Source organism: Protopterus annectens, chromosome 12.part0 (genome assembly GCF_019279795.1).
Source record: "Protopterus annectens isolate FY-2018-M chromosome 12.part0, PAN1.0, whole genome shotgun sequence".
In the NCBI taxonomy this organism is placed as follows: domain Eukaryota; kingdom Metazoa; phylum Chordata; order Ceratodontiformes; family Protopteridae; genus Protopterus; species Protopterus annectens.
The window spans coordinates 1054685894-1054757982 of record NC_056746.1 but is presented as its reverse complement, the minus strand read 5'-3'; positions in this window follow the sequence as shown (position 1 = coordinate 1054757982).

The window sequence follows — 72089 nt, the reverse complement described above, 5'->3', positions numbered from 1 at the left end:
GGTAATACACTTGGGTTGGGGGTTCCAGATTCTGCCAATATAGTTGTGTGGAGGGTGTCACCTACTTGTGACTGAACATTACTAGTAATGAAATGGGTCAATAGGTAAGTGGTGTTACTGGGCCACACAGAGGGGCTGATAGCAGGGGACATGTCCAGGGATGTGCAGGAAGGCTGACGGGAAGGTCCACAGCTGGCCATTTCTTCTACAGCGACAGCTGTGTATATACCCTGCATTTGGGGGTAGGTTTGGACACTCACACCCCTGGGTGGAGGTGAGGACAGCAATAATACCTTGTGATGCCAATTAGTTCGGCTTACATGCCTACAGTGGGGTGTTATGGCCATGTGTTCTTTGGTATCATTTAGTGGGTTTGCAACAACACATCTGGTTATACCATCCTTTGCCATGTAAACTAGACTTTGCTGCTGTGGAACTCGTACTGGGCATGGCTGCTCATTAGGCGTCGGCTCTGCCCAATGCACACTATTGCTTACATCCCTGAGGTGGTCCATATATAACTCTTCCAGCCAACAGCTGCATGCCTAGGCCCATAATTTCATACCCATAGTTCCCCACCCACACCTCCTCTTCAGCACTCTTCCTTACTCCGGGTGCAGCTCAGGTCTGAACACACCAGTACACACTGCCCACTCCCCACTTCTCGGGACCCATCATGTACGTTGTCTCACCCCATGGGTCACCAGGCTTCCCCAACCTTGTAGTTCGTGTACATGCATGCCCTGCCGTAGGTTATCTGTGTAATGGCTGGAAGGCCAAATAGCCATAACATTTTTGGCTTGTCCCACAAGGTACATTTTTGTCTTTGTTTCAAGATTAGACTTGGTGGGTCTCTCCCATTGGTAATATCCTGCCTGTAGTCTGGGAAGCAGTGGTTTGTTTACTTTTATTGCGTGTTTGTATGTTTCACCTGTCTAGCTGGGGGGGGGGGGTGATGCTACGTGTTACATGTTTGTTGATTGGGCCCCTCACCCCATTGGCACAGCCTGTGAAGATATGCGATTCTTAACAGCTGTATCATATCCTAGCTATATATCTGTGTATATTTACATACACTATATATATATATATATATATATATATATATATATATATATATATATATATATATATTTATGTATATATAGATATATATTGCTGTATATATATATATATATATATATATATATATATATATATATATATATATAAAACGACATGTAGATGTATGAGTGGCTGCATATGTATATATCTATATGTGGGTATTTATATATGTCTGTCTATGTATGTATACATTTGTACTACAGAGAGGGAGAGGTATATCTCCATGTAGTTATGGGTATATATACACACACATACCTCTACATATTTAGTTACATATCCTGTCATGCTGCCTGTTATTGCTGGGTACTGTTTCGTGTGCATACCGGCCAACCTTGTGTGACATGTATGCTTTGCAATACCTACAACTAAATCCGTTAGTGTACACAGTGTCACATGAATTCTATTGTTAGTACCAGGTAATCATTCGTCCCATGCAAGACAGCCCGAATATTGGGTATACAACTTTTGTCTACAGCCAGAGTTACATAGGTACCCATGGCTATGTGCATGGACTACGGCGTGTGCCAGACCTATGATACTTGGGTCGAGACAACATAAGAGATGGGTCCCAAGGAGGGTGTGTGGAGGGGGGCAATGTGTAGTGGTGTGGTAGCTACGGGCTGGTAACCAGGGTTGAGATGGTGCCTGTGTGTGTGTGCAGCGGGTGGGGGGAAGCAGAATTGTGGGTAATGAATGTATGGCTCGTGGATGGCCTTGGTTGGATGGGCCTGTACTGCTCAGGCCAGCTAGTGGGTGGGGGAGAGGGGGATGTGATGTCAACATGTGGAACATGACCAAGGGCTAATTTAAATCCCTTTTTCAATGACATATGTACATTACATTGAGCTTGGTAGTGTTTTGCAGGGTGGACATGTTTGTCTGGGTGGGGTGGGGGTATGCCAATTCGTATGTGACGTATATTGTTTGGGGCCTGTCAAGGCCTTTCACAGTGCATGTGGACATGTATGTGTCTGTTAAACTACCATTGCTATCTACAGATGCCTGGCCATATATACCTCTGTGGGTGTATATATTTGCTTACATATTTCTAACTATGTTCCTATATACCTATGGGGATATTTCTCTGCATACATATGTGTAACTTTCTGTGTATATGTGGACATATGGATGTTGACATATATATGTGTAGTTGTCGGCATTTGCATGTATATCTGCTCATATATTTGTATATGTATGTATATATATGTGGATAGTTTTTTATATATATATATATATATATATATATATATATATATATATATATATATGTATATATATATATATATATATATATATATATGTATGTATATATATATATATATATATATATATATATATGGATTCCATACATTTGGTCAAATTACACTTAGTCGAAAATGATACCAGGCATTGCACTTCACTGAAAGCTCACTTGACTGAAAGCTCACTTGGTCGAAGTTCATTTGGTCAAAAATGGAATATAGCCCCTGTCCCACTGCAATGCAACCCTGGAGTGAGAATATTAAATAAGGGGGGGGGGGGGCACAGCCCCCCACAATGGGGGGTGTGGGTGGCATAGCCCCCCACATAATTTTAATATATTCACTATTATAAGAAGGTATATCCATTAGAAATGCATTGATATATATATATATATATATATATATATATATATATATATATATAGATATATATATAGATATATATATAGATATATATATAGATATATATATAAATGTAGATACATATATATATATATATATATATATATATATATATATATATATATATATATATCTTTAGTAAAAACTATTGGCATAATGTGGGGGTCTACGTCCCCACACCCCTCCTTATTTAATATTCTCACTCCAGGGTTGTACTGCAGTGAGGCTGGGGCTATATTCCATTTTCGACCAAATGAACTTCGATCAAGTGAGCTTTCAGTCAAGTGAGCTTTCAGTGAAGTGAAATGCCTGGAATCATTTTCGACTAAGTGTAATTCGACCAAATGTATGGAAACAATATATATATATATATATATATATATATATATATATATATATATATGTATATGACTACATCTATAGATATGTTGTATCTGTTTAGATAGTAATATATTTGCACACACAAGTCCATCTAGCTGTAGGTCTACATTATCTGTGCTGTTGCATGACTGGACTGGATGATATGTTTCTGACATCAATTTTATTTGTATCTGTCATTAGTTTAGTGGTAATTCCCTTTGTGTCTGGTGTGGTGGGTCCTTGGTTCAAGCCTTGCAGGAGCTGTTTATATTTTTGCTGGGCAGGACATGGGCCGTTGGGTACAGAGTGATTACGGCACATTAAAGCTGTTGTACACGGGTGTGCACAGGTTTGTGCAGAGCTAAGCACTGCTAACCGGTTAAAGTTTCTAACACTCAGTTAGCTTCTACTTTGTTTAATCTGTGTTGGTAATGCTTACCCTCATGCAAATGCACTTAAACATGCTTACTAGTGCTTATATATGGTTGCTACTGCTTATTTGTGCTTAAACCTGCTTACTAGTGCCTTATTAATACAGTCTTCCAGTTCATATTTAATGTTATTTAGTAGGTTATACAGGGAATATATGAGAAAAAAAATGTTAATGTACAGATTTCACATGGAGAATGGTATGTGCTGCAGTGGGACTTGAACCAGGAATGCCTGCTTGCTAGGCAGACATCCTGCCCACTACACTATTGCTGTGCTGCTTCATTTGCATGTAACTTCCTTGTTATCCTCTTCGGCCTTTTAAGCTGTTTTACCCATAGCTAAGCGATGTGCACACTCGCACACCTGTGATTAGCTGTACTTGGATTTAAGATAAATATAACAGGTTTTCTTTAGTTTATTTATATGTACTGTTGCTGTTGTACACATGGGGAACGGTTGGTGGGGATATGTGGACATCAGTGAGTAGCCTTGCTCATTTATTTCCACTTTCTGCTGTTCTACTTTGCAGGGGCATGTTTATTCTGAGAGCTCTGCTCTCAGACATGCCTCCTGCACTCGTACACCCTCAGTGTATGCCTAGGAGGTTAGGTGTCATGCCTTCATTAATATGCATGGCGCACTGCCATCCTGCTCCTAAGCGTCCACTTTCATGCAGGACTAGACTAGTCCTGCATGGAAGATTAGTAAATTCGGGGGCAGGTGAGGCAGATGGAGAGGAGAAGTCTAAATTATGAAGGGCTAGTGGGTTAGACTTGTGTTGCTACCTCAGAAGCTATGCTGAATGTTTCAACTGACAGTGAAGCAGAAAGAGAAACCTCCAATGGAGCAAAAGCAGTGTACTAAGGGAAAATTAAGAAACAAAAAATTTGCATCTATAACCACCAGTGGTAACCCCCACTGTGTGCTGCTGCACAGTGTGTGAACTCACACAAATGCAAGGCTGATATACAAGCAAGATTAAGCAGATTTAACCCAAACTGCCAATTGGAGAAGAGATTTTCCACAAACAACCAATCAGAGAACAGATCTAGCCTAAACAGCCAATAAGAGAAGCCCACACAGAGCCTTCTGCAGCAAACTTCAGCTCAGAATGGTCCTTGGGTGCACGATTCTACTACAAGGTGCAAGAGGCCCTCTTATTGTAAGCTGGTTGGTTTCAGAGCTCAAATGATAGCAAACAGTCTAGATTCATGCAGGAACATAGTGAGTATGAAGTGGGGAAGTAAAAACACAGCAACGGTTCAACAAATACAGCTTACAAAGTGCAGTAGTAAAAATACAGTTAGATATAGCAGCAGTTCAACAAATACAGCTCATGAGGTGCAACATAGTTCAGAACAATAATTATTTTTGCAGTTAACAGCAGATTACTGGATTTTCTGTTCAGATGCACTCCAACCCTCTTTCTATGAAGGCTGAGATCTAGGTAGCTTGGGTGAATTGAGCCTTGAGAGAGAGAGATACAGATTAGGATCCTTCCAAGGATAGGATCATAGGATAATAGGAGATTACTAGGCTATCACCCTGGGGGTCATTTTAAGTATAGTCATTTCATCCCAATGTAATACCACAGAAATGCAAGTCAGTACCTAAGATTGCATTTAATGATGACTGTCCATGTCCAGGAGGGTTGTAGTCTCTATCCTGGTAAGAATTTACGGTGACTCATCCACTCGTCCAGGTTCCACTTGAACTGTGTCATAGAGGTGCTCTGTTTCACATGAATTGGTAGCCTGTTCCAAAGATGTGACATTCGCTGGGAGCCTATTTAAGTTGTAGGCCATATTTAGGTCCTTGGAATGGGTAGCTCTAGTCCAGTTTGATTTACAGATATGCAGCAAGTTCATTAGGTTTGGGTGTTGGATTGCTCTGTAGTCTAGGGATAAATCTCCCCAGAGTATAGTGACAGGGACTTTAGTAGGTCTGTATAAGGCACATGCTGAAGCCCCTTGATTTTCTTTGCTAGAAACCTCTGAGATCTCACTAATTGCTGCAGTTGCGTAGTATGGTACATGCCAAATGGGGCGTTATACTCAATTAGAGGCCGGATAAGTGCTGAGAATAGGGGGGTTATAAATTCTTTTGCTGTCAAGGCAATGCCTTTACTAGTCAACTGTGCTACGTGGTAAGCTTTCCTTACTACAGTAGACACATGGAGGTCGAAGTTAGAGTCACAGTCAACTTGTGATCCCAGGTCCCTTACCACTTCAGGGGTACTTAGAGTACTGTTGTTGATTTGATGGTGTGAGAAGACATTGTTTGTGCCAAAGGGAATGATGATGCATTTCTTTGCATTCAGTTTGAGACCGTGACTAGTACACCAGTCATTGGTCTGCATGAGACCCTCCTGGAGTATATACGGAGATTCAATGATTCCACCTAGTTTGCGGTTGTCTGAAAACGTGGTCAGCCACAACCCCTTAGTTTTGACCTAAACTTCTAAAGAAGTATATACGAAACATTACCCCACTGGTAATAGATCTGCTAGTTGATGTGGAGTCACCCACTTTGATGGTGTGTGTCCAGTTTGTGAGCCAGTTGGCAACCCATTTTACAATGAAGGGGTTTACATTCAGTTTGCTAAGTTTATTGGTACTGCCTGAATGTGGGATTGTGTCGAAAGCCTTTGCCAGGTCGAGATATGCTGTGTGCATAGATTTGCCCTTGTCAATGGTCTTGGTCACATTTTCAAAGAAATCCACCAGATTTAACAGGCAGGATCTACCCTTTTCGAAGCAGAATTGGGTAGGATCCAGGGTTTGTAGGTGACCTATGTCTTTATTTATGAGGTCCATAATGATATGCTCCATGGCTTTACAGATGAGGTTGGTCAGGCATATGGGTCTGTAATTCCCCAGGTCTGTTGCTAGGCCACCTTTGTGGAGGGGAATAACTGTTGCTGTTCTCTATTCCACTTTCTGTGGTTAGGCTATGATTGAAAAGGGTACTTAGTGGTGATGTTAGTTCATGTTTTAGCCTGTTCAGAAGACAGCCTAGGATGTTGTCTGGTCCAATAGAGGTTGTATTTTTTGCCTTTGACAAGGCTTTGAGGACCTTCTCTTCACATATGTAGGGTAGGGGGAAGTTTGGCTGAGGGTGTGTTGTAAGTTAGGTGGGGATAAGGGAGTGAAATTTTCTCCACCCCATCCACTACCAGGTTTGCCATCTCTGTGGGGTCAGTGTGTGTGATACCATTGGCCGCTAGTTCTGCACATGCTTGGGTCTTACCCTTTAGGTTATGTACGTAGCTATAAAAGGCCTTATGGTTATCCTTGGCTGTACATTTTCTCTCAAAGAAGTCATTGTAGGATTTGACAATTTGTCTTATTTGCCTGTTGAGGCTGAGTAGGGTGGTTTTCCATTGTTGAGGCCTTGCCTTTGTTTTCTTGGACAACAAAATTTTCTGCACTTATTGTAAAGTTTATTGATGCTGGATGCCCACAATGGCAGCTTGTTTTTACTTGGGGCTCTGGCTTTGATTTTTTTCTGGTACCGCCAAGCTTATACACTTATGCAAGTGATTGTACAGGGCTTTAGTGTAAGCTTCAGCATAGTTACCACTTGCAGCTTGGAGTGGAGCTTGGAATGCATTTATACCTTCACCTAGGAGGGTGTAGTTTGCCTTGATGATGATTTTTAGTCTGATTTGACCCTTTGTAAGTTCTGGTGTTAGTGTCAGCTTGAATATGACTGATTTGTGGTCTGTTTTAATGAATGAGGGTCTGACAGTTGTGGCAGTGCATCTGTTTGACATGTTGGTGAGAACCAGATCCAGAATGTTTGTTCCCCTTGTTTACATTCAGTTTGCTACGTTTATTGGTACTGCCTGAATGTGGGATTGTGTCAAAAGCCTTTTCCAATTTGTTCCAGGGCATTTGAATTAACAAAGTCAAGGAACCGTTGCTCTAGCGAGTTAAGGTCAGTGTAGGTTTCCCAGTTGATGGTGGGATAATTGAAATCCTTCATAGCCAGTATGTTTGGTAAAATTTGGATTGTCTCCAGTTTGGTCAAGTAGGCTATGTGGGCATCATGACACACGGAGGAGGATCTATAACTGGTTGTGGCTTGAATGGGGGTCTTACCCACCATAAACTGGACCTGGAGTAACTCCATGGAATTGTCCATTCTAACTAGCTGGGAGGTGATTTTATTGCTAATACAGATTGAAGCACCATCTTCTTTGGTTCTCACATGTTCATTTTGAAGTATAAAGGTGTGGAAGGTACTGTAGTGTTGAAAGGCTGGGGTACTCTCTGAGGGCTTGAATCAGGTTTCTGTGACTGTATAGACATCTACATCTTCTACTGATAGACCTGCTTCCAGGGAGTGCAGTTTTTGGTTTAAGCTCATAACATTTAGCAGAATGACCCTTATTTTTGTTCCAAGGACAGCCAGAAGAGGTCTCCTTAGCCTTCTACTGTGCATGGACCTGCTCGAAACATCCCTCAACCCTCAGATTAAACAGCTTCCTTGATGGCTACAAGGTCAAGTTTGGATCTAGTCTCCAGCTGCCCTTGATCTGCTGAATCTGTTTTTTTTCCACTGGAACTGTCTCCCTCAGGATCCAGTTGCTGATCCTCCCAGCAGAGAATCTAGGACACAAATCCAGAAGGCCACCTTCAGTGGATTCTTCTTTTAGATCAAAACTGTCTTATTGAAGCCTGTCCAAATCAGATCTAGATAAGATGATAAGAAACCTTTTGAAGGCCCAGATACAGGTGAGGGTTCTTTCTGCTCCTCTACTGTAGGGATGATATGACCTTGTCTTTCCACAAACACTGTTATTTCTCCTTTTCCAGTCTGATTATCAGATATGGCAACTTTGGATCTAGGTATTTCCTGTGTAGTCCTCCAGGTATAGTTGACAACCTGTCTAACTTTGACAGTTTCTTTGTCAAATCCCTCTGCAGTCTGGTCAAATGGGACATGTAGTTCAGCACTAGCAAGGCAAGGCAATGTTGATGAAGCATAGACACTCTTCCCAAACCTTCCCAGACCCCTTGAAACTCTCTGTTAGGGGGTAGATGGTCAGAGGCAGTCTCCTCAGAGAGTTCCTTCTTAGTGTCTGCCTCTGATTCCTCTGTCCAAGGTACTCTGACCATTTCAGAGCAGGATTTGTCTAGATCTGAGAGACTGGTGTTGATGTTCCATGATTTAGATTGACTCTGAGGTTACCAGAGATTTCCCTACCTCTTGGGGCCTTAGTCCTTGTCATTTTGGTACTGGCCTATGTCTTGGATACCAGCAGGACAGTATCTTAGGGAGGACTTCTTTCAAGGTGCTTGGACCTGAGCAGGCCATCTTAAATTATCCACTTCCACGCATGAGAGAAGGGGTGACCTATACACTCTCAGATCCAATCTGGACCCCTACAGTTTCTGGAACTTTGGTGTCACATCATCTATCATTGGGAAAGCTGATACCAACCAGCCCTGAGCCAACCCAAGATGGATTTCCCCTGGTTGCTTCCAGTTCGCCCCTGGCATTTCCAGCTGTGGGGGAGAATAGGAAGAACTCATGCAAGAGGAGACATTTAAATTCCTGCAAGGAGTCTTTAACCAAAGATACTGACCTTGATGAAGGGGAAGGATATCCCAGATCTCCCCTGGAAGATTTTTGGTTTAGAGAACTCATGGAATTACTCTGACAGAAAAGAGGTCAGTCCATTGATACCCCTGGAGGAGTCAGTATGTCTTCTGGCTTTTGGTGCAGGCCTATCTATGACTGGGTGGTCCTCACAGCAGATGATTTAGTCGATTTAGTATCCCAACAGGCTTGGAAGGAGCCTGATGTGGTAGAACTAGTCCCTCACAAGCATGCTAAGATATTAATGTCTCCAAAGGAAAGGAAACGGAGTAAAGGGCCTGCAGTAAATAACATTGTGGTGGAGACAGACACTAAGAAGGAACTCTCTTAGGAGACTGCCTTTGTCCATGTACCCCCTAACAGAGAGTTTCAAGGGGTCTGGGGAGGTTTGGGAAGTGTGTCTATGCTTCATCAACATTGCCTTGCTTTGCGAGTGCTGAACTACATGGCCCATTTGCCCAGACTGGAGAGGGATTTGTCAAAGAAACTGTCAAAATTCCTGACAGATCACACAACTGTGAAGTATTGCAGAGCATTGGAATAATGGCTGTCGACCATGCAGTCTATTACCAATATATCCGTGTTTCTCTTATCTAATGTAGTGAATGGCAAGGTCAGAGTGGTAGGAACCATCCTTACTATCCCCCACCATGCATGGATGCAGTTATGTGATTTCATGGAAAGCTTCTATATGTAGTTCTTGAATGCCCCTTTCGATGGATCAACCCTGTTTGGACCCAAGGTCATGGACACCTTAACTAGGAGCAAGCAAGACATCAAAACTTTGTCTGCCACTGGAATCTCTTTCTTCACACCTCAGAGAGGTCTTTTTTATGTAATTAGAAGGGTGGAAAATGTTTTTCATTCCTGATGTCCAAATGCTTTGTCCAGGACACTTCTGATGAACAGACCCCCCTCCTCCAGGGCTGAGCTGTAAATTTTAATGGACATTGCCCTAGAGGAATCGTGGGTTTTGAGGTCTTTTCACCAACAAGCCCTTTCAGTATTCCTGAATGGTTGCCCAACTGCCTTTCTCTGGAGGCAGTTGGGGGCACTTATCATTCCACCCCCAAACCTGGAAGGCCATCAACTCCAATTATTGGTTGTTGAAAGTAATAACCAGAGGCTACTCAATTCCCTTAACATTCCCCCCACAAAGGTGATGAAAATCCACATGGAAACCACTATAGAAAAAGTCTTGTACCATATCCTAGCAAACTACAGGTCACCCTCTATGTCCTTCGAATCACATAGTTCTTACCTAGACCTACTGAAGACACTCACTCACTATTAACCCAAATACTCTGTTCATGGGAGACTTTAACTACTCCTATATAGACTGGGAAATATACTCACAGGCACAATGATTCCTGGGCTTTATGAACACAAATACCCTTAACCAGAAAGTGCTCACAATCACCAGAGGTTCAAAGATACTGGACCTGATACTCAACAATATGGGAGAGTACTGCCCCCTGTTAAACATCCTTACTGGTGAGGTCAGACCACAGGCTGTCTCCTGTGAAATAAAAATCAACTCAATAACCCCAGCAAACCCTGTAACATTTAGGAACTATTTCAAAGCAAACTACAGCCTATTAAGTGATAGTTTGCCAAAATTCAATGCCCCTCCTAACCCCGAGTTCACAGCAACCTATGCAGAATTGTTCACAGATCCCCACGTGCAACCATGTAAATGGCTGTATAGATGCTACTACACCTACCAGAAGTAAGGGCAAAATAAACTCAAAAAACAAATCACAATGGTGGAATCCTAAACTTAGTGGGGTATATAATAAAAGGAAAAAAATGTCATGGCTACAATCAAGAGAAGCTACTCCTATAATAATAGGAACTCTATAATTAAACTAAATTAAGTTAAACAAGGCCAATTATGAGATCAAGATAGCCTCACAGGCTAAAGGCAACCACAAGGCCTTCTATAGCTATGTCCAAAAGGTAGCACATATCAATGTGCAGAACTGATGGTCAATGGTCCTGTCTTCACTGAGAACAGTGACATAGTGAATTTGCTGGCTGACAAATTCAGATCAAACGTCAACCCCCAATCCCCCTTGCCTCCCCCCATGAAATACCTACTAGCATAATCTATCCAACTATTAACAGGGAGCAGGTGCTGGTGGCACTTGCTATGGCCAAAAACACAGCCTCAGTGGCCCTGACAACATCCCTGCATGCCTCCTAAATAGTACAGTCAAGGGCCTTTGGCTGACCAAGTTCACAGCTCCCTGTTAATAGGGAGCTCACATAGATTTTCCCATGACACAGATATCTTGCCAGAGGGTCTAACACAGACAAATGGCTGGTGCCAAAGTCACGGATTGAAACTCAATGCCAAGAAAGGCATTATTGTTCCTTTCTGGAAAACTGCCCCAAGACTAAATACTCCATCGACAAGAGACCCCTAAGAGTTGACCTAGTAGTCAGGAATTTGGGAACATATATATAGACAGTAATCTGGCCTGTGGCCAAGGTACTAAGAAAATCATTTTATGTATCCCAGCTTATAAGTAAAGACATGACATCCAGGTCCAAGGAAGTCATAGTGCCACTTTATTCAGCCCTTATCAGACCCACCATTGAATATAATGTCTCTGATGAGACATATGCAATAATTGGAATGCCCACAAGGTTCTTCACCAGGAGAATCTAAGGTATAAACACATTGTCTTATAGGATTGCCTTAAAGTCTCTGTAATTTACCTCCTACAGGTTACTGAAAGGTGAGCTATGCCTGGCATATGAGGCATCCTCAGATCTAGCTCTGGTGTATCTTTTGCACATTTGCAAAACAAACATTTTCAGATCCATTAGATCTAAGGATTTAATTTTTGCTTCTGACATAGGTAAGATATATTGGTGAGACAGATATGTGTCTCAGAGGATTCCCCATGCTCTGGAACAAGCTCCCCATCTGTGTGACGCAAACTCACCCCAGGTCTGGCCCCCACATCTCTGATAGACAGAGGCAGACAGCAATGCCCAAACTAACATATCCCCCCAACATAACCTCTAGAAAAGTCATAACTAAAGTACCCCCTCCTAATAAATGCCATAACGAGCAGGGGCTCAAATGGGTTGGACTGCATACCTAGGCTAATGGCCAACAGAACCTTTTATATACCTGTGGGTCTATGAATCTAATACCCTTTCAGATGTTCCACCCTGGAAAAGAAAAGCAATAGCACTGGAAATTTTAAAGCTGCTGGAAAAAAACAAGTAGTCCAGGAAGTCCTATAAGATCACCAAGGATCCAGAAGCTATTCAAGGTTCTTTTTAGTGCCAAAGAAGAAAAGGGAATCTTGGACCTAAGCCAATTGAATTGGTTTGTCAAACAGATGGCATTCTGGATGGTCACAGTATTGTTCATACTGCCTTTTCTGAGAAAGGACAACTGGATGTGCTTGATGGACCTACCATATGCCAACTATCACATCATGATCGCCAGGCAGTCCAGGAGGGTCCTATGCTTGGACTGTGTACCATTTATTTCCAGTTCAGAGCAATGCCCTTTGCTCTCATCTCATTGTTCCCAGGATGTTTACTAAATGTATGACAGTGCTATCAGTCTGACTCAGGTTGCAGGGGTTCCATGTGTTACCATACTTCGACGACTGGCTTATCAACGCCACCACAGGAGATTCAGTAGTTCATGCAAGAAACTCCTTACTCTGCTTGTGGTCTTCCTTAGAAATTACAGCAAATTTCAAAAAGTCCAAACTGCACCTATTCAAACCTTAGAGTTTAGAGTTTGCCACCTGGAATCCACCACACAAATAGCTAGGCCTCCTCTGTCCAGGCTGTTGTCTTTATGTCTTCAAACTTCACAAGTCTTACACTATTAGAATTTTCCAACATATCTGATTCTCCAGTTGTTAGGATCCATGGCAGCTGCTATCACTCTAGTCCCACACTCAATGTTCTATATGAGAGTTCTCCAGTGGACTGCATCCTTCCAGTGGTCCATTGCATATCACCAGGTTTAACATCCCATCAGACACATCAAGATCTGCAGATAGTATATCTTATGGTAGCTGACTTTCCCACTGATCTTGGAACATCTCTTTGTGATTCACCCAACTAGGATCATGGTAACTATGGACAGCTCTCCTCTGGGTGGAGGGTATTTTGAAGACAGGGTGGTCCAGATACCTGGTCCTAGACTGTGGACAAGTTTCACATCAATGTCCTGGAGCTGTAGGCAGTCCTCCTTACATTGCAGGCCTTTTAGAGTTGCCTTCTCACAGGTATGATAGTGGTACAAATGGACAATATGTCTGTGGTCTAGTACATCAACAAACAAGGCAAGGTGGAACATGGTCTTAGCCCTTATGTTGAGAGGCCATGAGGGTGTGATAGTAGGCAATGTCTTCCCAGCCTTTTCTTGGTGCAATCTATATCCCGGGCAAATCCTATCTTAACAGACAAATTGAGCAGGTCAATTTTTCTACCACATGAATAGTCCCTCCAAACATCAGTGGCATCCAAGATATTCAGCCACTAAAGCCAGGCCTGCTGTGATTTGTTTGTAACCCGACCAATGCCAAGTGCAAGCAGCTTCTTTGTCCCACTCCCTCATGAGAGGCAGCCCCTGAGAGATGCTGTATTCCATACTATATGCTTACCCCTGACTCTTTTCATAGCCATATTTCTCCATAAAGCAGCCTTGTACAAGACAGAAATGATTCTCATTGTGGCCTTTTGGCCTTGATAGATTTATTTCCTCTTCTTTTGGTCTCATCTAGTGTACCCACCTTGGGTTTTAGACCCCCTTCTGAATCTGACTTCTCATTCCTCTGGACATCAAATATCTCAATCTGACCACTTGGTTTCTGTTCTTCTAATGATGGTCATATATTCAGGGCTTTCTGTCAGAGTCATGTAGATTCTCACTTCTTCCCAAAAATCCTCCATTAGGAAGATCTACAGAGGTAAATGGAAAAGGTTCTTTATCTGAGCTAATTCTAAAGGTTTAGATCCTTTTTCAGCACCTTTGCCATCCATATTGGATGTCCTGGTGGGCCTCTTCTATTCAGAGTCTAGTTATTCTGTGATTAAAGTGCAATTAGCTGTCATTTCTTTCACATGGTAGAGCAGCATACTTCCATTGTCTCCTTGAGGCTCTTGAAAGCATTCCTAACAAGTGCCTTTCTCTTGTGACCCCTGTTGAGGAATTCCATACCCCCTTGGGATATCACTATCTTGTTACAGGGTCTTACCAAGGCTATTTGGAATTCTTGTCTGGACAAAGTTTATCTTTTATGGCTGCACCATCAGACAGGAGGACTTCAGAGTTTCAGGCCTTATCATGCAAACCTTTGTATTTGATTTTTCATAAGGATATAGCTTCCCTCAGAACTAATCCAGCTTTTATTCCCAAAGTGGCTCCAGAGACTAACTTAAACCAGACTATACATTTAACAATCTTATTTCCAAATTTTTCAAATAAAGGCAAATATATACTCCTCTCCTGAGATGTCCACCATCAGCTTCAGGTTTTTTTGTACTATAGAAAAGATCTTAGGAAGAGTGACCATTTATCTGTTTCCTTTTTAAGGTGAAGCTGGGTTACCGTGTGTCTAATGTTACCCTGTCCAGGTGGAGTTCTGATTGTATTACCTTTGTTTACAGGTCTAGGGGATTGTCACTGCTGTCTAAACCAAATGTGCATTCGAACAGAGCTGTTGCATACTCCACAACCCTCCTTAGCCACATCCTCATTGATGGCATTTGTGGAGCAGTATTATGGCTGACAATTCGTACATTTATCTCTTATTATAAGCTCAACCTGCAGTCCAGATCCAGAGTTGTTTTTGGTAATATCATTTTACAGAATATCCTTCCACAGCATCCCCCGAGGTTATTCTAGCTGGGGACTCCATCCCATGGTTTGAGATGGACAGAAAAAGACAGCATCAGGTATGAAAGCCATGTATTTAGCATAACAATAGATATGAGCTGTGTTCTTATGTCCATCTCAACATCCCTGCCCTCTGTCCCCCATTCAAACTGTCACTCTTGTATGACCCCTACTGGACTACACTATAACCCCCTGGAGCCTTTCTTGGTTGCTATATGTCATTACATTACTATGTCTATTAGGCAGTATTCCTTCCTTTCAGGGTTAATAGTCAAATTTTTGGGGACAACTTGATCGCAGGAAAGTACGGCTAGTGGTGTATTATGGAGAGAGAAGAAGCTTGAGCCTTGGAGCTGAAATTTGTTTGCTATCCTCAGATCCGATTGGATCTGATATATCCACGCATTGAAATGGATGAAAGAAGACAACAAGGATCTATATTGGAAAGGCTGACCAGACTCTGCTACACTTTGCTGTGAAGGAAAGGTTGGTTTGCTTTTTATTTGTTGTATTTTGTATTAGTTTATTGCCCTTTTATATTTTGAGTGCTGTGATTTGTTTTCTTTACCTTGTGTTTTGCTTGTGTTCTTCTTTTAACTGCATATTAAAACGTCAAAAGACCCCGCAGCTCTGTCTCTTGTGAGTCAGGCAGAAATTAGAACTGATCAATTAAGGACTCATACATAAGACAGAAGAGGTCACTTAAGGTTAATCATTTGTGAACTGAGGGGGTGGAGCTAGGAACTAAACCTTCTATTTAAGGGGTAAAATAAAACATTTCAGAGCTTTATTGGAAAGGCTTACCCAGATTCTGCTACACTTTGCTGTGAGGGAAGGAAAGGTTGGTTTGCTTTTTATTTGTTGTATTTTGTATTAGTTTACTGCCTTTTGTATTTTGAGAGCTGTGATTTATTTCTTTACCTTGTGTTTTGCTTGTGTTCTGCTTTTAACTGCATATTAAAACTTCAAAAGACCCCACAGCTGTCTCTTGTGAGTCAGGCAGAAATTAGAACTGATCAATTAAAGAATCATACATAAGACAGAAGAGGTCACTTAAGGTTAATCATTTGTGAACTGAGTGGGTGGAGCTAGGAACTAAACCTTCTATTTAAAGGGTAAAATAAAACATTTCAGAGCTTTATTGGAAAGGCTCACCCATACTCTGCTACACTTTGCTGTGAGGGAAAGGTTGGTTTGCTTTTTATTTGTTGTATTTTGTATTAGTTTATTGCCTTTTTATATTTGAGTGCTGTGATTTGTTTTCTTTACCTTGTGTTTTGCTTGTGTTCTGCTTTTAACTGCATATTAAAACTTCAAAATACCCCACAGCTCTGTCTCTTGTGAGTCAGGCAGAATTTTTTCCCCACCCCCCTACCCTGTCACTGTCATGTTCTTAAATACCACTGTCTTTCTAGTTGCCTGCCTCTTATGTTAATTTGACCATATATCTCATTTCCTCTCTGCTTTCACTGGCTTGTGTGAGTAAGCACAAAATTATCATTTTGTGAAATCACCCTCCTTCAACTATTTAAATTTATTGGCCATTCTACTGTATTCCTCAGTACTGGAATACAAATAGCACTGTACGAGCACATCCACTCATGCATGAATCGTGCCATCCCAAATAGAACCAAGATGCTTCTCTCCAAAAAACAAGCCAATCTGGTGGTCCCCTGCCATAAACAAACTTTACAACAAAAGGAAAAAAACTGTTGCAGAAAAGAGGAAAATCCCAGGATGCAAAAAACTCCCTTACCAACCTCACTAAGAAGCTGAGATCCCTCATAAAATCCTCCAAAGCTAGTTACGAAAAGAAAATTGCCAAAGATTCCAAAGATAACCACAAGGCATTCTATTACTATGTTAAGAATCTAAATGGCAATTCTCAGATCTGCTCTGTGCTACAACAGAATGGCATTAAATATACTGATCCCAAGGATATTGCCAATATCCTGGCAGATCGATTCAGTGCCAAATTCACCCCCCTCTCACCCCCTAAATGGCCCATCTCAATAACAAAAGATTGCCAAATTCTGATAATAACGGCCACATAGGTAAAAAACACACTCTCCAAAGCTAAGAATACAGCATCCATGGGACCAGATGACATTCCAGGCTGTGTACTATATGAACTACAAAATGAACTGGCACCTCACCTAAGTGTCATGTTTAATCACACTCTCACCTCAGGCTTCATGCCCACTGAGTGGCGCACAGCTAAATTTATCCCACTCTACAAAGGGGGATCCACCTTGGATCCTGGGAACTACCGCCCCATCAGTCTGACGAGCCTGATCTGCAAGGCCATTGAACGTATTATCATGGAACTTATAAACAAAGACAATGACAACCTTAAAACACTGGACCCCACCCAGTTTGGGTTTGTGAAGGGCCGATCATGACTCCTGAACCTGACTGACTTCTTCGAATCAGTCTCCAGAGCTGTGGACGAGGGTAAGGCAGTCCACACAGCCTATCTGGACCTCACTAAGGCCTTTGACACCATCCTACACTCTGGAATCAGAGATAAATTTACTAAGCTGGGCATTAATCCCTACGTCACTTGATGGGTTGCCAACTGGCTTACTGACAGAACCCACACTGTAAAAGTAGCTGACTCCAAATCCAGCTCCAAACAAGTGACAAGTGGAGTACCTCAGGGTTCAGTCCTGGGACCTCTCTTGTTTGGCATCTACTTCTCTGAAGTACAGGCCAACACTAAGGGACTCTGGCTAACAAAGTTCGCAGATGACTGCAAACTGGGAGCCATTATTGAATCCCCAAATGAGGTCGATACTCTGCAAAAGGGCCTTACAGAAACAGATGTTTGGTGCCAGAGCCATGGGCTCAAGCTCAATGCCAAGAAATGTATAGTTATCCCCTTTGGGAAAAAAACATGTACCCGTGAATTACCACATAGGTGGCAATACACTAAACACCAAAAGTGTGATAAGAGACTTAGGGACATAGGTGGATAGTGGTCTCACCTTCAATAACCACATCACCACAACAGTTAGGAAATCCTTCTATGTGGCACACCTCATCACTAAGGGCTTTTCATCCAGAAAAAAGGAGGTCATTATCCCACTGTACTCATCCCTCATTAGACCCATTATAAAATACAATGCCCCATTTGGTATGTACCTCTCAAGACATCTGCAACAACTGGAAAGGCCGCAGAAATACCTCACTAAAAGAATCACAGGCCTAAAGCAGATGTCCTACGCTGACCGCCTTAAAAATATCGTCTACTCCGAGGCGATCTCTGCTTAACATACAAGGCCATGTCAAACCCAGAGCTGTTGGACATGCTACACTTAAAGAAATACCAATCCCTCAGAGCCACATGCTCCAGGGATCTAAACCTTGTCATCACAATAAACAAAACATGCTGGAGGGATAGGTGCCTGACCCAGAAACTCCCCAGACTCTGGAATAGACTGCCCATACATGTCAAGCTGAGCACCTCTTTGGCCCTCTTCAAAAGGAACCTTGATGACTGGATGGGAGAAAGGAAATTCACCCCAGGGATCCCATCAGTCACCCTGCTAGACAGGGGTCCAACTGTCCAGGGAAGTAAATAGTGTGGGAAGAAATAGCCAGGGAATTGTTATGGCTAGGCTTGTATAGGCCCTAGGGCCTATAGCCTAGTACCAACCTATGAACCTATAGTCATGATGTATTTTGTCTTTTTTTGTATTTGAAACATGTCTATTACCTAAAATGTCAGTTAAGTGCTATCTGTAACTCTGCCCAGTTTCAGATGACATGTATTTGTGGAAGACAAATAGTGAATAATGACTTTATTTATATTGTCTTTTTTGTCTAGAGAAAGAAGGAGGAATGGCCATGGCTATGTCACAATGTCGACAATTAATTTCTTGAAAAATGAGTCAATCAAAAGCAAAGCAAACTACTTGCTTTTAGAGACTGGTGTTTTTCTATAGAAGATAAGCCCACCTGACATCTCTCATAAAGAGGGTTTTGTCTCCTGAACTTCCTAAACTTAATATAATTGACTTCAAGATTGCAACACCTTAGGTAAAGATGCAAACCTCAAGCACAGCAGTCTTATTAGATGAATGCTTATTTTAGCCAAATGTTGCATTTGACCATTATGTAGCTGGTATGTTCCCACCTCAAATTGTGTCCTAGAAAAACAAACAAACAAACAAACAAACCAGTAACCCCAGGTACCAGCTCTCGTCAAACTTTCTTCTGGAACAATAAATAGTTAAATGGAGAAAAATAGATCCAAAGAAACAAAAATAATGATTATTCATAGAATCTTCATGTATTTTTTATTAAAACTTTTTAAATTAAAGTTTGAACAGATAAGTATGAATATATGGCACAATACATGAAAATCAAGACATATGACTAAAGAAGGGGAGACTTGGAATTCTGGACCATCCTTAAAAGAAACACTGTACAGTCCTCTAATACATATTCTATTTCAATATAGTACTGTTGTGGAACATCAGTGAAATGCAATATCTTGAATGCATCACTATAAATATATTTATTTGCGTTAGTATAATGCAGAAGTAAAACCATTAATTGTCTGCTTGGTCTGTATAAAGGTTAAGTCCATCAGGTGGTAGGCATAATAGCTCCTAAATTGTCATATACACAGTTTCACACTTCTAGCAGTGTGTAACAAAGATAAAGTTCTTTTTGTGTATTTTGTAATTGATTTACAAAATATTCCAACCATTAAATCACATGAAACATGCTGCTGACATTTTAGTTTACTGGAAATGGTTTTGTTGCAAATGTGCTTTACTTTTGTGTTATGAGACTTATAGAAGAAGGAAAGATAAGCACATTTCCTCCATTCTGTGAGCTTATGCAACCTCAGAGTTACTATGCATAGAGATCAGGGGTGAGGGTTAAGATCCCCCCCTATAAGAGGAGTGCAGGGGTTTTGCTCCTTTGCTAAAAGCATGTTTTATAGTGTGCACTTTGATATGTTTTTACTGGTGTTTTGAGTAGGTGATCAAACATATGGCTGAATTTTAGTTATTGTTATTTTTGTCACAGCAAATTACATTTAATTGCATTTAATTGTAATAATTCCAAGTATTTTCTATAGTATATAATATCTGGACTGAGTACTTGTGGAACTCGGGAGTTAAATACTATATATGGTTTTGTAATGATGAAATTATGAAACATTTGGTTTGCTGCAAACTGCACCCGTGTCTGGTATTGTATTGTATTAACTCTGCATTTGTGTATATGTTCCCATGTGCCTTTATATGATAGTCAACTGCATCACTGAGCTGATGTTTCAGTGCTCATCTTGGACAGCGTGTGTGGTATCATACATTTCTGGCTGCATCATGTCTGTAGTTACCTTGTGCATATATTTAGAGGATTTAATGTTGTAGCAGGAATGGAACACATTCTTTAGTTAGGATATATTTAAATTTAATGAAATTAATAAACAGCCTGCAGTACGGAGATGAAAATGTACACTATGATGCTCTAAGCTTTTGTACCATGAAGTTCTGATTATCATTTAGAAAATCTTATTGTGACAAAGAGTTTTAAAATATATTAACAAAAATACTATGTATTCCACTCTATTCTTTGTATATTAAAGACAAATGCAGAAAGGGCTTGAATGATACAGCTTGTATTCCTACAGTGTTCCAGAAAACTATGGTATGCTAGTCTTATTCTAAAATGGATTTGAATGCAAATTAGAAAATTTATAATCCTAAAGCAGATTAAGAAAAAGCAGTGAATTTGATATAACTGATGTTTGCACAGTAACTGTTTCATAATGAGAGAGTGTATTAGTCAATACCTAATCCTTTGGTCCACCACTATTTTTGACTGCTTACTGAGAAAAACATGGGGGGGTCTTAAAACTGCTATGCTTTAGTGATGGAATATCAATAATTAGTGTTCTAATGTGTGCCAGTATTAAATCTAAATTACAACTTGATGGCCTATGACACAAGCCCAACTATCAAGCAGATGATAACAAAAAAAAAAATGGGGCTGGGGGTTGAGGCAAGGTCAGAAGTGCTAACTTCCTCAGCAGCAGTGTGAATTATCATAAGTACAGGCATGTAGAACTGATATATTCCTGCACTTGTAAGATGTTCCTTTGGAGATGTTGGGACCTTTATAACACCATAACCAGAAAAGTGAGGATAGCACTGCAAATACTACATATATAGGCAATATAGTGTCCAAAGGACAATACACTGGAATGCATTGCAAGTCTAGTTACAGTAGACTGTCACAGTGATAGAGGATAATGCCACAGCATGTAGCAGCAACCACAACCTAAAATACCTACCTAGGAAACAGGCATGTATTACAGCACCAACTCCTCACAGAAAGGCAAAACAAAATTAGTCTTGGATAGCCGTAACTTCTATTAGTAGAAATAGTTCCTTGGATAAAGCACTGCATATGTAAGAGCAAGAGGCAAAAACTTTGCACAGAAAAGTTCCCTTTAGCTGCTCTGGGCATAAATACCCCCAGGTCCCTTCAGGACAGCTGCCATTGGGAAACTCCATTAACATAACAGAGCAAACATAGACATCCTATGACCATCTTTCACAAATTATCAAACAAGTCATAGCTGACATGAACACTGATATCATCCAGACAGTGCCCAGCACCAGAACCATCACGTATGCCATTGTCTATACATTCCAGAGAGCATGCCAGGCAGCAGTGCAGCAACAGCATGGCATGATACCATGACTGATTTGACAGCTATGGAGTACCGCCTGATGGATGAGCACTTCATCTTAAAGATCTTAAAAGAACAGGACACAGGTTGCATCCTCTTCCTTCTCACCACAGTGACTGAAATATGATGGATCTGTCCAGGGTTCAGCTCTGAGCCCACTGCTGTTCATACTGGTAATGGAATACATCAGCAAACAGGTTGGAGGGGCCAGAGCAACAAAGCTGCTGTATGCAGACAATGTGACAGTACAGGCAGACTCTAATCTACAACTTCAGCAAAGGATAGGAGAATAGAATGCAAATCTGAAGGCACATGGGATGAAACTAAACACAGATAAGACAGCGGTAATGGCAGATTGGGGAAATCAGAAGAAGCTGAGAATAGAGATAGATGGGAAGATAATGGAACAGGTAAACAGCTTCAAGTATCTGGGAGGGGTGGTTGAGGAGAAGGGTAGTCTGAATGAAGAGGTCAAAGCTAGAATCAGAGGGGCTGCAGCCAACTGGCATAGAGTATCAGGTGTAGTATATGACAGAAGAATGCCAAAGAAGCTGAAAAGTAAGGTGTACAAGACAGTGGTGCGACCAGTACTACTGTATGGTACAGAAACCTGGGCAGTAAAGGCAGAACAGATGAAGAAGCTAGAGGTGATGGAAATGAAGTGCCTGAGAAAGATGGTAGGATGCACACTGCGGGACAGGCGAAGAAATGAGGACATAAGAGCAGAAGCCAAAGTAGCTCCAATTGCAGAAAAGATCAAAGAAAATAGATTACGATGATATGGGCACGTGTAGAAAAGCAGAAGACAATCTGGTGAGGGAGATTTGGGACAGACAGGAAGAAGGTAAGAGGAAGCGAGGGCGTCCAGCAAAGAGGTGGATGGATTGTGTGAAAGAAGATCTGTGACAGTCAGGCATGAGTGTTGAAGAAGGCAGGAGAGTGGCACTGAATCGAGAGAGTTGGCGACAGTTAATACGATACCCCGACCCCATGTAAATGAGAAAAAGGGGATGATGATGATGATGATGTCTGCATCAAGCATTCTCTTGGGGATGATATATTTTTTATGCATGCCAACATCTGCAGTCAACCTTACACACTTCTCAGATGCATTAGAACCAAGAGCAACTATAGGATGTCCCTTTCTCCCTGTACTGTCTTACGGATCAACAGAATGAGAGAACATACAGGTGGATGTGGCAGTGGCTCAGGAAGATAGGTTAGAAGAATGTGGGTGCACAATGTCGGAATTATATTGTCACTGATTCTGAGCGAGCAGTTATAAGGGTAGCACAGAAAAACAACCCCACTGCAATTAAACAGTGTTGCCTTTTTCATGTAGGGCATATTTTATGGAGGCAGATACAGAAGCAGCAGCTGGCAAATGTGCATGGCACCTGCCCATCCTTTGCTGTTGGCATGAAGATGCTGTTTGCACTGGTATTTCTTCCCCAAGGAGGTGATGTCTGTATAAGACGATGCTTATGTTCTCACTTCAGAGACTATGAAGGAAGTCCTGCAGATCACTGAGAGGAACTACTTGTAGGTGCACCTATAGAAATGTGGCTCCATGTTTCCATATTTGTAACTGGAATGTGTCCATTCTTGTAGATCTGAACCCATCACACACCCCAAAACTAGACTGGTAGCATTTGTGCTTTGAATCCTTCTGGACCATCTAACCTCATCATTGGAACATCTTCAAACCATAATTTGAGCTGAACAGAATATTACTAGTAAGCAACAGGAGGTTTTGCTAATCCTTACATCTCTGAAACTGAAGGCTTAGGGAGGGTTGTTTACAAAAAATTCTATGTAAAGGCAGCAGCTATGGTGCAAGGCTTAACTTTTTCCATATTGCATCCTAATATTACACATTGTAATATGCAAGCACTTTACACATAAATATTTCTGGTTGTCATAATAAACATATGACCCCCTCCACAGCAACACCTAACCCCTGTGTATTATTCATATTTGTTATATATCAGAGGCAGTATTATACCCATTACTACTATGAAACTGAGCTTTGATATGCCATCTCTTGTACCAATGTATACAGCACAGATGCTATCAGATAACGTAGTACTGTACTGTTTCTTAAATATTTTGATTAATATACAATATCATGATTACTGACCTCTTCATGCTTCATCCTTCTATGTGATAGCCAGTGTGTCTTTGATGCTGTGACATTCAGTGATTTAAAGTGCAGACACATCTCCTGATTCCATTAAATCTACATATGTAAAAAAATAAGAACATTAGTAGTAAAGACAAAACGATCAAAGGTAGCTGGATGCGTGTGTGTCTAGAGTGATGATAGGTGTTCATTCTCACTGCTGCAGTGACCTTCATTCTGGCTACTGTTTGAACAGCCTGAGGAGGGAAAAGCAGTCAGTGTGAAGGGTTTTTTCAGTCCTTGCTTGCCACCTTGTGAATAAGCAGCTCAGAGGCTTCACAGGAGCAGGAACCATCTTTTAGCACCATTTCTCAGTCCCCAGTGGGGATCACTTCCACACAGATGCATTGTCCTGTAAAGGAAAAAAAAACATAATTTATTTTAAAATTAGGGCTTTAAGTGGTATTTCCCCTTAATGAAACATAATATTCTTTAAAATATCGGAAAATTCCTGTCAGTGACTGTTATTTTTAGCACCAAGTAATTTGGGGGCTATTTTTGTGAGAAAATGTACTGCTTGAGGAAAATTTGAATTATTTTTTTTCTCAAAGTTTAGAATCAGATGTGTTTTGAATGGACAGAATCATTGCAGAGTATGTCAGTCCCTGTGAACACTTTGTGACAACGTACCTGCCATTTTTCTGTCCTTCTATGCTTCCTTGTGAAAGGGTTACTGACAGGAATTTAGTGTGTTACTTGTGCATTACTGTGATAGGGGACCGTGTATCTCAGTGTAAGTTTAAATATGCTGCTTGCTGCTTGTGAATGCTTTTTGATAGCTTAGCATTTGACCAATTCATTCTAGCAATGTCTACTTCCTTTGAGATCTCCTTCCCAGTTACAACATGGATACTTAACCCATTCCTGCTGTACCATCTTCCCTTCCACCTAGAAAGAAAAAAAAAAAAACAACCTACCAAAGGGACTTAGCTGAAACAGCAGGCTTAGTCAAAGCCTCAGCTGATAATGAATGGATTTGTAGTGACCATTTGTTGTTCCTCTGACCAATTATTACCTTTCTAACTTTCTTTGGTATAGATCTTTTTACCTGCCATGAACCAGGGGTCAACCAAGACCTCTTCAGCTTCCACTGTTTGATCTGGGCATGGGGAAACAATCTTCTCTGAGTCAGGGAAATACTACAAGAGATGTTGCTTGGGCTAGCTGGGGAAACAGACTTCTAGATGGGGCAAAAGTACCATCTTAAAGTTGGTCTTCATACTAAAAAGGTTAAATGCTGTTCTTCTAAAGACACAGTCCCCCGGATTTACTAATCTTCCATGCAGGACTAGTCTAGTGCTGCATGGAAGTGGCAGTTTAGGAGGAGGATGGCAACGCACCATGCATATTAATGAAGGCGCGCTGCCTGAACTCCCAATCCTACATGGAGCGTGTATGAGTGCAGGGGGTGAGTCTGAGAGCAGAGAGACTAAACATGCCCATGCAATATAGAACACCAGAAAGTGGAAATAAATGAGCGAGGCCGCCCATAGGTGTCCGCATATCCCAACCAACAATCCCCCATGTGTACAACAGCAACAGGACATATAAATAAACCAAAGAAAACCCACTATATTTATTTAAATCTGAGTACAGTTAACCGTAGGTGCATGGGTGCTATGGTTAAAGCAGCTTAAAAGACTGAAGAGGATAACAAGGAAGATATATGCGAATGAAGCAACACAGCAATAGTGTAGTAAGCAGAGCATCTGCTTAATGAGCAGGCATTCCCGGTTCGAGTCCCACTGCAGCACATACCATTTTCCATGTGAAATCTGTATGTGAACAATTTTTTTCATGTTGTTTGCTGTATAACCTACTAAATAAAATGTAAATGTGAACTGGAGTACCGCATTAAATGCACATGTAAAGTGTCAGTGTTATAATGAATAAGGCACTAGTAAGCAGGTCTAAGCACAAATATACTAGTAAACATGTTGAAGTGCGGTTGCATGGGGGTAAGCATTACCTACAATGAAGCCCGCCACTTACTTTTGTTTTACTAAGCAATATTAAAACAAAACTAAACAATATAATATGAAATTAAGTGGGGGGCTTCGCCCCCACCCCCCCCCCGTTGTGGGAGGCTATGCCCCCCACACCCCCCCCGACTATATATTCTAACTCCAGGGTCGCACTACAGTGGGGAAGGGGGCATATCCCATTTTCTTGCCAATAATACTTGTCGGTCAAATGAAGTGTCAGTCAAATGAAGTGTCGGTCAAATGAAATTTCGGTGAAATGGTCTTGGGCAAATGGGTGTCGGTCAATCAGAAGTTAGGGCAAATGAAGTAGATCCATATATATATATATATATATATATATATATATATATATATATATATATCTCCAGAGATATACAAATATATGAACAGATATACATGCAAATGCCAGCTACACATATATATGTCAACATTCATACGTCCACATATACACAGCAAGTTACACATACGTACGCGGATAAATGTCCCCATAGGTATATACGGACAGAGTTAGAAATATCTAAGCAAATATATACACCCACAGAGGTATATATGGACAGACATCTGTAGATAGCAATGATTAACAGACACATGTATGTCCACATGCACAGTGAAAGGCCTTGACAGGCCCCAAACAATATACGTCACATACGAATTGGCATACCCCCCGCCCAGACAAACACGTCCGTCCTGCAAAACACTACCAAGCTCAATGTAATGTACATGTGTCATTGAAATAGGGATTTAAATTAGCCCTCGGTCATGTTCCACATGTTGACATCTCCCCCACCCACTAGGCGGCCCGAGCATTACAGACCCATCCAACCAAGACCATCCCTGACCCATATATTTACTACCCACAGTTCCTTCTTCCCCCCACCCACTGCACACACACAGCCACCATCTCAACTCTGGTTAACAGCCCGTAGAAACATACGTGGCACACAAGGTTGGCCGTTATGCACACGGAATAGTACCCGGCAATAACAGGCAACATGACAGGATATATAGATATGAAAAAACGTTAAGTGTAGTATCCTCACTTTAGATTGCTTCGCTTTTTAATTGTGGAGAAGGCATTATTACCTGCCACATATTTCAGCTTTATTTGTTCAGCGTATGCCCTTGAGGAACTTCCTAATGATAATTTGCACAGGTTAGAGTAGGAACGTGAATAGTGAGCCTTTTTATTTTTACTCTGATCTCACTACCAAATATGGACCCAGGATCGTATCTTTCATAACTGTCTTAGTGTTTCATTTAGTACCAGCAAAGACAGTGTTTAATGAAAGCCTAGTACTATTCGCAATGTTCGTTGTTATCGAGGCTATTACCATTTTATTTCCTCATAACCCACATATAGATATATACATATGCAGACACCCATACATCCAAGTCGTTTTGTGTATGTATATATATATATATATATATATATATATATATATATATATATATATATATATATATAAAAATATATGTGTGTGTGTAAATATACAGAGATGTATAGGTAGGATATGATACAGCAGTTAAGACTTATATATGTTCACAGGCTGTGCCACTGGGGGTAAGGGGCCCAATCAACAAACGTGTAACATGTAGCATCAACCCCCCCCCCCCCAGCTAGACAGGTGAAACATACAAACACACAATAAAAGTATACAAACCACTGCTTCCCAGACTACAGGCAGGATACTATCAGTGGGAGAGACCCGCTAAGTCTAATATTGAAACAAAGACAAGAATGTCCTAAAAATGTAATGGCTATTTGGGCTTCCAGCCATTACATGGATAACCTACGACAGGCCACACATGTTCCCGGACTACAAGGTTGGGAAAGCCTGATGACCCATGGGGCCAGACAACGTACGTGATGGGTCCCAAGAAGTGGAGAGTGGGCAGTGTGTAGTGGTGTGTTTAGACCCGACCTGCACCCGGAGTAAGGAAGAGTGGTGAAGAGGATGTGTCGGTTGGGAACTATGGGTATGTAATTATGGGCCTAGCCGTGCAGGTGTTGGCTGGAGAGGTTCTATGTGGACCACCTTAGGGATGTAAGCAGTAGTGTGCACTGGGCAGAGACAATGCCTAACGAGCAGCCATGCCCGGTACAAGTCCCACTGCAGTAAAGCCTAGTTTATATGGCAAAGGACGGTATAACCAGATGGGTTGTTGCAAACCTACTAAATGACACCAAAGAACACATGGTTGCAACACCCCACTGTAGGCATGTAAGCTGAACTAAGTGGCATCACAAGGTATTATTGCTGTCCTCCCCCCACCCAGGGGTGTGAGTGTCCAAACCTACCCCCAAATGCAGGGTATATACACAGCTGTCACTGTAGATGAAATGGCCAGCTGTGGACCTTCCCGTCAGCCTTCCTGCACATCCCTGAACATGTCCCCTACTATCAGCCCTTCTGTGTGGCCCAATAACACTACTTACCTATCGACCCCTGTTTCAAGACTGGTAATGTTAATAGTCACAAGTAGGTGACACCCTCATCACTACTATATTGGCAGAGTCTGGAACCCTCAACCTACGTGTATTACTGCAGCTGTCCCACACGATACATGCAAATAACACATGAAGGGAAACCTCAAGCACACCTGGATCACCACCTGCTCAACACCTGGCAAAGTCCACCCCCCACAACTAACACTCCATACCCCTACACCAACTAGTGATACCGACACCTCCTGTCCTGCCTCACATACAAATCCCAGCATCCTGCAAACCTGCACTACTGCTCCCCCACCAATCAGTCCAATGGCCTACTATACAGTTAAAATGCCCCCATCCTCCTACCCACCTAAACCTTCACTATTCACATCTACTCTACATCACAGGTATGGCATAACTAAACCTAACCCGAATACCAGAGTATAACCTATCCAGAACTGCTAAACTGGAATCCCACTTCACCTTACACTGACCTTCATCAAACTTAAACATGTATCATACCGACATGTTAATGAAGTAGCATGGGAGTATGTGGCAGCAAGCAGGATTACACCTGTTTTGGCAGTGGTAAGCAATGCCCACACTGGTTAAGCAATGTGGAGGCCAACCCAGTGTAAGACTCCATAACCGGAGGTCAGCAAGTATGAACCTCGAGCACACCAGCGCATACCCACTGACACTTCCCCCACATTGCCTTATGCATTCTGTAGGCAACAGCTCTTGTCATGCCCAGTAACAAAATGATCAGCACTCCCAGGTCCCCCCCACCCTGCACACTATAGTCCAAGTGAGTTACCACGAAGGCATGGCAGATAGACAATCAGCTGCTGTTATCACGAACATAACATCCAGCACAGGCAGTTAACAGTATAGGAAATGTATGTAAGTATGCAGATTAATACCAGCAAACATGTGCACTTTGCTCAATCACAGTATTTCGAGCAGTCTATGAGTATCAATGAACAGTGCCTGTCCACACATACTGTGAGAACAGTAGTCTTGCATAATACTGAAGAGAGGAATGAAAAATGGAGCATGCCGTGGGAGCATTCTTCATTCGCGCAACCGGGAGATGAGGCTGGTCTGGTGTGTGAGCACACCGCTGCATCTCAAACCCCTGACAGGATGCTACCAGTGGGAGAAGCAGTGTAGACCAACAAAGTCTACTTGTGACACAACAGGTCCGTCCCTGGCGGGACAAACCAGACTTTGTGGGTCACAAAGATGTGTCCACTAGTATTGGAGGAGGATCAATGGGAGTCTCGAACATACATGGACTAACCGGATGGAGAGCCTGCAGAAGGTTGTGTCAAGACAGTATAATGGAGGAGTACCGAGACGTGCAGAGAGGGAAATGTGTGGAGGTGTGGTATGGCAGGCTAGCAACTGGAGAATGTATGGATGCTGTGTACGCGGAGCTCTGGGGCCGGGGAAATGGAGCATGGGTATGACATTAAGGTAAACATATGCAAATGAAGCAGAACAGCAATAGTGTAGTGGGCAGAGCATCCACCTAATGAGCAGGCATTCCCAGTTAGAGTCCCACTGCAGCACATTCCATTTTCCATGGGAAATCTGTATATGAACATTTTTTTACATTATTTTGCTGTATAACCTACTAAATAACATTTAAATGTGAACTGGAGTACTGCATTAGTGCACATGTGAAGTGTCAGTGTCATAATGAATAAGGCACTAGTAAGCAGGTTTAAGCACACATAAGCAGTAGCAAGCATATATAAGCACTAGTAAGCGTGTTTAAGTGCATTTGCGCAGGGGTAAGCATTGCCCACACAAATTAAGCAAAGTAGAAGCTAACTGAGTGTAAGAAACTGTAACCGGAGATTACCATTGCTTAGCTCCGTGCAAACCCACACACACCCTCTTACAACTGCTTTAAAGTGCCTTAATCACTCTGTACCCAATGGCCCGTGTTCTGCCCAGCAACAAATTAAACATATTCTGCAAGGCTCAAACTCAGGACTCTGTACACCGGAGTCACAGTAGTTAACCACAAAGCCATCATAGCAGTACTTAACTAATCCTCACCACAGGAAAATCAAACCAAACATGTGAACTGAATCTATGTACAGTGTGTTGTTGTATAACCTGCCATGGAAAATAAATATGTGAACTGGAGTACTGCAGTAAGCATAGATCTGAGTTGTTATTGTAGTAAAGTGTAGAATTCCCCAGGACCCCATACAGTGTATGCACACATGAATCATGGATACCAGACACCTATATAACCCGTAATGAATAATAAATCACTGCCAAAAGGCAAAAATAGTGCTAACTAACTGTTAAGCAATGCTAATCGCAGCACAGCTGAACTCAGTAAGTGGAAGCAATGTGTAGGAAAGCCAATTCAATCTGCCTAGTGGTAATACCTCTTTAAGCACTGTCAACCCTAGGTAAGCAGGTATGCCCATAGCTTAGTCTTTTCAAAACTGGCCAATCACGGAAAAGTGCAGGTAATTGGCTATATTTAAACCCCACAGGTGGGAATACTTCCCATAACTGGTTGTAGATTCCTACTGCAGGCAGAATGGCTGGTGTGGGTGAAGGCACTCGATTTAGAGTGCAGCACTGGGACATCCAGGAGTCAAAATTCATGGTATGGCTCCGGGTAAAACACCATGAGCAGAGACTACTGCAGGGCCACTACCAGGGCTCGCAGTAACAAATGGAGGCCTTGGACAGTCTCGCCCATGACCTCACCAGTGCCACAGGTATCCCTCAGACTGGTGAGCAGGTCAGGCACCATCATGCTGACCTGAAGCGGCGGAGGGGGGATGTACTGGAACAGTGGATCCAGGAGTCTTGGCAGATGCCTAATGTCCCAGTACTGAGTACTCATTCTACTAAGTAGCTAATAACTGCCTAGCTTGTGTATACTATGGATAGGTATGGCTAAATACCACTGTATTTCTCTGACAGCTGCAGATGAGTGGGCTGTGAACCAGCAAGTCCATGATGCTAGATTGCAAAGGCTGCATCGCGAGGCGGGTTAGTAATCATTCAGCATGTACTGTCATAACAAATAAATATAAGAGCCTTAGAAAGTGTCATACCAGTAGAAATAAACATGTAATATCCTGTGAATAAAGGTATAACCCCTGGAGTGCTTCTGTTTACTCTTCTGTCATATGTTGTTGAACTGTTGCATACCATACATAGTACTGTTGTATTAAGCAGTATTACCCACACTGTGGTATGCAGATAAAATGTGTATGAAGTTCTATATAACAATGTTGGAAGTGCCAAGAGGTCAGTCATATTGTACAAGTGAGGTAAACTTACACAGAAACAGTAGAAAGCTTCACATCAGTTCCCTGATAGCACAGTGTACTGTGATGTTAACTGTAATTTTATTTGTCACGCACAGCAGGGGTTTGAATCCTGGGAGTACTAGTACGTTGTATGCATAATCATACCCCACAACTGTACATATTTTGTTACAATGTTCAGATAGAAAACTGTATGCATAATTACACCCAACTGTACAGAATTTGCTAGAAGGCTCAAATAGAAAGTTGCATGAATATCCATACACCACAACTGTTCCAATCTGTCCATCATGTTCAGATAAATGGCCCACATCACCAGCCTGGTAGCCTGTTCCCCTGAAAAATCAGTGTGGTGATCCAGGAAATGTAGGTAGCTGTTAATGACATATAACTGATAGGCATATGTGTACATACTCATAGAGTGTATATGAAAACAAACCTGTCATTTTAGCACCTCACCCAAAGTGCATGAGAGCAATTCTCAACATATGTTGTATTAACACCTGCATCTTGTCATGCTTGTATGTAAGACACAGGTCACGTATATAATAATCTATAAACATACCAGTGTACAATATAAGTCCATTGGGTAGTGTAATAATACATTGTAAGGGAAAGATCACTGCAGTGACTAAGAATGTTGTGAAAGCTACAAGGATATATTAGTTGTTAATTGAAGTCCCTCTCTCATGCCTACCATATGTAAATAATAACTCAATGACACTCCTCAACTGGTATGTGTACACTCCAAACTTATGTTGGGACATATGTCCTAATGGTTTATAAATATTCACATTTGTTTTTATGCATGCGCCATGTTAAAATACACCCATATTGGTGGCTTGTTGCCATCAATGAAACCTGCATGCTGTTGTAATGGCCACTGTTGTTCCATATATGCATGTGTTCTGCTTGCTCTGCAGCTGTGGTAAATCTGGTATTTTGGGTTAATGGGAATACCTATGCATGCTGTTATAACTAATCCCAAATGCTGTTGATTATTACTAACCCATATCTGCCATAAACCTGCTACAACATAGCTCGTATGGGAAGGCCGGTCCCAGCGGACCCACCTGTCCCACCTCAGCTGGCCATGGCACTGGGCACCAGCACATCTGGGGCCCAGCATGGGACTTCCTCCTCTGCTGGCGCTGCACCACCTTTGGGTGGAACCACCACAGGGGATGGGGCTCGTTCCCCCGGAAGCAGGTGGGGAGAGGAACATGTCACCCATCGTCAGGTCCGGGCGGTGGTGCGTAGAGAGCTCGATATGGAGTTTCGAGACCAGCTACGCCAGCTTGAGGGCCAAGTGGTGCAATTGGAGAGTGAGCCTGCCCCTCCTACACAGCTCCCAGCACAACCACCTTTGGGGCCATGAAGGTGCAGTGGTGACTGCCCATGGGTGGGGACCTCAGTCCCACTTTTTCCATTTGGGGGCCCATGGGCTTGTGACTTCCAAACACCCCTCCCAATCCAAGGTGCCCCCCCCACATGTGTCATATACCACCCCTGTATGCTGTCTTGTCCGTCATCCTACCCAACTTATCCTCCCCGAGCATACCTACTATCCTTCCCCAACATCCCACTCTCACCTTAAAAAAACAAACAAAGGGCAATCTGTTTCCAAAAAAATATCACGCCCCATACATAGCTGTCCATTTTGCACTGGACACATGTAATATGGTCTAATTGGCATCATAACATATTACTGTTGTCCTCACCCCTCTCCTAGGGGTTGGAGTGCTCAAATGTACCTCCAAATCCATGGCATATGCATAGCTGTTGCTGTAGAAAAAATGGGCAGCTATGGACCTTCCCTTCACCCTTCCTGCACATCCCTAGCTATCTTGCCTACTGTCTTTCCCTCTTTGTGCCCCTTTTTCACCACTTTTCTATCACCCCTTTTTCTTTTCTTTTAAAGAACTTAGCGCAGGGGTAAGCGGTAGTAGGCACTTTTAAGCAGCAGTAAGTGGGTTTCAGCCCGTTTGCACAGGGGTAAGCACTGCCTATACAGGTTGAGCAATATAGACGCTAACTGACTGTATGAAACTGTAACCAGCTGTTAGCAGTGCTTAGCTCCATGCAAACCTGCTTACAACTGCTTTAAAGTGCCTTAATCACTCTGTAACCAATGGCCCGTGTTCTGCCCAGCAACAAAATGAACTGCCTCTGCAAGGCTCAAACCTAGGACCCTGCACGCCATACACAAAGTGATTTACCACTAAACCATAGCAGATATACATAACCCTGCTGTGTTCACAAACATATCATCCAGCACAATCAGTCAACAGTACAGGAAATGTAGTAATATCATACCACACAACCTGTTAATGCAAGAAGTCTGGACAAAGTGTGCCACAATGTGGGGACAAATAGGGATATATGTCAACTACTACTCTAATACACTTAAAATGTTGCTAATTATACAGTTATATGTAGTAGAACACATATGCAGAAGAAAATGAAGTCTGAAACACAAAAGTGTTGGCACTAGTTGCTGACTTCAATGCTGTGATCATCCATGTCAATTGCCAAGAGAATGAGGTACAGGCCAAAATATGAGCTGTACATGCATGGACATATGGACAGATATATATCTGTAAATGTAGACAGATAGCAGCTATATGTAGATATATATATATATATGTATATATATATATATATATATATATATATATATATATATATATATATATACATATATATATATATATATATATATATATGTGTGTGTATGACTCACAAATAATCATATAACATCAATTGTATATAGACAGATAAATATGTTCATATGTGTGTATATATATATATATATATATATATATATATATATATATATAGATATAGATACATATATATATAGAGACGTATATTTAGATATAGCTATATGAGATATATATATAGGTATATACACATATACACAGACAAAAGGTATAAGTAGTCATACATATGTTGAAGTAGTGTGGAAGTACTAGGTGCAAAGTATATCCCTAAGCCACTAGCCCTGTAACTGGCACCTGTGAAATGTGTAGTGTGGCAACCATTCCCACAAATGAGAATACTTACATTAAACTTATACCCACCCTCAATTCAAAGGACACGACACGACACACAAGTATGCATACACAGAAAACCTTTATTTGTGTACTATACAATAATGTATGCCAGTACTTACACCACATACATTTTGAAATAAGTAATCAGTGATGAATGCAAGGTCCACACAAAACAGTAGATGTAAGCAATGTGGATATATATATATATATATACCATACTATGCTGTCCAGGCCAAGGCCTTCAATTAGTACAACAGTAGACACAGGATTTGCCTTCAAGATAAGTAACTATCAACAATTACAGATGTAGTTCAGCAGCCTCCAATTACACCCTGTAGTCAAGCCTTAGAGGGACTGTAGCACTTGTGGTAATGTCACAGTATCTCGTACATAACATTGCTTAACCTAACATCTCACTATCACACTGAATGACCCTTGTCTTAACATTTATATCCCTGAAAAGGTGTCACAGCCTAGGTTAATGACATTGAACCCTCCTCCCCCCATAAACGGCTGTACAAGGGCAAGGAACACTGTGTACCACACACTGACCTCTGGAACATACAAAGGCATATATGTGTTGTCCTGGTGTTGCCCCCATATAAATGGACTTTTGTCCAACAGTTGGTGTGGGAGACCATGACATGACTGGGATGATAGCAGTAATGTCAGCAGCAAATAATGATAGGCCATTACCTAACAACCCCTGTCTGTATCACAGCTGGACAAAGACTGGCATATATGTGGAGGACAGAGGCAGGAACATAGGGCCATATTTGCATTACTGCGGTTACACATCTTGGAAATTGCTGGTGTTGCAGGATTTGTTGCAACATAACCTTATGCAGGAATATGACATTGAAATACAAATGGATGTAGCCATGTAATGATAGTACTCAACGGACAGAATGCCACTGATATATCTGGGACAATACCTGTGTGGTGCACAGACAAAACTTAGCAGCCAATCCTCTGGCTATCATATGAATAGACCCACAGTTGAGAGCTGCACACATCATCACCATTGGCTCATAACACTACTCAGCCCACACACACACACACACACACACACACACACACACACACACACACACACACACACACACACACACACATTGTCAATTGTATGGCGCAGCCTAGGCCTCTGGCAAACCAACAACATAACCTGTGCATATGATGATACCTGTGCCACATTCTGTCATAGGTAGGTTCATAGATAGGTAAGTACTAGGCTATCTGCCCGAGGGCATTTATAAGCCTAGCCAGAGTGTGTCAGCTTTCGCCGCCCCATTGATTAATTAACTGAGCCTCTGTCAAGAAGAGCCAATGAAGTGATCCCAGGGGTGTAATTTCTGTTATCCATTCACTCATCAAGGTTTCTCTTGAAGAGTGTTAGTGAGGGGCTCTGCCTAATGTACTTAGGAATTTTGTTCCAAAGCATGGGGAGTCTCTGTGACAGGAATCTATCTCTCCAGCATGTTCTATTTATTGTTGTTGTGAGGTTTAGCTCACTAGAGCGAGTGGTTCGCAGTGACTTGGATTTCTTTAGGTGGAGCATGTCCATCAATTCTGAGTTGGACATGGCTTTATAAGTCAGGCAGAGATCACCTCTGAGTAAGCGATATGCCACTAAGTACAGCTGGAGTTTTTCCAGTCGGGCTGCATAGGACATATGTTTGAGACCAGTAATCCTCTTGGTGAGGTACTTTTGTGGTCTCTCCTGCTGTTGGAAGTGTCTTGTGAGGTACATTCCCAATGGGGCATTGTACTCTATGATGGGTCTGATGAGTGATGAGTAGAGGGGCACTATAACCTCTTTATTTCTAGATGCGAACCCTTTATAGGTTCATAGGTTCATAGGTTCATACTAGGCTATCTGCCCGAGGGCATTTATAAGCCTAGCCCATTGTTTTGTGGCTTACGCCACCCCTTTAGTATGGGGAACTATACCCATTATTTTGCTGTGCCTCTGTCGAGCAGTGACACTGAGGTAATTCCTGGGGTATATCTGCGATCTCCCATCCATTGGTCAAGATTTCTCTTGAACAAGGCCAGCGAGGTGCTCTGCCTCACATGTACCGGGATTTTGTTCCACAGCATAGGGAGTCTTTGGGTGATGAATCTATCCCTCCAGCACGTCCTATTAATAGCCGTGTCGAGGTTTAAGTCTCCGCCTTGTGGCTCTGATGGATCTAGATTTTTGAGGTGAAGCATATTCATCAAATCTGGGTTTGACATGGCCTTGTATGTTAGGCAAAGGTCACCTCTGAGCAGCAGTAAGCGACTGAATAGAGCTGGAGTTCTTTCAGTCGGGCAGCATAGGACAGATTTTTGAGACCCTTTATCCTTTTGGTGAGGAACTTTTGCCTCTCCAGCTGCTGCAAGTGTCGGGTCAGATACATTCGAATGGGGCATTGTACTCAATCATTGGTCTGATGAGTGATGAGTAAAGGGAGACTATGACCTCCCTTGATCTAGATGAGAATCCCTTCATGATAAGGTGGGCAATGTAGAAGGACTTCCTAACTACTTTAGCTACATGGGTGTCGAATGACAGACTACTATCAACCTGGGTCCCCAGGTCCCTGATAACTTCTTCTGTGCTCAGTGGATTGCCACCTATTTGGTAGCTAGGGGTAACCTTGTGGGTATGACTATGCATTTTTTGGCATTTAACTTTAGGCCGTGGCTCTGGCACCAGTTATCCGTTTCTGTGAGACCCTTCTGAAGGATATCTGTGTCAGATGTGTTTTCTACTATGGCGCCCAGTTTGCAGTCATCTGCAAACTTTGTCAGCCATAACCCTCCTGTGTTTGCTTGTACTGAAAAGTAGATGCCAAACAAGAGTGGGCCCAGGACTGAGCCCTGTGGGACACCACTTGTGACAGGCTTTGAGTCTGACATGGCGCCAGCAACTCTGACCCTGTGGGTTCTGTCACTCAGCCAGTTTGCAACCCATCTTGTGATGTATGGGTTAACATTTAAGCTGATGAGTTTTTCAATGATACCCGAGTGGGGTATTGTATCGAAGGCCTTAGCCAGATCGAGGTAGGCTGTATGGACTGCCTTTCCTCATCAATGGCTTTGGTGACTGTTTGAAAAAGTCAACCAAGTTTAAAAGGCATGATCTGCCTTTGACAAAGCCAAACTGGGTTGGATCCAAAGTCTGCAAATTCCCTATGTCTTTATTTATGAGGTCCATTATGATCCTCTCCATGGCTTTGCAGATAAGGCTTGTCAAGCTAATGGGCGGTAATTTCCAGGGTCTGTGGAGGCACCGCCTTTGTGAAGTGGGACCACAGTTGCAGTGCCACTCCTGGGTAATGCGTATCCAGAGGTAAGACTTTGATTAAACAGCTGTCCTAGCTGTGGGTTTAATTCCTCATTGAGTTCGTGGAGCACACAGCCGGGACACCATCGGGTCCCATGGATGCTGTGTTTTTGCTTTGGAGAGCAGTTCTCACTTGGGCTGGAGATGTTTGGGGGCTGCACTCATTTGGTATAGATATCTCTCCTTTTGGGAGGGGGGAGAAGTTTGCACTGAACCTGTCAGCCAGTATGTTGGCAATGTCTGTAGGATCAGTAATCTTCACATCATTTTGAACTAGTTCTGAGCATATCTGGGAGTTTCCTCCTAGGTTTCTAACATAGCTAAAGAAGGCCTTATGATTGTCTTTTGAGTCTTTAGCTATTTTTCTCTCGAAATTTGCTTTGGATGATTTTATGAGAGCTCTTAGTTTTTTACTTATAGTGATCAAGGGTGTCTTACCTTTTAAGGATTTTGCTCTATCTTGTAGTAGCTTCCTCCTTTTGTTGTAGAGTTTGTTTATGGCTGGGGTCCACCAGACTGGACGCTTGCCTTTGGTACAAATGGTCTTTGTTTTGCTTGGGATTGCCTTATCCATGCAGTCCTGCAGGTGCTTTAGTAATTAGATGGGCTACATAGAAGGATTTCCAAACTACTATGATTGTCAAAGGAGAGATTACTATCTACCTGGGCCCCCAGATCTCTTATTACCTCTTCTGTATTAAGGGGGCAGACACCACTTATGTGGTAATTCATGGGTGTTTTGTTTTTCCCAAATGGGATGACTATGCATTTTTTGGCATTTAGCTTGAGACCATGACTTTGACACCAGGTGTCCGTCTCAGTAAGGCCCTTTTGAAGAATGTCTGTGTCAGCTGGAGAGTCAATTATGGCTCCCAGTTTGCAGTCATCGGCGAACTTGGTTAGCCATAGTCCTCCTGTGTTTGCCTGTACTTCTGAGAAGTATATGCTGAACAGTTGTGGTCCCAGAACTGAGCCTTGTGGGACACCACTTGTGACTGGTTTAGAGTCGGACCTGGAGCCTGCTATTCTTACCATGTGAGTTCTGTCAGTTGGCAACCCATCTCATGATGCAGGGGTTTATGTTCAGACTGGTGAGTTTTTCTATAATTCCCAAGTGGGGAATGGTGTCAAAAGCCTTGGCAAGGTCAAGGTAGGCTGTGTGAACTACCTTCCCCTCATCTATGGCCTTGGTGACTGTCTCGAAGAAGTCAGCCAGGTTTAGTAGGCATGATCTGCCCTTAACAAAGCCGAACTGGGTCGGGTCAAGTGTTTGGAGGTTCCCAATGTCTTTGTTAATGAGTTCCATGATGATGTGCTCCATAACCTTGCAGACCAGGCTAGTCAGGCTTATGGGGCGATAGTTATCAGGGTCAGTTGTGTCCCCTCCTTTGTGGAGTGGAATAATCATTGCTGTGCACCATTCTATGGGCATGTAGCCTGTTGAGAGGCTGAGGTTGAACAGTGTGTTTAGGTGGGGGGTTAGTTCATTCTGTAGTTCATGCAAGACGCAGTCTGGGGTACCATCTGGCCCCATTGACGTTGTGCTTTTGGCTTTTGAAAGGGCTGTTTTCACCTGTGCATCTGTGATTTCCGGAACACTAGAATTTTCCTGTATTGTTGTGAGCCCTTTTGGGGGTGAGAGGGGGGTGAAGTTTGCACTGAATCTATCTGCCAGGATGTTGGCAATATCACTGGGTTTAGTATATTTTGTGCTATTTTGCACTAGCTCAGAGCATATCTGCGAGTTGCCACTTAGATTCTTGACATAGCTAAAGAAGGCTTTGTGATTATCTTTCAAATCCTTGGCTATTTTTCTTTCGAAGTTAGCCTTGGAGGATTTTATGAGGGACCTTAGTTTCTTACTGATACTGATCAGGGATGTCTATTCTTCTTGGGATTTGCTTTTTTCTGAACTAGTTATGGCAGGGGTCCACCAGTCTGGTTTCCTTCTCTTAGGGGAGTGAGTCTTGGTTTTACTAAGGATGGCACGATCCATGCATCCTTGTAGGTGCTCATAAAGTGCATTTGTAAAGGTTCCTGCATCTTGGACACTGTTATCCTTTAGTGTGGGAGCTGTGAAACTTACCACCTCTGTCTTAAGTAAGGTGAAGTTTGCTATTTTTCACTGTAGTTTCCTTGGCTGGAGGTGGTGGTGTGGTGTGGACATCCAGAGTGACTAGTTTATGGTCTGGTCTAACCAGTGACGGGTTGACCTCTGGTGTGGAACACCTATCGCCCATGTTGGTGATGACCAGGTCCAATATGTTTTCATCTCTGGTAGGGGAGTTTACCAGCTGATCCAGGGCATTTGAGTTGATAAATTCCAGGAAGCACTGGACTTGGGAGTTTGTACTTGAGTAGTTTTCCCAGTTAACAGTAGGGTAATTGAAATCGCCCAATATCAGGGTGTTTGGTAGGACCCTCATATTTTCCAGGGTCTCCAGAAAGGCAGACTGGTGGTCCTGGGTCATGGAGGGTGATCTGTAGCAGGCCACAATTTGCATTGCAGATTTGCCTGATGTTAGTTGCACATGGATGATCTCAGAGGTATCATGTTGCACCACTAACCTGGAGGTGTAGGTATCCTTGATGAATATGGATACACCCCCTCCTTTTGTGTTTTGGTCCATGTTCTGTGGCCAAAAAGTGTGGTATGAGTTGTAGCCCAGTAGTGCTGGGGCAGGCTAACATGGTGCTGATGCACAGGGTGACTGTACAACAGTGTAGCAATGGAATGCTGTGTAGCATTTTGTCAGCAGTAAAGTGAAATGCCAACATTCTGGAAGGTGTAGCTGTGTAGCCATAATGCATTATAGCTGTAATTAACAATGTTGTATTGTTTTCACCATTATCTATTCTGATTGTGTTGTGGTTGTCCATGTGCCACATGGCTGATGGGTTTAGTGGTGTCAGCAGGCCTTCTACAGTGGACACCAGTAAGTGTAGTGGGTGGTACAGATGACATGGCTGGGTACAACGCACAGAGTCTTTGGTTTGGATGCAGTACAGATACAAGACTGTACACATAGAGGTATGTCCCCATGCAGGTAACACATCTGTTGCCCATGTAATCCCACCAAGACAGGATAGGCACAACCACACATTGGTATATATGCAGTCTGCTATTTGAATGACATTGAACATGCCAACAGCAGGGTGTATGCCCCTTTCCCCACTCTACTGCATTTCTCACCTCAGTAACATGGGTGTGCCAATGTCAGTGGCATAGCCCTACCCTTAGGAGGGTGTGAGACGCTCTACTACTGTGAATGGTGTAAACAACAACTCACCAACCTGATAACATACACTGTACAGTATTACAGACAGCTATGTGGGGAGATAGACGCAACAGTAACTGCAATGATGGTGGATGTGTCCACAACAGCCACACCCAGTGAGTTATAGCAACCCCAGTATTACTGCACACCTCTACAGTGTGGAGGAGGGAATTAACACATCTATGACCTGTGACGGACTGTATGTCCATGGGATGGCACCTGTGGAATGTTGGCATTTGCTAAGCTGTCCTGGGGGAAACATATTCTGTGAACAGAGGTAGATCCCTTAACATCTACACACATTCCTACATGTGGAATGGTGTACAAAAGCCTGCTATGATCTACACAGGCTGTGTGCACCTCCTAACCCTTATCTACACCTGTCATGATTGCTTCAAGGAGGTATACCAGGTTCGGGTTGTATTTTCTGCCTTTGACAAGTCCAACATTGGCGGGGTCCAGGGTTTAAAGATTCCCAGTGACATTGACCATAGGCTCATTGTTGATATGTTCCATGTCCCTGCAGACCAGGCTCATCAGGCTACTGGGTGGTAGTTCCCAGCTGACATGGTGGAGTTGTGTTTGTCCTTGAAAACAGTGGTGAATCCATTGTCAGGTGTAGGCCTGTTGGATCGTATGAGGGATCCCAGCTACTTACTGTGCCTGCCCAGGGGGATCCCCCAAGCATGACACTTCACTTGATTGTACTGCATGATATGTTAGTAATGCCAGCCTGACATCCTACAGGTGGGATGGAGAACTGTTAAAATGTACTGCCCTTGTCGTGTAGGGTCCTGGTTATGGGATCTGCTAAGGTTGGTAGTGTATTGCTGGCCAGACGTGTCTGACTGTGGGGGGGGGTACCTATCTGTGCCAGACGTATGTTGTTTGGGTCTCTCAAACCAATTAATGGTGCATGTGGATATATATGTTTTGGTTATGTTCCTAATTTCATCTACAGATGTATGTCCATATATACCTATATAGATATATATGGGTTTACCTTTGGAAGGGAGACAATCATTTCTACACATGGCTCTTTCTGCGAACCAAAAGGATGAATCAGTCATTTCAAATTGCATCGAAGTTCAAAACTCAGCAAATCGAAAAGCAGATTCGCTGATTTCTGAACTACAAGTTGGAATACATATCGTAATGCAGGGGGGCAAGCCCCCCTGTACCCCCCCATCTGGGGGGCTGCACCCCCCGACCCCCTACCTTAATATTCTAACTCCAAGATTACACTACAGTGGGGAAAGGGACATTTTCCCAATCCCCACTATAGTGCAATCCGCACACAAAATGCCAAATCTGCAGTGAGCGAATGCATAGTGACATTCGCTCATTGCACATTCAATGCATCTATTCCAAGATTGTGCGATGTTGAAAAACTACTTTCTACCTTCCAGCTTTCGGAGAAATGATTTTCTCCCTTTGAAAGGTGAACCATATATATATGCTTACATACATATATATACACACATATATATATATATATATATATATATATATATATATATATATATATATATATATATTTATTGTTGCATATATGTGGACATATGGATATATACATATATATCTATAGAAGTATGTATATATATATATATATATATATATATATATATATATATATATATATATATATATGTATATATTCCTATATCTATAGCTACATATATAGATATGTTATATCCGTTTAAATATAAATATACACACACACACACACACACACACACACACACACACACACACACACACACACACACGCACACACGCACACACTTTTACGCACACAGGCACACAGGCACACACACACACACACACACACACACACACACACACACACACACACACACACACACACACACACACACACACACATACATCTACATGGTGGAATACATTCCCCATAGTGTTGAATACCTGGGCTGGATGATATGTTTGTGAAAACATCATGATTATGCATATCTGTCATGGCTTAGTGGTAAATCTCTTTGTGTATGGTGTGCAGGGTCCTGATTTCGAGCCTTGCAGGAGTTGTTCATTTTGTTGCTGGGCAAAATATAGGCCACTGGCTACAGAGTGATTAAGGCACTTTAAAGCAGTTGCAAGTGGGTTTGCACGGAGCTAAGCACAGCCAACTTCTGGTTACAGTAACTTACAGTCAGATAGCTTCTATATTGCTTAACCTGTGTAGGCACCGCTGTGCAGACCCACTTACAACTGCTAGAAATTGCCTTAAGCTGTCTGTATCTAATCGGCCGTGTTCTGCCCAGCAACAAAACAAACAGCTCCTGCAAGGCTCGAACCAAGGACCCTACAAACCATACACAAAGTGATTCAACACTAAGCCATGGCAGATATTCATAATCCTGATGTTTTCACAAACATATCATCCAGTCCAGTAATGCAACAGTATAGAGCATGTACACCATTATCTAGATGTATGTGTGGAAATATATTAATCTGTAAACAGATGCAACATATCTATATATGACATGTATATATATATATATATATATATATATATATATATATATATATATATATATATATATATATAGACATGTGTGTGTATGGCCGTATGAACATGTACACCAATATGGTACCATGCAGTGGGGCAGCATGTAACATCAGATAGGAGGGGAGCTACAACAATGACATCTACCACAGTCTGTACAAGGCTAAAGTACATATTGACAATACACACACTGCCGACATTCACCATAAGTACATAGACCTCAGTACTGTACAATCATCCACAGAATGTCCAGGTTATGTCATGAAATATAACCCCTACTGTACATAACATGTGTAGCAGTCTGATATATCACTGGCTTGTTAGCAGATATGATGACACTAATTATGGTGTATGGCATATATGCACCACTTCATGTATGACATATGTACAATGGTTGACAGAGGTGTGGCTGGAAGCACATACACAGGGCCAATATTGACATGTTGCTGTGATACCCTCATACATTTACTGTTGTAACAGGGTTTGTTGCAACATATGTCCTATGAGGGTTATGAAGTCAGTAACTGTCACAGCCTTCACCATCTACAGACTGCAATCCTCACACTACCTTCTGCAGTCCACAGATAGATGCTCCATGGCTAACACATGAAACCAAAGGCACATCACTGGCCAGTCTGCAGACGACCCTGCAGATGGGGATTCCTCATAAACATGAAACTGACATGGCAGGTATAGCAACATGTACAACATCCATATCCAGGCAAACACTGTTAAACCAACATTAGTCCAAATGCAGTATAGCATCATTTACAGTCTGTAGTCAGGTCAGGCACATTCCCCTCCTGTTTGTTGCCCTTTTTTCACAGTGTATGTTGTTAGAGGTAAATCCCCAATCCATCTGAGATGCTGTTTGCCAAACAACAGATCTTGTTCCTGCTCACAGTCAATGAAAAGGGCCAACACCACCATGATGTTCCTAGATATTTGAGTGTGTTTCCATGCAATTGGCTATGGGAATGTTACCACAGCTGTCCCACATGCAATCAGCTAGGGAAGGCTTGCAATTCATGCAGAAGTTATCAGCTGATCATGAGCATCACTTAAAATACACTTGCTGCTGCCTAAGCATAGCAGGTGTGGGTCTCCACATCCACCAGAGAGGGGGTGGGAGAGTCAGACAGAGGCAAATACCTGTCAGGGAGGGGTGGGAGAGTAAAACTGTAGCATGTTTGTGCTATACACATACCAGCACAGGGTATTAAACCCCTGACAACTATGTAGTGCTATCACAGTTAGATGCAGTTATTGGATGCTCCACATGGGTTACTTGCTATGGAGTACTCAGGACATATATGTGATGGTGAGTGACATCTGCCACAGGGATACGGTACATACAAGGTAGGGGACGTACACGTGCCTGTCTGCACGAACAGGTGCCAGCATCAACACAGCCACAGTCTCACAGAGAGGCACACACATTGACACACTTGGCAGGGCCAGGAGTACAACTCATAAGTAGTTGGATTGCCACAACACATCACTGTGCAGGTATCACATGCACCACATGGGTCATATGGAGGTCATAAGGGCAAAGAGTATGAGGAGGTGTCAGACATTGGACAGCATGCTTCAGTATGCCCATGGGGGTTGTAGTGAGTGTGAATGTGGCCATACACACCATGCAACACACACACAAACACACTGGGTGCCAGTACTGAAATGCATGGGTGCATGTCTGCATGGGTGTGTGGTGGTCAACTGTGCCAGCAGGCTATACAAGGGTAGGTGATGGATATATCTTGGCATCAGGCCACATGAAAATGGTCTGCATTGTAGCTCAGGGCTGTAGTTTCTGCATTTGCCCGCACAGGTTGGTATTGTATCCCCTATCCAGTCACCTGGGTGACTATTGTATGTGGCCAATGCTGTGCATCGCCTGCCATACATGTGTTCCTTAGTCCATGACATGGATGGTGTCTAGGATGTGCACACCTCCCACATGCATGTACAGTGACATGTGGAACTGTACCTGGGGTGTCTGGCCCATGTTGTGAACATGGATTACCATCAGATATGCCAGTCTTGCCCACCTGTGGCAGGAACTGGTAATGGGCAGCAGGTTTACCCTGCACCTACATTGATAGCATGCTAAAATCATTCTCTGGTGTCAGTGGCATCTGTCCATACAGGGCATGTTGTCAGGCATTGTATGTACATTGTGGGTCACATGTGAAGGCACCACAGGTGGTGCAGGTGTCCGTTGGGGAACATGGGGGAGGTGCACTGTCTGCATGTACGTGCCTATTGGACAGATGGGCAATGTACTATCCACATATTGGCTATTGCCTAGGCATGTGTGTGCATGGCACGTGGGTAGAGAGTGTGATCTGGGTAGTACTGGGGTTGCTAACTGTCACTGCCTGGCCTTGATGTCACATGTATGGGTATGGCTTTGCACCCCAGCCTCTCAGCTATTTTACATCTGTTATCCTGGTATGGTTGACATTGTGATATATAGTAGGAACACCATATAAGAAATATGCAAAACCCGCTCCACATTGGCCACAGGTGTCACACACTCGCAACCACCTCTACACAGGATATGAGTTGCACACACACCCACACACACACACACACATACACACACACACACACACACACACACACACACACACACACACACACACACACACACACACACACACCTGTCATGCTTTGGAGTAGAACCCCTACCTAACTAGTTTATTACACTACACATTTATAGTACACACCATGGACATTATTGGAGTATTCTTTTCCCAAAGGTGTATTTCACAATGGATGACATCAGCAGGATTACCAAAGTAGGGCATTTCAAATGTACTGCAAGTGAGTAGCCTAAAATACATTGCTCCCTACACAGACAGTGAGACACACACAGAGCATTCACAACCAACATGTGTGGGTATAAAACTCCTGGCCAAGGTCTGTATTACACTACAGCATGGAGCTGTTATAGGACACACCATGGGGAATACTAAAGAACTCCTTCCCCAAAGGTGTATTTCGCAATGGATGACATCTGCAGGATTACCAAAGTAGGGCATTTCAAATGTACTGTGTGTGACTAGCCTATACTGCATTGCTCTGTACACAGACATTGGAACACACACAAAAAATCCAGAACTGCCACACTCCAGCAGTATGCAGTTAACAGATGAGCTACAGGGATTACTGGGCTATAACTTTCCCAGAGGTGTATTTCTAGTTTGGTGACATCAGTAGCCTTGTCAAAGTTGAGTATATGAATTGTAAGGAGAGTGAGTACCCTAAAAAGCATTGCTCTCTACACAATCAGAGACAGACAGACACACACACAAACTTGACAAGTCTGGGGTAAGAACTCCTATCTAAGTATTTTATCACACTACAGCAGCACACACTTATAGAACACACTACAGAGATTACTGGGCTACAATCTTCCCAGAGGTGTATTTATAGGTTGGTGACATCAGCAGCCTTAGCAAAGTTGAGTATATGAATTGTAAGGAGTGTGAATACCCTAAAAAAGCATTGTTCTGTACACAGTCAGAGACACACACACTTGCCATGTCTGGGGTTAGAACACCTACCTATTTTATTACACTACAGCATTACGCAGTTATAGCACATGCCACAGAGTGTAGTAGGATATTCTTACCCCAGCGGTGTTTATCACAGTGGATGATGTCAGCAGACATGCCAAAGTAGGGCAATGGAGGCTGTAGTGCCTGTGAATAACCTCAAAAACATTGCTCCCTACTCTGACAAAGGAACACACACAAATATTCACACTTACAATGTCTGCGGATAGAACTTCTACCTAACTAGTTTATTACACTATAGCACTACACAGTTATAGCATGCGCCATAGAGATTACTGGAGTACTCCTTTCCCAAAGGTGTATATCACATTGGATGACATCAGCAGCCTTGCCAAAGTTGAGTATATGTATTGTAAGGTATGTTAGTACCCTAAAAAGCATTGCTCTCAACACAGTCAGGGACAGACAAACACACAAACACACAAACTCACAGTTGCCAAGTCTGGGGTTAGAATTCCTATCTAAGTACTTTATTACATGACAGCAGTACGTAGTTACAGGACATGCTACAGAGATTATTGGGCTATAACTTTCCCATAGGAGTATTTCTAGGTTGGTGACATCAGCAGCCTTGGCAAAGTTGAGTATATGAATTGTAAGGAGTGTGAGTACCCTAAAAAGCATTGCTCTCGACACAGTCAGACAGACACACACACAAACACACACACTCACAGTTGTCAGGTCTGGGGGTAGAACTCCTATCTAAGTACTTCATCATACTACAGCAGTACACAGTTACAGGATGCACTACGGAGATTACTGGGCTATTACTCTCCCAAACGTGTATTTCACATTGGATGACCTCAGCAGGATTGTCATAGTGGGCTATGGGGAGGGCGGTGTGTGCTTGGGCCATAACCCATTCATCTAGGGGTTGACACTCCACATGCGGGCACACACAGGGTCATATGTCACAGGTATGTGTATACAGCTGCTAGATGACTACTTCCTTATACAGCCATGTTGCACAGCTGACACGTACACCACATAGTCTGTAATGCTGACAGATACTGGTGGCTAGTATCTGCAGTGAGTGACATCTGCACCTCATGTATTTGGGGACTTCTGGCTGTGTGCTGGGAGGGACAGGCCTGGATGGCTCATCGTCACAGTCACCCTCTTCCACACATCTATGTACATCTACCTTTGGCTTATTATAGTGTGTTGTCCTGACATACATGTCTGTATTCCTATCCACTGTGTGTGCAAGGCATGATTGGTGCATACTGACGAGTGTCTGCACTAACAACTGCAACTGCCAGATATGTCTGGTCCACTGATGTTTGCAGTCATGGCCTTCATGTGTTTAAGTGTGTGAGCATGGCCAGTATGACCTTTCAGTATGTTGTTGACTGACATTGCTTTCATTTCCCTAAGTGTGTGAGCATGCTCAGTATGGCCATCTGTATTGAATGTGTGGATCGTGTCCAGATAGTTTGTGCTGCAGCGCTGACCTTTGTGTTGTACCCCGACAGGTAGCATGCTTTCTCTGCAGGGTATCCATCGATCATTTGGCTTTGACTATTACTACATTTCTGCATAGTGGGGGGGGGGGCACACCTGACTCTTTCTACATTTCTACACATGAGTGGTGGGGGCAAACCTGTCTGTTATTACATTACGATGTAGGATGGGGGGAACATCTGACTATTTCTACATTTCTACACAGGATTGGGGGGTACACTTGACTGTTATTACATTACTATGTAGGATGTGGGGGGCACACGTGACACTTGTACACATTTGCTATGACTGTGCTGGTATGTCAGGTACTCCATTTCATTCTGTATTGCAAACTATCATGCTGACTAGAGGCATACCAGTGTACTACAGATCATGGCTTTGGTTGCTCTACATATTATTGTCTGACTTCCTACCCTTCACTACTAACATCCCACTGCCTGACCTGCTGTGGTCTGTCTGTGTAGGTCTGGGGGGGAGGTTAACCACAGACATCATTCTGGGGCCATGGCACAGGCTCTGTTTAGGTTTGTCTACACCTGTCCTGCTGGCTGAGACTGTTGTTGGGTATGTGAACCTTCCTGACTGGCATGTGTGGGTCTTATGGACACACATGTCGCTCAGCCCATTTCCTGCAGTGGGTTTTGTCACCCTGTGTAGTACTGGCTACTATGGTGACTTCAGTATGTGTTACAAATGTCATAGTGCCACTATGGGTGTCTACTCTCTGCTGCCATAACATTCAGCCACCCATTTCCCTTGCATGCTCACATCCATACCATAGCTACAGGTAACAACACATTCTACTCCATTTGGCAATTGGTAGGTTGATTGACTTACCTTGAGGGTGTGCCAGACTTGCAGATGGTGCTGGAGGGCTGCTTATGTCAGATGCACATAGTACACTCCCTATACATGGTTGAGCACAGGTAGTGTAATGTTTGGCATCCCTTTTACTGTATGTGAGAGTCAGAGAGAAATGTCATTCCCTGGGTCCTTACTGTGTCAGTGTATGTGGTATGTGTTGCCTCTTTGCCAAGGCCAGGGCATACTGGGCCTGCCTCCTTCTGCCTACTGGGGCAGGCTCAGGTTGTTCCTCTGCCGAGTCACTCTGTGCCTGTGCAGGCCTTGGCATTGGTGGGGGGGGGTTGTGTGGCCCTGCCCCATGATATTCCTGCTGCAGCTGTTTCCACAGGATCATATTGTGTAGCATAGCACATACCATAATTATTTAGGTACATGTAGCTGGTGAATACTACAAGGCTCCACCAGATGTGTCCAGACACTGGAACCGTGACCTGAGCATCCCAAACACATGCTCTATTATATGTCTGACCTGTGCGTGTGCCTCATTATGGCATTGTTGTTCAGGTGTGTGTATATTTCTGATGGGTGTCATCAGCCATGGCTCCAGTGTGTACCTGGCATCCCCCACTAGGTGACCATAGGGGATGTCCACATTGGCAAATCTCTGATACAGCTGCATCAGATGCCATATGTGTGAATCGTCATAGCTTCCAGTGCAGCCAGCACACACATACATTATAATGCCCTGGGCATCACATACAACCTGGCAGTTGATGGAGGGGGTGCCCCTGTGGTTGATGTAGGGCCTACCCTGCTCAACAGGTGGTGCTTTAATGCATATGTGCATGCAATCTATAGCACCCATGACCCCAGGGTATTCTGCTATTTGGTGGAAGAGATACATATTGCTGGTCAACACCTCACGTGCATTGAGGAAATATACGTGTTCACTTGCATGTGCTGACATGGCATCCAGGAACTGGTGGAATACTCTGGATGATGATGCCTGTGAGATCCCCATGATATCCCCAGGTGTGCTTTGGGAGGTACCTGTGGCTAGTATGCCTAGGCCTACACATACCTTGGTATCCACTGGGATGGGTTCCCCTCGGTCAGTTTGGTGTGTCAGGTGTGGCCGGCATAGCTCAACAATTTGCTGTAGGAGGTCTCTGTCCTCCCTATAGTGCTCTACTATCTCCAGCTCATGTAGCCCCTGGTAGGTTACCCAGGGTCTGTACACTCTTCTCTGTCCCCTCACTGTGGGTTGTTCGGCAGCATTCACATCCTCACCACCCTCAGCCTCTTGCACATATTGTTCTATGTTGCCTGCTGCAGCCCTTCTCATTTTGTAGGCTTGTTTGCTAAAATTTCCCCGCTTGTATACACCGGTGGTGTAGAGTGTGGTAAAAATCAAAGGGAAGGTGTTTGCTTAGTTTATAGTAGTGTTCTGGGCTGGGCTGGTCTGCTGTCTGTGTAATTGGCTGATTCTGACACATTTCACTTGCCAGCTAAACTAGTTCTCCTGATTACCTTCCTACTGCTGTTTTCCCTTCCCATTGCCTTCCTGTTTAAGACCAGGGGCGCACTGTGCAAACAGAGTGTTCAAATGTGCACAGAGCTGATATTTCCTGGTTTACTTTTTTTTTCTTTAAAACCCGGTGTGCGGCACACACACCCACTTAGGCTTTGTGAAGAGTGCTAGGCAGGTTTAGACACACCCCCTAGTTTAGCTATGCTATGCTAGGAGCAATCCCAAGCCACAGGGATCCAATATGCTTACAGTATGCCTGACACCCCCCATGATGTCATCTATATCTTAGTTTTGCACCCAGCTATTCATACTCTTACACTGTTGGGACCTGCCTCACATGCTGGGAAAAACTGGGATTCACTATCCTTCCCCTCATTTGTATAGGATTGTCTGCTAATGCATAGTTACATGTCTCACACTGAGCCTCCCCTCTTGGCAAAAATTACTCACTGGCCAGGTTGTCTACTGCCTGCCATTGACTTGCATGGCGGTATACTGATTTTAGTTAGAATGGTTATTTTAGGTTTATTTTATTATTTTCTCCCGATCCGGTTTGCGCGCCGCTGCCCTATGCTTAAACAGCCGAGATCGGCGTAAAAAAATTAAAAGTTTTTTTTTTTATTTTTTTTTATTGTTTGCAATGCCAATGGCCTTATACTTGGCCATTGGCATGCTTCCTCAATGATATGCAGCCTTTATTTGGAGCTGTCATAGCTCCATTTCGTATTTTGCAGAAATGTACTTGGTTACTAACCGAGTACATTTCTGCAGATAGCACTTGTCTTGCACGGACTATTGCAAGCTTCCTGGATTGCAAAATCACCTCATTTCCATGAATTTCTTCTGCAAATGAGGTGATTTGCATACCAGGGCTTAGGCCGTGCATGATTAGTGCAGGAGCTTCCGTGCACACCCCTGCAGGCTGTTCCTGGATCGCACAGCAGACATATTGCCTGCTAGGGTTCCTGCACTAATCATGGATGCCGTGCAGGGCATCAAGAATCCGGGGGAGTGTCTTTTAGAAAACATTATTTTCTTAACTTACTCAGGCAAAGAACAGTTGTGTAAAATCTTACCATAATAAGAGATGCCCTTTCCTTCACTGTGACAGCATTCTTAGCCATTGGGATTCCCTGTCTTTTGAAGGCCAACGTCCAGCCAGTATACAAAAGCCTACTGTTGCTTTAAGGTATGCAGTACGTCATGTATGCTCATTGCATAGCATAGGGCATAAAGGTGATGTCCAGATGTATCATTCTCAGAACTGATAGCCCAAGGAGGAACATCAGTCCAAGAAAAACTAAGAGGAAACCAGTACATACAGGAAGGTAATGGACCAGGGGGAGGAGGGAGGGGGTGAATATTGCAACAGTGAAGGAAAGGATATCTACTGTTATGTAAGATTTTACACAGTTGTATTATGTCTTTCCATTCATTGGTTGCAGTATTCTTAACTGTTGGGAGAGTGCCAAAGTTCAAGAAGAAACTTGGGTGGAGGAAGGATCAGCAGAGTCCTCTGGGAAGCCATGAAGTATGGCCCTAGCAAAACCAACTCTATCTCTGGAGATTCCATCCACCTTGTAGTGTTTGGTAAAAGTATTTACAGAAGTCCATGTAGCTGCTTCAAGAATAGAGTTAGTATCCAACCCCTTGAAAGAATCACTGGAAGAAGAAACAGCTTTAGCAGAATGATCCTTTATAGAAAAAGGAAATGTGTTAACATGAAAGTATAACAAAAAGAAATAGCCTTTGAGATCCAAGAAGAAATAGTTTGCTTGGATAAAGCTAAACCTAGGGACCTTGGATGAAAGGAAACGAGCAACTAATCAGATGTTCTAATAGACTTAGTCTTATCCAAATAAAATCTGAGTTGTCTATGCACATCCAATGTATGCAGTACCCTCTCACTGGCAGATTGAGGAGAGGGGAAAAAGGTAGGCAAATGAATAGACTGATTAAGTGACAACTCATTAACCAACGTAGGTGTAAAAGAAGGATTAGTATGCAAGGCCACCATATCCTTAACAAATACCAAAAGCCATAAGGGCTTGAAGCTCTGACACCCATCTGGCAGATGTAAGGGCCAACAAAAGAACAGTCTTCCAAGAGCAATGTTGCAAGGAAGCTGAAGCAGCAGTCTCAAAAGGAGCTAGGTCAACTTTTCCAAAACAACATTAAGATCCCAGGAAGGAGGAACAGCCTTCCTGGGAGGCTTAATATAATGGACACCTTTAAGGAACTGTTTAGCTTCAAATCTAGAAGCTAAAGGAGGGGATAAAGGCAGACAAGCAGAGATAGCTGATAAGTCGGCCTTACCAGAAGAATAGGCCACCCCAGCATTGAGCAATTCACACAAATAAGAAAGAACCGAAGGAACAACCACAGTAAGTGGATGCAGGTTACAAGAGAGACACCAAACAGAAAACATCTTCCATTTGGATAAGTAGGATTTCCTAGTATTGGGTTTCCTGGCCTCCTGCAGAACCCTAAGCATGTTCTCAGAAAAAAGGTGTCTATATGGGATCAAAATCCTATCACCCACCGTGTCAGTTGAAGAGTGGACAGGTGGGGTTGGATGAGAGATCCCTTGTCTTGTGTGAGTAGATCCACCCTTTGAGGTATCTTGTGATGATTGCCTTTGGCTAAATGCAGAAGAAGAGGGAACCAATCCTGTCTCAGCCAAAAGGGGGTCAACAATAAGATTTTAGGTGCATCCTGTTGAATTTTGAACAGGACTTTTAGAATGAGAGGAAGGGAAGAGAATGCATATTGAAACATCCCCTTCCAAGAAAGAGAGAGGATGTCCACTTTTCAAACTAGAGGACCTGGGCCTCTGGTACAAAATAGAGGAAGTTGTCTGTTCAGAGAGGAGGCAAGTAGATCTATTAAGGAGTACTCCACTGGTGGACAATGTCCAGAAACACATCTCTGTGAAGTATCAATTTTTGGGATTGAGATAAGGACCTGCTCAGAGTGTCAGCCACAATATTTTGACCTGAGGGAATATAAACTGCTTGAAGAGCCACTTGATACTGGACAGCAAGATCCCACACCAGGAGTGCCAACAGGCAAAGATAGAGTAAGATCTTGTCCTCCCATTTGTTTACATATTACATCACTGTGGTATTGTCTGTAAACACCTTGAAAGGTCTTACCGAGAAAAGAGGATGAAAAGCCTGAAGAGTCAGAAGAAGCGCACTCATCTCTTTGATACTGATGTGTTCCTTCTGTTGGAGAGGCGACCATAAACCCTGTACCTTTCGGAAAACAAAAGATGCTTCCCATCCCATGTCTGAAGCATCTGTGAACAGTTCCTGAGGGGGAAAAAGGGGGATGAAAGGGGAACCCTGGATTTAGAGGCAACTGCTGGATCCATCAGAGAAGTTCCTACTTGAGGCAAGGAAGAACAGGAACTACAAAGCCTAGAGGATGCGGATGTTGAAGCCAAACTGCCTTCAGGAACCATTGAAACTTTCTCATGTGGAGTTTGGCCAGAGGGAGCATAGAGATGATGGATGTCATTAATCCTTGAGCTCTCAGAAATGCCCTGCCTGTAATGAAGGCCAGAGGAAGGAGATTTTGAAAGAAGGAGATGAGAATTAAGACCTTGGGATGAGGCAGATATGCCAGCATAGGCACCGTCTGAATCCTGCAACCTAGAAAAACATGATCCTGAGAAGGAGTCGGAGAAGACATTTTGAAGTTTATTGTGAACCCCAGGCTCTAATGAAGGAAAATGGCAAAAATAAAGATTTTTCAACAGGATCTCTGGACAGGACAACCGAATCATCAGGTCGTCCAAGTAAGAAAATACTTGGAGCCCCTGAAGTCTGCAAAAAGCAATAACAGGAGTGATGCATTTGGTGAATACCCCTGGGGAAGCAGAAAGGCCAAAGGGCAAAGCAGAGAACTGAAAATGTCAGAAAGCAACAGAGAAATTTTTAAACTTCCTGAGAAGGGAATGGATTGGAATATGGATATCAGCATCCTTGTGATCCAGAGACACCATATAAGCCTGAGGAAGCAAAAAAAGAAACATAGTCTGAAGGGACAACATTCGAAAAGTGGGCACCTTCGGAAAGGTGTTGAGATGGGAGAGGTCTAGAATTGGTCTCAAAGTACCCTCTTTTCTGGGAACTAGAAACATTCTGGAGTAACCCCCCCTTTGGGATACAGGCATTTATTAAATAGTATCCTGAGTCAAAAGGTCTCAAAGTACCTCTGAGAGAAAAGGTAGTTTCTCTGAAATTTAGGAACAGGAGAAACAAACACATTTTAGTTCCTGTAAGGCCTTCCACTTATCCTAAAATGACTGAAGCAAGCCAGCAGCAGCTTCCCCAAACAAGTATTTATTATCAAGAGAGGCATCCATCAACTTAGCCTTGATATCATCAGGTAATGGTTGAAGCCAAAGCCAAGAATACCTCCTCAGCACTGACCCAAAAGCAGCAGTCCTAGAAGAGGCATCTGCTGCATCATAACTACACTTGATGGAATGCCAAACCACCAATGATGAAATCCTTAGTAGGGAAAGAGCAGAAGCTTTGCCCTCAGAGTCTGGAAAATCAGAAATAACCAGACAAGGCAGAGAAAGAAGAGCCAACACATACCTGAACATATGGGTTTGATAATTAATAGCCCTAAAAGCCAAGGTGTAAACTTTCTTCCCTAGCCTTTCCATGGTTCTGCTGTTTTAGCAGAGGTCAGTAACTTGGGTGAAGGAAACAATTGAGAGGGCTTGTCAGAGGCTACAGACACTACTGAGGAGTCAGCAGCAGGATACTTGTACAAAACGTTACAATCCCCAGGCATCTTTAAAACCTGTCAAGCTTCTTGGGAACTGGGGGCAGAGAATTGGGAACTTTAGAGGCATTAGAAAATACATCCAACAAAGCAGGCAAAACAGGAGGAATAACAGAAGATTTTGGAGATTCCTTTTGCAGCAACTCATATTACCTCTCATGGATTTCAGAGATCTGAGTCCAATCCCATTTTAAAAAATTCCATCATCCTGGAGATTGTGTAACCAAAAGAAATTGCTTTGAAGGGAGCATCGGGACTGTTAGGTTTCTCTTCCTCTGGCCCATAGTCCAAATGATAGGGAATTTGGGAAGAGTAAGCAAGAGATTCCTCATCAGAACCCAACTCATCCTCAGTGGAATCCTGTTACCTGGACTTTTTAAGAGGAGTAAAGGACCGGGGGGGCTGGAACATAAACCCCCTGAGGAGGTTTTAATGCCATCAAAGCATTAAGCAAACCTGAGTGAAGGCCTGCCACTCACTCTGATGGTCCCTAGGAGCCAGAGAAATTTGTTTAGTTTTTTTTTTTTCTGTAATGAGATGTCTGCCCTGTAAAACTTAGAAAGCTCTGACCATGGATGGCATTCAATAACAGTAGCTGGGACTTTTCCCTAACTAAAATCTGAGGAACACCCTTAGGCCCCTCAGAAATAATCAGCCATAGTTCTGCCTGACCGACTGAGATGGACATCTGCAAAGCTTCATCAGATGCGCTAAAAGCTGGATCTCCACCGGCCTCCAAGCCAGTCACATCAGAGGACTCTGACAACAAAGCCGGATGAGCCTCTGGGTTCTCACTGACCTTGGAAGACACTTCCATGGAGGCTGGACAGCGGAAGATTCTAGTTTTAGTTTCTTAACCTTCTTCTTACCTAAAGGATGACCCTTGGGGAGTGGGAAGTTCCTTGCATGGTATCCTGAGCAAGACGCTTGAGTCGCTGATTCTCTTGATACAATGCTAGGGAAGATAGGCTACTATGCAGAGTTTTTGCTATGAAACCCTGACAAATGGAGCAGAACTTATAGTTGTGAGAAGCTCGTAGGCAAAATAAACACTGTTAGGGGTGGTCTTTATGGGGAATCTGTCTCCTGCAAGGGCATGTATCCTTCCTGGAAGACATTAATTCCTAGAAGCAACAAAAAGGCAAGAAAAATGAAATCAGAATATGGTACTTATCTGCAATGGCTCGGAGACCAACAAACAGGACGTAGGTGTACAGAAGAATGATAGGAAGATGCATTCAGACTTGCTGAAAGGACATAGGCATTCAGACCGACGATCGAGAGATGCATTCTAACTGGCAGAAAAGAAGATCTGAGGATCGTATGTACATACATCAACTTTATGGCCTATACTATGTGAGGAGCATATGTAAGTTAAAGCAACAGTAGGCTTTTGTATATTGGCTGGATGTCAGCTTCATAAGGCAGGGAATCTCATCAGTTAAGAATACTGCAATCAGTGAGTGGGAAGGATATTTATTATTATTACATGCTGTTAACCCTGGTGCTCAGAAATCCTTACCTGAGAATAATGCCAGCAGAAAAGTTACTGAGGTAAATATGTCATAGGATTCTGACATAGACAGAGATAGTGCTTCTTCTTCTGCAGAATCCCAAACCCAATTCTCTAATTCAGATGAAACGTGATCCCCACAAACTCCCTATAGGATCATAGGATCTTAGGAGGTTACTAGGCTAATGGCCCTGGGGCCCTTATAAGCCTAGCCAAGAGTTTATCCCCCAAAAAATAAACCTCAGTCAGCACCTGTTGCCCCTGTCAATGAAGGCCACAGGTGGGACACCTAGGACAAATATGTGTCTTCTCATCCACTCATCAAGGTTGCGCTTAAAGAGGGTCAGTGAGGTACTCTGTTTGACCTGTATGGGAAGTCTATTCCAGAGATGGTGTAGCCTCTGGGAGACAAACCTGTCTGCCCAACAGGTTTTGTTGATGTCACATATTAGATTTAGGCCTTTCGATCGGTAATGTGTAAGGAGTTAAACTTACTGATATGGAGCATCTCTAGTAGGGCAGGCTCCGAGATTGCCTTGTAGGTGAGACACAGATCACCTCTGAGCAATCTGTATGATACTGAGTAGAGTGATAGTGATTTGAGCCTGTCCACATAGGACAGGTGTTGCAAGCCATGGATTCTCTGAGGTATTTCTGTGGCCTTTCCAGTTGGTGCAGGTGTTTGCAGAGGTACATACCAAATGAGGCATTATACTCAATTGTTGGCCTAATGAGGGAGGAGTACAGACAGGTAATATCCTCCTTTTTTTGGGATGCAATCCCTTTACTTATGAGATGAGCCAAGTAGAAGGCTTTTCTGACAACTGCCGCTACATGATGGTCAAATTTGAGATTGTTGTCAATCTGAGTACCCAGATTCCTCGCCACAGGTTGTGTGCTTAGGGAGTTGCCATTGATGTGGTTATCAGTAGAGGCTGTGTTTTTGCTGAATGGTATGATAATACATTTTTTTGCATTTAACTTAAGGCCATGACTTTGGCACCAGCCATTTGTTGCAGTGAGACCCTCTTGCAGTAAGTTTACATAATTTGGGGAGTTAATGACAGCACCCAACTTACAGTCATCCACAAACTTGGTCAGTCACAGGCCTTTTGTCTTTGCCTGGACCTCTGAGAAATAGATGCCAAACAGTAGAGGTCCCATGACAGATCCCTGGGGAACACCACTAGTGACAGGTCTGCTGTCAGAGAGTGGAGGCACCTATTTTGACTTTGTGGGTCCTATCAGTGAGCCAGTTGACCACCCACCTGATGAGATAGTGATCTACGTCAAGTTGTGTTAGCTTTTCAATGATGCCTGAGTGGGGGATTGTGTCAAAGGCCTTGGCCAAGTCAAGGTAAACTGCATGTACTGACTTTCCCTCATCCATGGCCTTGGTGACAGTCTCAAAGAAGTCAACCAGGTTCAACAGGGAAGATCTGCCCTTGACGAATCTGACCTAGGTGAGGTTAAGTGCTTGGATATTGCCTATGTCCATGTTTATAAGATCCATAATAATATGTTCCATGGCTTAACAACTCAGACTTGTCACGCTAATGATGAGATAGTTTTCAGGGTCAGTAGTGGGACCACCTTTGTGCAAGGGGATGACAATTGCAGTTCTCCACTCTGCTGGAATGAAGCCCGTACTTAGGTTGCAGTTAAATAGGGTGCTCAATGGCAAAGCTAGTTCTTGCTGGAGATGGTGCAGAATATAGCCTGGGATACTATCAGGTCCCATGGAAGCTATGTTCTTTGCCTAGGATAGGGCCTTTAACACTTGATCTATGGAGATGTGAGGTGCAGGACAAGTATCAGGGATGTTGAATGGGCCTTTGGGGGGGATAAAGAGGTGATGTTTGTGCTGAACCTATCTGCTAGCAGGTTGGCTAAGTCAGCAGGATCAGAGTAAGTGGTACTGTTAAGTACTAATTGAGAACAAACCTGGTCTTTGCCATGGAGGTTTCTGATGTAACTGAAGAAGGATTTGTGGTTTCCCTTTGTTTCAGAGGCTAGTTTCCATTCATAATTGGCTTTGGAGGTTTTCACTAGTGATCTAATTTGCTTGTTGAGACTGAGGAGGGAGTTTTTCCAATTTGGAAATTTTTCCTTTTTACCCTTGGACAACAGCTTCTTCCTTTTGTTGTAAAGCCTGTTGATAGAGGATGTCCACCAGACAGGTTTGTGTTTCCTTGAGGAGCAGGTTTTTGTTCTTTTGGGTTTGGCTGAGTCCATGCAGTTGTACAGGTGCTTGTATACTGCATTGGTGTACTGTTCAGCATAGTTGTCTGCATCCTCTGAGGGGGGTGGTGTTGTGAAGCTACTGATACCCTCCCTTAGGAGGTTGTAGTCAGGTTTTGAGAAGTTTTTTAGCCTTGTTATGGCTGGGGTGGGGGTTGGGATAGAAACTTTGAGTTAGACAGACTGATGATCTGATCTCATCAGGGAAGAACTTACTATGGGAGTGGTACAGCGGTCACCCATATTGGTGAGAACCAAGTCCAGAATGTTATCTTCCCTTGTGTAGGATGAGAGGAGCTGGTCTAGTGTTTTAGAACTGATGAAGTCAAGGTATTGTTGGGTGAGTGCATTAGTGCAGGAATAGTTCACCCAGTCTATGGTGGGGTAGTTGAAGTCTCTTAGGATCAGGGTGTTAGGGGGTACCTTGATAGAGTTAAGTAGGTCCAGGTAGAAGGAGTGGGTGTCCTGAGTCATGGAGGGGAGTCTATAGCTGGCTATAACTTGGATGGGTGTCTTGCCAACTGTCAGTTGCACCTGGAGTAATTCCAGTGTGTCATGCTGGCAAACCAGTCTGGAGATGTGCCTGTCCTTAAGGAATTTTCATTTTCTCAGACAATAGCTAGGATGAATGGGTGATTTTTATAAGAACAGGTGGATGCTCCCCCTGAACTGAGGAGATTCCACTCCCAAACCTCCTATTGTACCGGCATTGGACGGTGCATTTAATGCTGCTTGTGATAATTTTGACTGTCAACCTTCAATTCCCCAAAATGTAGAGGCTTTTCAAACTAACAAACATTTAACCCAACATTGTCGTTTCCATCCATCTCAAACTGTGAGCATTCTGAACCCAACATAGATCTGAAGTCAGTACCTTCCGAATCTTCAGTTTTGGAGCTCAGCTTTCTCTGCCCATAATGTCCTGCCCTAACAGTATATCCTCAGATCTTGTTTGCTGCCGTCACTGTCAGATATAGTCCTAAAAGTAACCTGTTGCAGAGTGACTGTGATGCTCTTATTTCCCTTTTGGCTGATAAAGTTTGGTTCCCCTTTCTGTGACCTCCTCTACTTCACCCTCCCTGGGTCTTCAGCCCGATTTTAGGGAACATTTTTCATCCATCAGGCCAACCTCATCTGAAACTTCAGTTCTTCAGATTGACTGATGGCTCCTCCAATTCCAATAATGACATCACATGCTTTCAGAAAGGGTTATTCACATACTCTCCTCTTCCCAGAAACCTTCCACTAGAAAGGTGTATGTGAGTAAATGTAAATTACTTTCCATTTGGGCCTCCTATAAAGGCCTAGACCCTTTTTCTGCCTCCTTGCATTGGGATTCTTGATTTTCAGGCAGATCTTTTTCATTCTGGTTAACTTACTCATCTATTAAAGTTTATTTAGTTGCTATTTCCAATTTCCATATTGGAATGGATAACATACCAATTTCAGCCTTTAACTTTTCTAAAGCTTTCCAGAGCATTACTTTTCTATTCAGACCTCCAGAACAGAACCCAGTTCCTCCCTGGGATGTTAGTTTACTGTTACTAATTCTTACCTGGCAATCCCTTTGACCCTGCTGCCTGCTACAGTTTCTCTAAAAATCCTGTCATGGAAAACACTCTTCTTGGTAGCCATTAATTCAGTAAGTAGGATATCAGAGCTTAAAGGCTTATCTTCCAGTCCATCTTATCTTGTTTTTCATAAGGACAAAATTACCTTTAGGACCAACCCTTCTTTTCTGCCTAATGTGGCCCCAGAATCAAATCTGAATCAGTCAATACATTTAGCAGTATCCTCCCCTAATTTCAGTAATGAGAGTACTTCACTTTTTGTATGTTCATTGGTAGTTGAGATTTTATTTGGATAGTACTAAGAACTTCAGGAAGTCTGACCAACTCCTTTTATCTTTTTTTATATCTCAATTAGGCAAACTTGTCTCAAAAGTGACCCTATGGCTATGCAACTGCATTTCCTTTGCCTAGTCTCTAAAGAGAATTCCCTTACTTAACAAACCTAAAGCTCATTCTGCTAGGTCAGATTCTACTTCTGTGGCTTTTTTTCTTGGTCATCCATAAATGACATTTGTGCGGCTGCTACCTGGGCTAGCACTCACATGTTTGGGAGCCATTACAGACTAGATACACAGTTTAGATCTAGATCTTCCTTTGGCTCCACCATTCAGTGGAATGTTCTCCCCTGAAACCACCTAGGGTTGGTATTGTCTGTGGGCTCCATCCCACAGGTTCAGATGGAAAGAAAAGACAACATCGGATACAAAAGTTATGTGCTTATCATAACAATAGATCCACATTGTCTTCTTCTGTCCATCTCACCTATCCCTGTCTCTTTCCCCCTTCCAAATTTTCACATTAGTTCTTTCCCTGGCTGACTGGGCAGACTGACCTAACAGCATTCCTTTGGGAGACCCATATAATGCCCTAGCACATTCCTTGCTTTTACCTATTTGTTTGGTGAGGCCTAGGATTTTAAGTTTTTGTAGAGTTTTGAATAAGGCAAACTCAATCTGAGGAGGTACTGTTAGGGCAGGGCTTTATGGATAGAAGAGGTGGAGCTCAAAGACTGAAGATTCTGAAGTACTGGTTTTGGATCTGAGTCAAAGCCAGACAGGATGAGATGAATGGAAGAAGACAACATGGGTCTATCATTATGATAAGTGCATAACTTTTATATATCCCGCTGTAGGTCTGACCCTGAAGCTGATGCTACATCTTGGCCAGTTGGAAATATTCTTTTGGTTTCTCTAACGGACAAAGAAGGAAAGATACTGGACCGATTAGGTAAAAGAATATTTTCTTCATCCACTTTGGCATACAGAATTCTTAATCATCAGATACATATTTGGAAGTTTATTCTGTTTTGTGTAGACAGTTTAAAAAAAAAAACGCTACACTTCTTCCTGAAGGTAGCTCCTGTCTGAATTTTATTGAATCTAATGTTTCTCAAGTATCGAAACATGCACTGAGGAGTGTGTATGATTGCGCAGATGTTGTGTCTAGGGCTACTGCTACTGTTACGGTTTTGGGGGGATATACCTGGGTGAATTATCAGAAGTGTTTTGATGAGGTAAAGTCTGAAATTTTAAATTCAGCTTCAGATAAGGAGGTTTTGTGCAGCCCATCTGCTGTTCAGGTCCTAAAACAATATAATGAGAGAGGGACATTAATAAATGGAATTTTTAAGATTTTTCAGCCCCTCCCCCAGAAATCTTCCAAGTCATCTTTTCTTTATAAAAAACAGAGCAAACAATCTCTGCCATCTCAAGCCAAAAGATGGCAGGAATACTTCAAATGACTATACCAGCATTCTTTCCCCCTTCCTCAACATTCTTGATCCTGTCTTTATAAATCTTTCCCAAAAACTGGCTATGTCCATTTTTCCCCTTTGGTAACTAGTTTCAGACTGTCGGCTGTTAAAAGTGGTTCCGGAGAATAACAACTGGCACTGGATACAAATACCTGCATTCATGGGAAGTCCTCCTCACACTGTCAACCAGAGAGTTTTTTCCACAGGTTCATCAGTACTTACTCTCCCTATGAATCACAGAACACATGCCATTAGTTCAAAGGGGGAAAAGCTAATACTCCAGAATGTTTTTGTTACCAAAGAGTGAGCCTTCGTGGAAACCAGTTCTAGATCTTTATTTTCAAATTTTTTATGTGAAATTACCAGTATTCAAAACATTGACCCTTCAGAATCTATTACCTCTCAATTCCCCAAGGGAGTTTTATGGTATTGTTAGATCTAAAGGATGCAAATCCACAAGGATCAGCAAATGTTTCAGATTTTCTGCATCTAATTCATATTATTAGTTATCTGCATTACCCTTTGTGTTATCTACATATCCAAGGGTGTTTGCAAACTGTCTACCTCTTGTCATAATTCAATGCAGACTGAATAGTTTTCACATATTTCCTTATTTTCATGACTTACTTATCTTTGTAGAGTCTTTTTCCATATGTCAAGAGACATTAGAATGTGTTTCTTCTCTTCTAACCAATCTGGAATTCCAAGTTAATGTTTAGAAATCCTTCCTGACGCCATCAAACATAATTATCTCTCTTGGATGCCTTCTAGACACCTGTCAGCAAAAAAGCTTTTTTGACACGGGAAAAGGTGGATTTTTATCTGGAAACTTTTCTGAGCCTGTTAAATCAATCTCAGACTTTGCCCAGAGTATCTCAGGGTCCTAGGATTCATAGATTCATGAGTCTCATGATTCCTCTCACCAGGTTAGACATGAAAAACATTCAGTGATTTCTAAAAAAGACTCAAAATTTGCACTCTTTGTTATTTCAGATTCCAGTTTTGGATTATGTTAAAAGGGAACTGCATGGGTGGAGACAACAGATAGAAGCAAATACAAGTATTTGTTTTTCTCATCAAGATCTAAGGCAATCTGTTACTACAGACATCTCAGATTTCACTTGGGTGGCAGTTGCTATGAGGGGTAAATGTGCATGGCCTGTGTAACTCCTCAGACAGACCCCAGCACAAAAATGGTTATGATCCATGCCTTAAAATCTTTTCATCGTCTATGGTTTCCTGGATCCGTTCAGCTGGTTACAGACAACACCACCATGATGTGGTACTTAAACAAGTAGAGGGGCACCAGGTCATACCTTCTATGTAGGCTGGTTGTGATGGTGTAGGAGGTAGTTTTACCCCATTCCTTAAGCATCCCAGCATCTTGCATTCTATTACAGAAAAATACAATGGTAGACAAGCTGAGCTGGACCAAGACACACTGCCATGAATAGAAATTGAACAAGGGTGGGCTTCTTTTGGTTGGGACTGCTCCTTTATACCTTTGCACCCTTTCTGCTGATATTCAGAGTAATTCTGAAGATTCAGTAGAACTCCCCAAAGATCATTGTGGTGACTCCCTTTTGGCGCAGGCAATATTGGTTCTGCCTTCTTATGGAACTGGCCAAGGGCAAATTCCACAAGCTTCCTCACAAATTGGACCTACTCATGCAAGATAAGTGGGATTTGATGCAACCCAGTCTCAAACATCTTTAACTAACTGACAGCATAGTTTAATAATTCTGATTCTGTTTAGGCACCTCTTTCATGAGAATGTGCACCAGGTACTAAAGAAGGAAAGAAAATCTACCGCTAGGAAATCTTATATTCATAAGTGAAAATTATTTTCTAGTTGGTGCTTAGCCAATAGCCAGGGTCACATAAGGGAATATGTACCAGTAAATTACTATCCCCTAGCTTCTCTTATTCCTCAATCAAGGTATAGTTTCCAGCCACTTCAGCATATCTGTCATGGATCCTTCATTTTTTTCTCTGTTTTTAGTGAAATAATTTCTGAAGGGAGTTTTACACCTGAGACCTCCTCATAAATAAGGCAATCCTTCTTGGGATCTTGATTTTTTGCTTGAAAAGTTAACCATGTCTCTACCTGAACCTGTTCATCTAACAGAGATATGGTTCGTTACATGGAAAACTGTTCTCTTCATTGCTCTTATTTGCAAGATGAGTATCGGAGTTGCAAGCTCTGGTTTTACATAGGGATCAGGTCTCATTAAGAACAAATTCCTTTTTCATGTCCAGGGTGGTTTCAGAATTTGTTTTGATCAGTCTTTCAGTTTTCTATCCAGATCCTTATAACCAGGAAGAAAGGATTCTATTTACTATGGACATGTATAGGTAGCACAGGTACTGTCTTGACAGAACTAAGTCCTTTAGAAAAGCAGATCAGCTATTAGTTTCTTATGTTGAGACTAAGAAATGAAAACCTGTATCACAAAAAGCCTGTTTCAAGATGATTGTCCTCAGATATTCATCCACAACCTCTTTTTCCATTTTTGGACAAGGGGTCAGGTGTCACAGATATGGCCAATTTAGATTGTCCAATCCACTTACTACATGTTTACCATCATGACAGAACAACCTTAATCCCCAAGCTTAGGTAAAAACTTTATTAGGAAAAAACACAGAACAGCACTCATTTGCCTTGTGTTTTTTCCTAATAAACTTACCTAAATAATATGAACAGTTCGTCTGATTATTTAAGATTACCTAAGCTTGGTGATTAGAGATGTTCTGTTATAAATGGTTTTTATAGTTTAGACCTGGTGCTTTACACAGGTATTCAGAGCAGGCTCCACAATCGACAATATCTCAGGTGCTCTTACCAGTTAAGAACTTACTGCATGTTTGGAATGTGAGAGGAAACTGGAGCACCAGGAGGAAACCCACGAGAAGTCAGACAGGACAAGCAGGCTCTGAACAGAAGGCACCCCAGCCAAGAATCGAACTGGAGAATCTCTTGCTGTGAGGCAGCAACACTGTCCACTGCGTCACCGTGCCATGCCACATTTTTTGTTATTTCCATCATGATAAACCAGTTCCAGGAAGTACTGAGGCAGATTCTACTATAGTTTTGACTTCTTCAGTGGTATATTGGAAAGGGTGGACTCTATAAGTATCCTAAAAGTAGCTACATGGTCCTCTGTACATACCTTTACAAAACATTACAAAATGTACTCCTCTTCTTGGTCCAGGACTGACTCCGCTAGGACCATTCTCCAGGGGTTCCTTGATCCATATCCTTCCTCCTCCCAGATTGGATAGGTTTAGAAAATCAACTCTAGGCTACTGTGGCAGTGAAAATGATGAACACTGTATAGTTATGTAAGTTGCAGTTACTCATAACAATGTTGTTGTTGTCTTTCGGCTTTTCCCGGTTAGGGGTCACCACAGCGGAACTCCGGTCTGCTAATGATTGGCAGTAGATTTTGACGAATGCCGAGGTGCCAGCTTGACGTTCAACCTTCAATGAAGGCACGCCCATTTACGCATGTCTTTCAAATGCCCACCCAACTGTGGGTGGACATGCAGACTCCACACAGAAGGCACTCCTCGCACTCCAGCCAAGAATCGAACGGGAGAACCTCTTGCTGTGAGGCAACAATGCTACCGCTGCATAACAATAGATGTTCAAATTCCTCAGTGCTGCAGTAGCTGCACCCACCTGACATCACCCTACTTCTGTATGTTGTTAGTTGTTGGGATATAAAGTTATTTGTTGTTTTGATATTTTAGAGGTTCTGGATGAGTATGCCCCTTGCTTACTTTTGGGCAGGAAAGTCCTGAAAAGTGCTTCAGTCTATCTGCTGATTTCCCTGCACATGGCTGACCAAACAGCAGTCAGAATGAAGGTGTTGGAGGGGGCCAGAGCTTTTGGAAGCTGGTCAGTTGTTGTCTCCTGGGCACAACCCAGTACATATAGCCTAAAGGCTACTACAGCAATGAGAACTTTGAACATTTACTATTATGAGTTACTGCATCTTAAACAGCTGTACTTTCCAGACCATTTGCGCTTTTATCAATTTTTTGTTCTGTTTTTACAAGTGTTGAAATGTTGACTTCAATTTGTACAACCTCAAAATAAAGTACACCACCTGTGACAAATCAAGCTTCAATATTCGGAGATGTTGACAAAAAGTAACACGACTTGCAATCTGACTTTTCAGACTCATCCTATGCTTAAGGGGATATCATAAGAATGTCAGTAGTAAGTTATTCCAGATTTTGGCAATGGACGTTTGCATGACTGGGTACAGTGGCAGTGACCACATAGGTATATAATGAAACATTGCATCTCCCTTAGTATACCTTTTTTCAAATGCAAAAGATCCTAGCTGAATTATCTCCAAATATCCAAATACATTTATACTATGTGACTTCAGTTACCCTATAATAAACTGGGTCATCTACACTACAAATGGAAAGCATACTCAATGCTTCCTTGACTGTGCAAATGCAAACTATCAAGAACAGATAGCAAATATCCCAACTAGGGGACACAATATTCTGGATTTGTCCTTGCTAAAATTTCTCCTCTTGAACAACCCTACCATATCATCTTTCATTATTAATTTAGATTGGACAAACTGGTGATTTTCATTTCTAAGTCTGGAAGAATTCTCCAAACAGATACATCAGTTTTTTAAGGACTTAATCCAAAGTAAGACTCCAGCAGCTATTTCGTGATCTAAATAATTTCCACTGCATCCCTACCCCATCTGATGCTATAATTAAGGTTATGGTCTTTACCTCCACATTTTGCTCTCACCAAAATAGTTAGACAGAGAAAGCAGTACCTAACCTTAGCATGTACACAGGGAGATTTAAAATTCCTTATGGGAGAATTCTCTTATAAATAAACTGCAACAAACGAAAGAAGGTGCAATGTTTTTTAATGAGTTCACATATGGGCCCTCTTAAGAAAGCACTCAAGCATTCTAGCAAATAATTTAATTATTTAATTTAGTCAGAAAAAACAGAGATGTTTATAAACTCAAAATAGGCACTGAAGCTAGAAAAAGAAAAAAAAAATACATGTCTTTTCCCTGGCATAATCCCCCCCACACACACACAAAAAGGCATGGAGGATGGAAGGATGGAGCGGCTATTGCACCTGTGATCATTCAGACATCTACTACTATGGTAAGTTTACTTTCCCAACTGTACTATGTTTTACATATTAATCACTGCTTCAAGAGGACAAGCAATATGGACAGACCATCATAGCTTGAAATAACAAAGCAGTGGAAGGGGAAGGGTCCAGGAGCCCCCTGAAGAATGGTCCTAGCAAAGGCTGTCCTAGAACTAAAGAAGGAATATAATTTATAGTGCTTTGCTAATGTATGCAGAGAGGACCAAAATGCTGCTTTGAAAATAGTTCTAGAGTCCAATCTTTTCCTAAAATCCATAGAGGAAGCCAAGGTCCTGGTAGACTGAACCTAGACCCTGCTTGGAATAGTTTTGTTGTGGTTAGAATAACAAAAGGTTATAGCCTGAGACAGCAATGTGGAAATAGTCAGCTTTGACACAGGTTATACATTCTCCTTACCTTCAAAATAAATTAATAATTGATCAGAAGTTCTGAAACATTTTGAGCAGTCAAGATAGTTCACTGGTTGTCTGCGGGCATCCAAGGTATAAAGTATCCTTATGGGTTTTGGAGAGAAAGCAGGGAGATGGAGAGACTGGCTTAAAATAAATTTGGATACTACTTTAGGCATGAAATAATGATTAGTTCTAAAAGAAATCCTGTTTCTGTGAATGATGAAATAAGGTTGGTTCACCATAAGAGATTGTGGTTCGGATAAACTTCTTGCAGAGGTCAGAGCAATCAGCAAAACTGTTTTTCATGTTCAGAACCTCAAGTCAGGGAGATGAATTGGTTGAAATGGAGCATGTGTTAGCTTTTTTAACACAGAATAAAGATCCAGAGGAGGAGCCACTGTTTTTCTGTGAAGCTTCTCATGTAGCACCTTTTTTTCAAAAACATTTTCACATGAGATTGCATTGAAAGATGGGGAACCATGGACAGTGATGCTGAAATGGCCAACAAATGAACCTTGATAAAGGAGTAAGATAAACCATAGGATGGTAACTCACACAAATACTGTAAAACTAGAGAAACACTAGCCATGAATGGGTGCTGGTTGTTTTTTGGCAATGACTAGAAAACCTTTTTGATTTGCTTATATATGATTTTTTTATAGCAGGTGTTCTTGCCTCCATTAATACCTGCTGCATGTCCTCAGAAAACATGTGCCTAAAAGGTATTAAGACTCAATTATCCAGGCAGGTAGTTGCACTTGATCAGGATGTATAAAACAGGTCTATATCATTTCATTGAAAATTCATTTCATTGAAGCTTAATTCATTGACACATATTCACTGAAAGTTCACTTCACTGAAAACCCAATTCACTGAAAGCTCACTTCACTGAAAACCCATTTCACTGAAACTCATTTCATTGAGAGGTATATATGGCCTTTTCCCCACTGTTGTGCAATCCTGGAGTTAGCATATAAAGTAAGGGAGTGTGTGGGGGGCACAGCCCCCCACATTGGGGGGTGTGGGGGGCATAGCTCCCCACATATTGTAAATATTTTAAAGCATATAAATGGATACTTACAAGTGTAATGAAATAATTCTTCCAGAAGACAACATATAACCAATTTATGTGGGGGGCTTTGACCCCCACACCCCCGAATGTGGGGGGCTGTGCCCCCATACCCCCCTTACTTTATATACTAACTCCAGGATTGCACAACAGTGGTGAATAGGCCATATATACCTTTCAATGAAATGAGTTTCGGTGAAATGGGTTTTCAGTGAAGTGAGCTTTCAGTAAATTGGGTTTTCATTGAAGTGAGCATTCAGTGAATATGTGTCAATGAATTAAGCTTCAATGAAATGAGTTTTCAATTAAATTATATAGACCCGTATCAAACACCTCTGCCTTTGTGTGACTAAATCTAGTTTGTGAGGAAGCGTGTTGTAATCTCTCTTGACCAGTTTCAAAAGAAGGGAGCATACCACTCTTGCCTGGGCCAGAAAGGAATGGCCACAATGATCTATGGGGAGTCCTTCTGAATGTTCAAAAGTGCACTGGAGATCAGTGAAAATGGTGGAAAACCATACAGGAACATTACTCTTCAATGAAAAGAAAGGGTATCTATTTTATAGGCTTTCTTGCAAGAAGTCCTGGAACATAGGTTTTGTCAGTTGCTGATTTAGAAAGGAGGCAAAAAGGTCTACTTGAGGAATTCCCCACAGAAGGATCAAATCTTAGAAGATCCTCTGATACAATTTTCATTGGTGAGGGTCTGTCTTGGTTCTTCTCAGCTTCTTTGCCATAAAATGCTGCTCTTACAGAATGTAAGATGTCCATAGAGTGGGATTGTGCTATAAAACTATATCTCATGTTAACACGGTTAGTCTACATAGGGATAAGTTCTGGTTCCCTCTTACTTCTTTATGTACCACATCATTTGGTATTGTCTGTAACCAATGGAAGAGTGCCAGGGGACCACCGATGATTCAGAGAGTTGAGAGTCTTTATAAGAGCTGGCATCTATTTTATGTTTATGTGGTTTGGTCTGTCATTCTTGTCCCTAAGACCCTGCACTTTTATGCCCATTGATGCTGCTCCCCAAACAAAGTCTGGGGCATCCATTGTGAGTAACTGACTGCTTTAGAGTAGGAGAGTAGAATGGGAGACCTCGATTCTGAGAAATGTGATTTCTCCACCAACTGATTTCCTTTTTCTCAAATTCTAGAAGTGGGATTTGAAAAGACGATGGATGCTGATGCTGGGACCAAAGAAATGTCAGTTACCATTGTATCTTTCTCATGTGGAGTCTTGCAAGAGATATCATGAGAATCATGGAAGCAATGAGACACAAAATCCTGAAGTATTCATTGTGTGTGGCAGAAGTCTAAGTGGAAAACCCATGGAAAATATCTAACTTTAGATCTATATTTTCCTGAAGAAGAAAAACTCTTTGTACTGAGGTATCTAACAAGCACCATAGAAACACAATCCTGTGTGACAGAGAAAAAAGGACTTTTGAATATTTTTTTGTAATCCTAGCTTGTATAGGAGATCCTAATCCATGTGAGAAATTCCTGACACTTTGAAAAAGACTCTACAAATATAAGCAAGTCATCTACATATAGAAATACTCTGTAGCCTGAAATGGGCTATAACAGGAGCTAGACACTTTGTGAACATCACTGGAGCAGTAGCTAGTCCAAAGGGTAAGATGGAGAACTGATAATGTGATCCAGACACAAAAACATTAGGAAACACCTGAAATTTGAATGAATAGGAATGAGATGATTTGCATCTTTTAAATCTTAGGTAACTAGAAAACTCAAATGAAGAAGAATGGATAACAGGTAGTAAAGTAAAAGTATTTTTGAATTTGGGTATTATTACAAACTGATTCAGGTGAAAAAAAAAGATCCAAGACTGGCCCATGTGAGCTTTCTTTCTTTTGCACTAAAAACATTCTTGATTAAAGTCCTCCTAACTGAGGAGGAGGAAGAGCTTCCATAACCTCTGTGACAGTAATTGATTTAAGGCAGGAGGAAAAAGAAGAGTTTGGTCTGGAAAACAAGGAGGAATCCCCTGAAAAGAATGACCTTCCTCCCACTGTCATCTGTATTTTAGATTGAGAACATTCAGTACCCAGTTTTTTTAAACAATCTGTTGCCAAAGATATAAATGCTTTCTTTTTGGAAACTCCCTGACATTGCTTTTTAAATGTCTGCTTGCCAGCATTTTGTTGAGACAGTTTATTTTATTTTTTCTTAGAATTACGAGGGAGCAGAGAATTCCTAGGAAAATTTATTGAAGGAGGCTGAATAATCTGAGAGACTGCCTGAATCAGCTTACCTCTCTCATCACATGCCTTGATAACTTGTGCAGCAGAGGATCCAAAAACTAAATTTCTATCCAATTGA